General features: G+C 43.8%; 1 protein-coding gene across 1 annotated transcript; it reads right to left on the reverse strand.

The window, feature by feature from the left end:
• Window positions 1–7676: 7676 nt before the first annotated feature.
• Window positions 7677–30827, reverse strand: peak1 (pseudopodium-enriched atypical kinase 1; the record flags this gene model as incomplete). The annotated part of the gene is made up of 4 exons (XM_079223482.1): window positions 7677–9047; window positions 13413–14245; window positions 19970–20217; window positions 27460–30827. The coding sequence occupies 4 exons, from the start codon at window positions 30825–30827 to the stop codon at window positions 7677–7679; spliced, it is 5820 nt and encodes a 1939-aa protein (XP_079079608.1).
• Between the last annotated feature and the right edge of the window lie 41262 nt (window positions 30828–72089).

Here is a 72089-nt window from a genome sequence, read left to right on the forward strand (position 1 = left end):
ACTCCAGGCACATAACCGCCTCCACAACGGCAGATGGTTACTTTTACACTCAGGACCTTATGCGGATTAAACAAATTAGTTCAAACATGTTAATTAAAAGCTGCCATAGTGACATAAACAACCCAGCTTAATGCCTGATATCTACTCGCGGAGTCTCAGTGTCATAAATGTGATTCATCTTGCGATACTTTATTTTGTTTACGATTCTCTCTCCAGCAGCAGACCACACGCATTCACCATGAAGCCCAGGCAATCCATTTCATGATCCGTTCTGGAAATATTGGCGCGGTGATACACTAAGGCGCAGGACACCGCTCGATCTGAGGAAAGAACCATTCCGATAATAGCCGAGGGCCTTTTATGTGTTACAGTAGACTCACAGAGCCACACGCCTTGTCTATGTGTCTTCATCTAAGCGCTTCTCTTAATAACACTTTTCCTTCAAGGCGTTCAACGGGGACACAGGATGAGGAAGGTGGTGTTAGGGGTATGTGTGTGTGTATGTGTGTGTGTGTCTGTGTGTGTGTGTGTGTGTGTGTGTGTGTGTAGAAGCAGGGAAAGCCCATGACAGAGAGCGAGAAAGACTCGGTGTTAAACGAATGGCTGAGATGATTGCGAATGCTGGTGGAGGAATTGAATTCTGAGCAGGTCGTATTTCAGCCTGGGCCCGAGGAGGAGGCGAGAGTCCCGGTGACACACACACACACACACACACTCACACACACACACACACACGGCTATTTTACCTCCACTGCCACTTCACACAGACATCCACTATCAGTAAAAAGCTGTGTTAAAATCATGTTTTAAAAAAAAAATCATGTTTTTTCATTCATTTATTTTTTCAAGTGTGCGTTTCTCTTTTGGATTCTGGTACTTCATCTTTATAAAATTACAGCTTTTCTGGGGCAGAAAGTCGACTCCCACACATTTCTCAACCGTTAATTGAAGCAAAAAGCTTTCCTGGTGATCAGTAGACTTTTCATTTTTGAGATGGAGTAGAAGAAGGAAGCCAAGATTATACATCCATCAGCACGGGTGGCGGGAAACAGGATGTCTAAAGCCAAGAAAGTGTTTGAGGGGACAATCAGTCCACTTTAGTTCCAGTAAATAAGACCACAGCCCGCTCCAGAAGTCCCAGACGCCCACACAATCTAAAACTTCAGCCTCAAAGACAGACACCAACCAGCACACATTCTGTTATTCTCAGCTGCCATTATCACTTTATAGGATTAACAAGCAGCACAAGCAACACTCAAACCATCATGGGGGGGCATCTTTATTCTCCCAGCGAGACACTCATTCAAAACCTTTTGGCCATTGTGATCATTGAGAGCAACGCAGTGTCTACCCATGAGTCTTTGTTACAGGTTGCACGCTGTAACCAATTGCAACAAATGCCAACAGAAAGCAAAACAATTTAAATATTACATTTTGGGTTGGGAATCTGTGAGTGATGACACACGAGCAAACGCACGGTTTGACTTGTGTTTCTAGGACTAAACATTGATCAAACTGCACTTCATGCAGGCAAAGTTGTGACAGCACTGTTTGTTTTAGGATCAAATTAAATATTTGAGTTTTTTCCCCCCAGGAATATATATTCATATTCAGCAAAATGAGGTATTGGAAATAAAGTGTTGCTTTGATAATAGTATCAATTTTCTTTATTGAACCCAAAATCACAAATTTAACTCAAGGGGCTTTCCACTCTGTATCCTAACAATCCAGGGTCTAAGGAGAAAGAGAGAGCATATGTCTTAAATGTTTTCCCTAAGTATTCAAGTCGTAAAAATGAATAGCAGCCCTAAAAAATGGAGTAAAGTCTATTATGCAAACAAACCCGGACTATTGCACATCCCTAAAGCTGCACTAAGTTTTTTCCATGGCCACAGCTTGTAGCTGGAGTTCAGCTGAAGAGGTGCTGAACGGACAGCTCCCCATGAGCCCCTGTAAACCGGCCCCTGGTCCTGGTCCTGGTTCAGGTTCAGGTTTAGGTGGACTCGCGATGCGCATCGACCGAGAGAAACGCCGCGCCAGGGAAAAACAAAAGATACATTCACACAGCGCAGCGAATGCCTCGCGCTTCAAATGAACCCCTTCACTGTCAACGAAGAAGCAGAGGAGACACACACAAAAACAACAACAACAAAACAAAACAAAAAAACGCATGCAAGTCCCAAGTGTCGCCATGGTGCATGTTGTGTGTTGTGCACAGAGGAGTGCAGGCGCGCGGCCGCGTATGGCAAAGTGGGTCGAGCACGCATTTCTTACCCGGAGTTTTATTTTGGTGCAGTAGGGAGGAAGGAGCAAGGAGGAGGAGGAGGAGAAGGAGGGGTACTCCACCGCTCTCCCTTCTTCAGGCGCCTCTCTCCATCCAATGACGCCGGGGCCGGTCCGGTCTGTGTGTCCCGGAGGTCTAGTGGACGGGAAGGCACACGGCGTTCACACTCCCGCTTCAGCGCAGCATCCAGCCACCTGGAGGAGGAGGAAGATGTGCAAAAAAAAAAGGGTGAGGATAATGAAGAGGAGGAGGAGGATTTATCTTCCACTCGGAGGTGACCGGCTGCTCGTGCTGCCGCTCGCTGGAGTCTGAGAAGCTGCTGCCAGAGGCATATCTCTGCAGAGCCGCAGCTCTTCCTCTCCGACCGACCGACTGCAGACAGAAAGTCCCACCCCTGCAGCGCAACTTCCACCGCCGGGCCGCTCAATAACACGACCACCGCCTCCTCCTCTTCCTCCTCCTAGCAGCAGCAGCAGCAACAGCAAAAGACCTGCGGGCTGCACGCACGCACGCACACACACACACACACACACACACACACACACACACACACACACACACACACACACAGAGATATCACAGTCTTATGCAACGGGTGCACAGGGGAGGGGAAGGGGGGCACCCAAACTTTTCTTCCTCATCATCTTTCCTCAAACCTCAAATTCTGTCCCAAGAACAATCCTCCTTCTCTTCCTCTTCCTCTTCTCCATCAGCATGTCAGCTGTGAGGGATGATTCAGTGTGATATTACATAACCATATGTACTGGAGGTGGGCAGTGCAGCGATGACACCTCTGATAATAAATACACTCATCTTCACTCATCTTCTCTCCCAGTATGTTAAGATGGAGGCCCACTCCAAAGCCACTTCTCATTCCACTTGAGTGCTTTTTATGAAGGGTTTATAATTACTTATTTGTTTGAATGCATAATGTATTATTCCTTTAAATGTGTCGGTACATTCAAAGTAAGTTCTGCGGGACTCGTTTACTTTAATCTTATTCAGCTGAATGGCAGCATGCAGTTCTTCATATTATATGTGTTTGATCAGCTGATGAAATATGAGGCACGGTCAAAGTTATTGTGAAAGGTGAGCAGCAGGGACTCCGCCCCCACTGCTGTGATCACTCAGTCCATCATAGTGATGAACATGTTTCTACCTCCATCTTTATTTGAGCCTCCATAACAGATCTGTGACCTCTCTGACCCGCCGTGACCTCATTCAACTGGATTATTGATTAAGTATCACAATACAGGTAATACACTGGAGCTTCACTCTGGATCCACACTGATGAACGGGAGGATTAGTGCCACAGCTCAAAGCAGTGGGTGTCCAACATAAGGCACACTGATCTCCCACTGGGTCCTCCTGGGAGGGACAAAGGGACGCACAGCAGCAACGTCGGACACAGATGAGGGTCCGGTTATTAACGTACAAACTTACATCAAACGTAGGGCAAAACAGACGGAACAGGAGGAGCAGGAACGTCGGGTTTAGGACTCTTTGTTCTTCGACAGTCTGATCAAACAAACCTGTGAACTGAAGCTGCACGGCGGTATTTCCCCGCCGTGCAACGTGAACAATACACTAAATCTGAAAGGTCAGAAATAAAGTAATTAGAGTCAAAGACGGTCTAGACATCTTTGTCTTTGGTTTAACTGTCATTAAGAGGCACCGTGCAGCTCTTTGCTTCCACATTGTGAGTCACACATCGTGTCTCTGTCTCTCCAGCACTGAACTGAATGTGACCTGAATGAGTCAAAGTAAACACGGTGACAGTCGGCTCACAGCAGCAGGAGAATGGTGCATTCTGGGTTTTCCTTTTCCTTTTGAATGACTCCATCTGGTGGCGGAGCTCCAGTAGTGACACTGGTTGTTATTTTTTAGCCACTCAACTTTGTATGAAAACAGATGAAACATCAATAACATGTTTCAGTGAGACGTACATACACAGATTTATTTTTGGGGTGAAAGGGCTCAATAAGAGTCCCATAATGTTACTCGTTACTGGTTGATGTGCTGGGAAGAAATGCTTTGGGGCGGTTGTTGGGAATCAAAACTAAATCAGAGTGCACCTTAAAGCAAATCTAATATTATGAAAAGACAAAAACATCCAACTTTATTTAATGAATAACTAAATACCTCTCTGGACTCTAAGACACATGCAGGCAGCAGAAAAACAAGTTCAAAATCCTTCTCCAGCACTCGAGATGGCAGCTTTTCTCTTGAGCTCCTTGGTTGAAGATTAATATGTTTCCAGTTTTAGTTTGGTCACTGTAAATAATTAAAAGGCTCATTATCGGCTAGTCGGCCGTTCTTATTTTTGCTGAAATCAGTGGATTGATGAAATCTGTAGCATCAGTCCAGGTTCAAAATGACAGAAACAGAAGGGTTTTTACTGCATAAACTATTTATAATCTACCCAAGTACATAACTAATGACTTGCAAAGCACTGAAATAGACTATAAAATGACTAAAATGCATCTTTTTGCAATCATCCCAGTTACTCTCGTTATTCTCTACTGGAGGGTTAAGCCAACACAATAACACAATGACACAAAGGAAATATATATAAAAACATATATTTATTGTTCTGTTACCGCTGGTTAACTTGATCAACAATAAATGGTGGCAGGCCAGGAGACAAACTGTACACATATTAATAGAAAGCCTCAGAGAGCTTCTGTTTTTCTGTTCAGTGGCAATTAACAATGCAAAGAGAGAGAGAGAGAGAGAGAGAGAGAGAGAGAGAGAGAGAGAGAGAGAGAAAACAAACAGTATTCGCTGGAAGCCGCACAGTTGATGAACGTTGGGTCTTAATGGTGCGTTCAAGTCCTCCTTCAGCCTCCTCCCAAAGTGGTTCATCTCCCCGGCAGACAGCTTTACAAGAGGGGTAAAAATACTGTACATTGTTCTGTACATCAATCCTCCTAAACCGCGTTTCTTGAAGAATAAGATCCTCGTATCCTCTGTCGAGGACAGTGATAACTACTCCCCCCTCTTTCTTCCCACCAAAAAAAAAAAAAGCGAGGTTGAAGAACATCGAGTAAAGCTTTTTAAAAATGGATAAATGACATTTTAGGCTCTCTGAAGACAGAAACAGAGGTGCTCCCTTACTCAACAAAATAGTGTGTGGATTAAAATAGATAACGGTTATATAGATTTTTACTATATATACTATATAAAGGCTAGAATCTCTAGATTCAAGGACAGCCACCAGTGCCGTCCACACACATTCCTCAGAACACAAAGCCTTTAATGCAGCAACAATCTCACACCTGCTTCGTCTCTTCTTCTTCTTCTTCTTCTTCTTCTCCTCCTCCTCTCGCTCCGTGGACCATAAAGTCTCGTACTGGACGTCTGCAGTAGAAGGGTCACAGCATCCTGATCCCTTAAGAACCCCTCCCCCTCTTCCCCCCAGTCAACCAGAGCAAATATAAACGTAAACTTGAGAACGCAGAGCCTTTTCTTGCGGAGTGAGTCTGAAAGCATCGTCATACCAAGGGGACGTTTTACACAGAAGTTAAAGTAAAGTAAAGTTTAGAGTCAAGACGCTTTCCCCCGGGTGTTTGATTGTCACAACAACAAATAAAACCCTCGTGTACGGTTTCGTACGACGGAGCAGAGGGCGAGTCTCGGTGGTGGAGTTCCTGTCCGAGGCCGCGGTCGCTCGTGACGCAGAAGAGTTGGCGTGCGAGTGCTTCAGTGGGGAGAGGGGATGTCCGTTTCAGTCCAGGCAAACTTTTTACATTCCACACGCTGCAGAGCAAAACCCAATCCAGTTGCGTCCAAATTCACGGGAATCGGTCTCTCCCGCGTCCTCCATCGCTCAGACCCAATGTGCAAATGTCATCCGTGAAGGCGGAGCCGTTCGAACACAACTTGACGAAAAACAACTCTTTTACACGACTCTTTTTGCAGTCCCTGAACCCCCCCTCCCCCCATCCCATCCCTTCCCTCCACTGTGAGAGGGTCTTTACGCCGAACTGTTTTCCTAATTTGCAGAGTCGAACTGAAAAGAATCAGTTTATGTGCCACGAAACTAACAGAAGAGAGGATTAGTAAAAGACTGCAAAACACATTTTCATACGCCACTACCTCCAAAAGGGTAGAACAAATAGCGATATTAATTGCACATACTCCCACAGAAAACCAAACCAACAGCCGGGGCAGTTGTGTCCCATTTGACCTTCAACGCGTCTAAAAACCTCTGAAAACTATCTCAGTGCTCGTCGCCTACCTCGCTCAAAGTGTAACGTATGGGATGAAACGACAGCGTTTGAGGGGGAACTTTTGTTGCTTCTGAATTTGAAAACATAAAGAGGGACGTTTCACTGTTTTGATCTGAGTCTCAGCCTCTGGGAGTAACTACAGATCTAGTTACTGTAACCATGTCATCATGTCATGTAATAAACTATAACACACATTTCTGGTAAACAAAAAAAAAGATTCTCTAGCTGCCTAAGTGGACAATTTGTGGCAGATCTTTGGCTTCAGTGGTCAAACATATTTCACTTTTGTCTAAAATAAAAATCTCACTCTCTTCAAAGACAAATCCATCAATGGATAGAACGTTTCTTTTGGACTTTCTGTTTCTCCCTCGTTCCCTTCATTTCAAATGACCTCCCTTCATCTTTACATATTTCTAATCTGTATCTTTTTATGAATTAATTGTTGCTTCAATCACAACTCTGAGTTAAATCTCCATTTCTTTCTCAAGTTTCCTTTTTCAACTTTTCTCTTGAAAATCTAAGGGAATCAAACTTTTTTTTTGTTTTTTTATATTGATGTGTAACGCCCCCCCCAAAAAAAGAAAATCGAAAATGTTTTTTTATTTGACGGTGCCTCGAATACATCTTGGAGACATGCAAACTATACATCTAGTCTGTGGATATCACAACGCTGCAGTCTTGCAGAATTTAGCTGCAAAAAAACAAAAACAAAACATGAACATTTTAAATCTGGTGGAGTGTTGAAACACATGAGATGTGACCAGCTGAAAAACAAACAAACAGATGAAGTGAACAACGAAGAGACGTCCGGCCATGAGCCAAAAAATGACTTTAACGTGCCGTAATGTTTCCGTTTGTCTTGGACTTCATTGGCTGGACTCTGAACCGTCCTGATGTTGCTAATGACTGCTGAAGAAAAGAAAAGCCCCGATCACGAATCCCAGCCTCTATGACGGGAACGCGGCCTCTCGGTCGGTTCATGAAGAAAACAGACGTCTGCACAGCCAGCTGCTGAGTTTTAGGTGAAGCCCTGTGGCTGCAGCAGCAACAACGCTGACTATTAGCTTACATCACACGATTAGCGTCAAGAGGGACCACACAGGGATGGGCGGGGTGTGGGGGGGATATGTTGCCATAGTAACAGCTGGCCGGAGGGGAACTCAGAGCGGCTGTGACTGAGACAGGTGGAGGGCGTGCGTTTGGTGCGTTTGAGTCTGGCTCGGTGCCGCGTGCGCCGGCTGGCTCTGGTTCTGGTTCTGGGCCGGTGGGTGCGGCTGCGGCTGCTGCAGGATGTGCACCACCCGGCTCAGCGTGTCCGTGGTGGCGAACGCCAGATACTGGCAGCACAGCCAGTCCTCCAGGCTCACGCCGCAAGCCGCGTCCAGCGAGCGCTCGGCGAACTTGATCATCATCAGCGTCCGCTTCAGGTCCAGCCAGTTCTGGAGCGTGGCCTCGCGCTGGCTGGCCGTGGCCCCCGACATGGGGCCCGTGCTGCTGCAGCCCAGCGCCTGGAACAGGTCCTCCCGGGGGCCCCAGAGCAGGCACTGCAGGCAGGCCCGCGCCTCGGACATGCGGATCCTCTCAGAGGGGTTGACGGTGAGCAGCAACCGGGCCAGCTGCTGCAGACCCTGCGAGTAGAGCGACCTGGCGGGCAGCGGCGGCAGGTCGGCCCAGGTGTACTCCCGCTCCTTCAGCTCCGGCGTCTCCTCGAAGGGGTTGGGCCGGTGCAGCGTCTCGTAGATGAGAATCCCGGTCTGGAACTCGTCGCACTTGCGGTACTGCGTCGCCGTGACAATCTCGGGCGCCAGGCGCGACTGGTCACGCAGCGTCCCGGGGTCGGCGGCCATGAGGGCGCTCTTCTGCTTCGCTTGAGAGAAGTTGCTGATGATGAGCCGGGCGGGGCAGGTGGTGTTGGCGGCGGCTGTGGCGGCACTGGCGGAGGTTGCCCCGGAACCTCCGGCGCCAACGCCGCCGCTGTTGTTGTTGGGCTCGAGAATGTCCAGATTCCAGGGGCTGCCAGGTTGGCAGTGGACCAGCAGCAGGTTTTCCAGCCGCAGGTCGCAGTGGGTCACGTGGTACGGCTTCATGTGCTCCAGGCCGGAGCACAGCTGCAGCAGCAGGAGACACACCTGCCGCTCGTACAGCTCCGGGTTGTGAGTGTGCCGCGCCACGCCTTCTCGGACGAAGTCGGCCACCGTCTGGAACGGCACCTCGCGAGTGATGACCACCACGCGGCTCCTCAAGCGGCCGACGGTGTTCATGTGGCCTGCCGTCGGGGTTTCATCCAGTTTACCGCTCGGCGCCTTGGAGTCCGTCTCCTGGGCTTCAGTCTTAATCTCTTTCTGCCCATCTACATCCTCCTCTTCCTCCTTCTCGCCCTCTTCCTCTTCCCAGGGCAGCAGGCGGGCAGGGACGTCGGCCAGGAAGTGCCCACAGTCTTGCTGAATGTTGAAGTGCACGGCCAGGCTCTGTCTCACGGCAAGGCTGTGGAAGAACTGCTGCTGGGTCTCCTTCACTTTGCTCCGACAGATCTGGAGATGAGGAAGACAATATGGAATTACTTTTCTTTTTATGATGAAGCTATTTGCGAATTGACAATAGACCCGACTAATGAAGTATTGCCTGCGTAAAAGCCCGATATATCTTATTCCTCTGTGTAACAGATAGCTCCATTGTTGTACAAGAACCATTCAAACTGCACTAATGAACCACGCTGTTTCATTTATCTATATTAATATGAAGATGGGCCCTGCGCTTTAATTTGAGTCAATCTCACATACACCGCCCTGCTGCTAGAAATTGTCACCAAATGTGTATTAATGCGCGGCTAAAAATGATCCCCAACAATTATTTACTCCTCTCTGAGTAACGTTTGCTCAAAAAGAACAAGACCAGCTGCTCTAGGGAATGACTCAAATCAAAAACATGTTCTTTACTTTATATTTGAGATTTTATGTTTGACTTTATCAGAGCTAGAGTGTATACTTTATCAGAGCTAGAGTGTATACTTTATCAGAGCTATGGTGTATACTTTATCAGAGCTATGGTGTATACTTCATCAGAGCTAGAGTGTATACTTTATCAGGGCTAGAGTGTATACTTTATCAGAGCTATGGTGTATACTTTATCAGAGCTATGGTGTATACTTTATCAGAGCTATGGTGTATACTTCATCAGAGCTATGGTGTATACTTCATCAGAGCTATGGTGTATACTTTATCAGAGCTAGAGTGTATACTTTATCAGAGCTATGGTGTATACTTTATCAGAGCTAGAGTGTATACTTTATCAGAGCTAGAGTGTATACTTCATCAGAGCTATGGTGTATACTTCATCAGAGCTATGGTGTATACTTTATCAGAGCTAGAGTGTATACTTTATCAGAGCTATGGTGTATACTTTATCAGAGCTATGGTGTATACTTCATCAGAGCTATGGTGTATACTTCATCAGAGCTATGGTGTATACTTTATCAGAGCTATGGTGTATACTTTATCAGAGCTATGGTGTATACTTCATCAGAGCTAGAGTGTATACTTTATCAGAGCTAGAGTGTATACTTTATCAGAGCTAGAGTGTATACTTTATCAGAGCTAGAGTGTATACTTTATCAGAGCTAGAGTGTATACTTTATCAGAGCTATGGTGTATACTTCATCAGAGCTAGAGTGTATACTTTATCAGAGCTATGGTGTATACTTTATCAGAGCTAGAGTGTATACTTTATCAGAGCTAGGTGTTAAAAGTCGTGCTCAAAGGTAGGTTTAAGGTTTAATTTAGCATCTTTCTGGTGTCTGTCGTGTTTCATATGGCATTTGCTGGTGTTGTTTGTTCCTTGTAATGTGTTCCTTGTCTGCTGTGCACATTGTCTCTTGTTGTCTGTATGCATTTTGGTGACAAATTAATTTCCCCACTGGGGATTAATAAAGTTTTCTCATCTAATCTAAAAGCAAATCTGTAAAAATGCCAGCCTTCTCCTATAAAATGCTTTAAAATATCATTAACTTCGAGATGATGAAAGCTGATGACTGTAACCTTTAGTCAGCCAATTACTTGTAGAAAATGATATTAAGAGACCGCTATACATTTTAAAGACATTAAATAAACAGAAATTGCCGGCAATCTTACGCAACACCAGGAAAGAAATAACCCGTTTGAGCAGAGAACAAAGGAGAAGTCGGAGATCAAAGACGTGTTGTGTTTTCAGAACTCTCTGCTAACGACACAGACGTCAGGATGCCAGCGACAGCAGCGAGAGCGAGAGCCTCCGCAGATCTCCGTCTTTCGACACTTTGATCGCAGCACAGACGAGAGAAGGATCGGGTCGGCCTCCGTCGACGTTCACCAAAATACCAGCGCCGGGGGAAGAAGTCACGGCAGATAACCGAGATATTCTTTTAACGTTTCGCATTAAATCTAAACATTTCAATAAATAAAAGGATTTGAGTTTAATCTTAGGAAGTGAGGGCAAACTAAATGAAGTCGCAGCAGGTGTAATGTTAGGAAGCATCATTTCCTGTTTCATGTATTGTTAAGGATGACATCATTTGTCTGATTTCATCAGTATTCTGCACCGCATTTTGTTTTTGTTGATACAGAAAACTGAGTGTTGTCTCATGCAATCATGCAAAGGATGAGAAGTAATTCTCTTTTTCTGAATTTTGATGTTGAAAAGTAGATGGTTAACGCAAGAATATTCTGACAGCGTTATAACATTTGACATGTTTTACTATGCACAATGTATTTTGTGCAAACTAATTAAAAAGTTTTTGTACAACTGACTTTCTTTCTCCTTACATAATAAAGTTTAGCGTTATTAAATGCATTCCATCATTTGTATAATCAGCAAAAAAAAAAAATACTACCTCAATCATTTCACTATTTTATTTCTGTTAAGGGCGACTTTAACCTCGGTGGTCTCTTTGACATAATTTGTGTACGGTTTATTAATTTGCGATGTGGGCTGAAGAAGCACTTCCTTTCAAATGCACCGTGTAACGCTTTAGGAGTGTGTGTGTGTGTGTGTGTGTGTGTGTGTGTGTGTGTGTGTGTGTGTGTGTGTGTTCACTGGATCTTTGTTGAGACATGTTGTCTCTGAGACTCTGAGCTGCATCCTGGTCATTCCTCAAGAACATATTTGTAGACTTTTCACTGTTAAGATCCATATTTCGTAAGCAGCCTTGGTTATTTCTAACACAAAGCTCCAGGTTAACGGACAATGTTGTTTATTGCTCCCTCTTGATTCCTTAATGCTGACGGTTCAGAAAGCTTTGAAGCGCACCGACTCGCTCTCTGAATTCCCCTGAGAGTCCGTAATTCACACAGACATGCGAAAGGTGGATTATGAATAATTAGCACCGCGTTAAAAATATCACGCCATGTGAAATCTCATTTGCAGGAGGAACAACCACATTTTACGGGGTTAAGGACGGCAGTAGCACAACTGGGCCACATTAAAATGGCGAGTTGTTATGTTTAATTGGGAAGCTCGAGTCCGTTTGTGTTCTGCTGCTCCTGGATGCTTTATTTATGGGTGAGCGTCATGAAAGACACACACAAAACAAGATGTTCTCTTGAAAGTCTGCAGCTAATATGAGGGCAAACCGCTCTGAAGTGCTGCGGAGCGCAGAGAGTTTCATATCATGTGAATAATGCAACCATCATCCATATCTGCTTTGTATTTAGCTTTAGAACTCTTCCGGAGAGCTCTGCCCCCACACACAGGCACACGCACACGCACACACACACACACACAAAATTGCTACCCTCAAGCAATTAAATGAAAGACAGACAGGTTTTATTGCACCAGGTCGGGCCCGGAGGGTTTAAAGTTTCAGTGCCAATATTTCAGCACAAACCTCTTTCCTCCACTTCGGGTAAAGAAGTGGGAGGAGATTCCTGAACACAAAGAAACAAAAATTCAAAGGATTTAATAAATCTACTGCAAGGACGGACGGCAACCACCAGACTTCATATTGATCTTAAAATCCATCTCTATGCTGAGGGGAAGAAGAGCAAGGACTCCAAAAAACAAACAAAAGAATGAATACAAAGGAATTCAAACAAATAAGATGCTGAAAAGTAGCCATTTGTTGCAAATAAAAGAATAAATTACTTGTTTTAGTCTATCATGTAGTAAAAAACTGGGGCAAACTAAGAAGTTTCAGGGTCATACAAAGTTTGAATTACTTGCAATTCAATGCAATTAATGACATATAGCATTACTTCACATAAAGTGAACAACATTAAGACATTATTTGAACCTAATTAGTTTCTCTCAATAACAATTTGAGGAATACAATAATTTTTTATCTGCATTGGGGCTGCAACTAACAATTATTTTCATGGCTGATTAATCTGCTAATTATTTCCTTGATTAGACCTATGAAATGTAAAAGAAGAAGTAAAAAAAGAAAGAAAAACATACATTTTCATAGAGCCTCAGGTGACATCTGTATACGTCTTACTTTGTCCAACTAACATTTTGAAACCCAAAGATATTCCGTTGAGAAATGTATAAAAATAGAAAAAAGCAACCTCTGCAATGATTACAAATAATTTCAAAAATAGTTACTTCATCTACTATTAAATTGTTAATTTACTCCAGATCGACAAATCATTTCATCAAGTTATCGCATTTATTTCATTTGAATTAAATAAGTTTCAAGTTTTCTAGACACCAGACACACAAACTTAAAAGGTGCACCATGATGCGTTCATTAAATTGAACTTGAATATAGTCTGAATATAGTTACATTTCCTTCAACTTTATGGACTTTACATCTCCCTGGGCCCTGAGGCTAGACGCAGCATGTTTTAAGATTAACAGAGCAGCACTGTGCATGACAATGGAAGTCGTCAATCTGAAAGCTTCACAAGCAGAGCCAGACATCTCACCTTGATGGCGTAGTTGACCAGTGGGTCCTTGGCGTAGGAGGCGGTGTAGTACACAGCGTCCCCCGCCTCGCAGCAGGGTTTCCCAGTGGTCAGCCTGAAGTGGGACCAGCTGTCGGTGCCGAATCCCAGGTGATCCTTCTGACCCGCCATGAAGCGGTCCTCGCACTTTGTTGCCAGTTTCCGCAGCGTGTCCGTGTGGAGCCCGCGGATCCTCCCCACCACCTCATCCCAGCTGTCCAACCCCCGGTACAGAGCAGGTCTATGGGGTTTGGCGCCTCCGGCAGCAGCAGCAGCAGCGGCAGCAGCAGCAGCAGCGCCGCCGCCTCGACCCGTCGTCCGGCCCCTTCCGGCCAGAGACTCTGTGCTCGGGTAGGCCCTCCTCTCTCTGCCGGTCGTGGCCGATGCCGACGGAGGTTGAGGTGGCGCAGAGGACACGCTGTTAGCCGGGCGGCCCTTGTTGGCGGCCGCCGACCTCTCCAAGGAGTCGCCGCTCTCGTGGTCCTGGACCCGGTGAGGCTCGGAGCTGAGAGAGGAATCTTGACTGGCCGTCTCCCAGGTGGAGTCGAGGTCGTAGATCGGGTTGGCCACGCTCAGGTTGGTGCCCCCAGGTCTAGCCTCAGCCCGAGGTCTCAGGCCTCCCTGGACTGACTCTTTGCATGCCAGGCTGGGCTCGGTGCTGGAGCGAGGCACCGACTTCTTAGGTAGTGGCGGGGGTGTGGCCTGAGGGGCTGGCTGGTCTGCAAGGCCGTCCAGGTCGATGGAGGACAAGGTATCGTTGGATGCTTTGATGTTTCGCGGCTGTTTCAGTGGGATCATGTTGGCTCTGGATTGACCTGAGGGAAAGAAAAACATACAGTGGGTATGAGAATAATAACAATACATAATATGACATTAGAAAGTTCATTTAATTCAGCATTTTACATAAGTATTTTTACTTTTCAGAAGGTAATATTGGACTTTTTACTCCACTGTATTTATGTTAAAGCTACACATACTTCATTGCAGATTGAGTTTTTACACGATCACCTCATAATTACATATTATGATGCAAAAGTTGGGTTTTCATTTTTCCAAGCATTACCCACTTACCCACCGTTTAAATGATGGCTTTGGATTTTACTTTTTTTTTTCCTGTGGCCAGAAAATCCTTCATTGTATAAACGTGTTTGCCAATGTTTCAGGACTTTAAAAGGTCATGCCTGGATAAATGAGATTTGTATAACTGAAAACATGAAAAAAAAAAGAAAGCATCAAATGTGATTTATTGAGTGCAACTTCCACAAAAGTGGAAAAGGATATGAATGACACCTGAACCACAAATCATTTCACACTCTCTCCTCTGTTATACGAGCTTCCCGTTTCTCCCACATGCCGCTTCCAGCCGCTCACTGGCTCGCTGCCCTTCACCAAGACGAGCGGCTGACACGAGGTTGTGTGCTGCGGCACATGAGGAGAGCTGGTGGCCCCGAGGAAGACTCAAGCCAGAGAGCAGGACAGCTGGGCACAAGTCGTAGCCACCAACCATCCAGCTGCCCGACTCAATCTGCCGTTGGGCTGTGCAGCGAGGCTTAAAGAGGCAGCATGGAGAGCACTTTTATCACTGGCTTCAGTTGACCTTATTTCTCTGGGATGGCGGCGGGAGGGAATCGGGCGTTGAGGGGTTGATTGGACTCCCTTGCATGATGGGAATGAAAGAGCCGGAAATTTTAACTGAATGGGCGCACAAGGTCACAAGACCTGCTGCGCGGATGAGAGGCTGCTTAGTGATTTGAGATGTCTTTTAAAGTCACATCTCTATTCCCGTCCCCCGCGGTGAAGGCCTCTGCTGGAGCAAACCCGCTCCCTCTGCGAAACTGATCAGTTCTGGTGAAACCACACGAGTGATGCGAGTCCTCACGTGTGCCACACACTGCCATCGTATTAAGAAAGCAAAAGAAGCCTTCAGAAAGAGCCGTCAGGATGAAGTAAATGAGTCTTGGTAATCCTCCCTGGAACGGGGAAGGCTATATTTAATGTGCTCCTCCACCAATCTGCAGTAATCCATCCAAGAAAACACCAGCCTCCCTCGTCCAGTCGTGGAGATCTTCTGTTGCAGCGATGTGGCTGTGATTTAACTACATTACATAAGAGTCTGCGGTCGTCAAAATCAAGAATACTTTTTATATTCATAATGCACAGGAATACTGTAAATGTGATGATGTCATAACCTGCATGGACTGATTAAAACCCCATATGGGTGAATATATCACCTTACAACAAACAACTTAATGAAATCAGGGGTGCTATTTATCAATAATCTTTTTGGGGGTTGATTCATTTCTTGTTAAAAAAAAAAAAAGGCAAAATTGGAATGTCAAAATAAATTGAAAAAGATGGCAATGGAAATGATGTACTCATATTAATATATAAATTACAAACAAACGGCAACGGATGACAGTTGATGTGTGGTCGACGTATGGTAAAAATTAATCCAAAAAATAAGTATTTTAGAAAAATGGTGCAACGTTATTTTGCTATAATTCAAAAACACACTGCTGTTCAACTAAACTGTGTTTGACCCGCGTTCATCTCCAGGAGATAAAACAGCAGAGTCCCAATCCCTCCAAAATCTGTTCCGGATTTAAAAAAAAGATAATTGCATATTCCTCTCGTCTCAAACACAGAGCCTCATGTGTCCGAAACAGCTCTTTTGCTCCTGCTTTCTATTTCCTCAACATAAATCTGGGTGCCAACATGCAAATTCAGAGGCGTCACACATTATCTGACCGGATTGGATTTATGCTTTAAAGCATACGATTCAGAAATGGTTCAGAATCTCTTCATTGAGTGAAATAAAAATGCATTGATGTGTGAATTATACATCAAATACTATTGAAAACGCCACATTAAGGCAATCCATTCACAACTCCAGAGACCAGCATTCACCAACATTTGTTTGCAAGGAGATGAAGGAACTTGTTGCCGTAGCAGAGTGATCACAGTTTAGCCGTCACGCTCCAATAAAACGATGGAGGGAAGTGGTGAGAATGAAGAGGAGCAGAGGGGAGGAATGAAGCGAGAGCAGAGGAGAGGGTGGCTCGAGGGGGACCAGTGAGAGAAGTGACCGAGGAAAGGAAACACAAAGAGGCAAGGGGGTGAGAAGGAGGAGGCACAGTAGAGAGAAACACGAGGCACAGGCGGTCAAAGACATGAATACTGAGAGACGAGAAAAAAACAAGCCTACCTCAAATCCACTAATGAGTCAAAGTTTGAGGTGCAGCGGCAGCGCGGGGAGGCAGAGTGAAACGTTTTGCTTCATCAACAGGAGTGTGTGTGTGTGTGTGTGTGTGTGTGTGTGTGTGTGTGTGTGTGTGTGTGTGTGTGTGTGTGTGCGGAGCCCCCGGTGCCAACAAGGCAGGCTCAGAGCTCCCACCAATACTGGAGACTTCTCACCGAGTGCTCTGCCTCCTACTGCCTGATGCTCTGATTAAAACACAAGAGAGTGTGTGTGTGCGTGTGTGTGTGTGTGTGTGTGTGTGTGTGTGTGTGTGTGTGTGTGTGTGTATATATATAATGCACTGGATACATAGCCAGTGAAAGAGACAAGTGAAGGTGGTTCTCCACTAAAATGAGTGCACAGACGGTATTACTGGAGCCGCAAGTGGACAGCAGAGAGAGAGAGAGAGAGAGAGAGAGAGAGAGAGAGAAAGAGAGAGAGAGAGAGAGAGAGAGAAAATCACTTCTATTTCTGCAATTCTGACAAGTAACGTAGACGAGATAGAAGTGGAAACCACAAGCAGACATCACACTGTACCGTGTTATGTTACTGTGCGATGTTTGAATGCAGGCAGGCAGACACACACACACGCACACACACACACACACACACACCAGCCTCGCTCCTCATTAGCAGCATGTAGAAGAGTAAAATTAGGCTGCAGGCAGCTCATCATGCGTCATCCAGGGAGCTTTTAACACATTAGTGTGCAGTCAGAGCTTCACAAATACACACACAAAACACAGAAAACACACACACACACACACGTAAAAAGTGCAACATCGACATATAAAACAAACACTTCATCTCTGATGAATCCCTTGACAAGAAAGAAAGTAATACACCCCCCCCCCCCCACACACACACACACACACTTTAACCTCACACAGCCATCCAAGCAAACAGAACACACTGAAGTAATGCTCACAAAAAAACACTCCCTGCCACTTTGTGTTTCCTCTCACACACACCACTTGATCACAGCTAGATCCTTTCCCACACACAGAGAGAGCTTCATGTTTTAAGTGCCAGGCCATGTTTGACATCTGTGCCTACTTTTCCTCCTACTCCTCTTCCTCCTCTTCCTCTTCCTCCTCTTGTTGCTGCAAAAGCAAACGGTCCTACTGTGCTCGTCGCTCTCCACCATTTGAAGAATGTAAAGTTGAGGACCGCAGTAGTACTATAAACCACAGAGTAGATTTGGGCCTACTTGTTATTTGATATATACATTTTCTGTGGCTATGTCTATTGTCACGAGCAGCTGAGACAAAACATCTAAAGGAATTAAGCAAAACATTTTTTGGTCTCTCTTGCCATTTGGATGCATTGCTTTCAAAAAGACAGAAACAATATCTGCGCACTGCCGTCTCTCTGCCAAATCTTTATTTTTAACCACTCGAAACACTGTTCTTCAAAAACCAAAAGATTGTTAGAAGCAGCTCATCGTGTCCATGTAGAACATCAGAAGCACTGAGAATGAGACCGCAGTACAGTATGCTGTGAGAATGTATGTCTTTTGGGGTGCTGGGTGCACCTGCAAAGGGTATATGCATATAGATATGATGAAATTATGCTAAAATGCAATACCTATGATACAATTCTTCTAGATACACTAAGCAATATCACATTGTGTGGCCATGTTTGCTGTTTACATCCTAAATGTTTTACATTAAACACTTTTTTTCCATATAACCATGTTACAAATAACACATCGACCAAAAATATTGAACTAGTAATAAACACAATGAATATTGATCAATATAAAGCTATGACCGAAGAGCTCCAAGCTATAAGACAAATAAAAGGACCATGCAAAGGACCACAGGGCTGAAAGGTGAAGTAATTCAATAATTTTTTGGGGTAAAGATAACGAAATATAGTGAACATAGATTGAAGTCAGTGCAAGTGCAAAATGTGAAGTCTGAATGCGATCGCCTTCTCATTGACAGCGACCACCGATGGTTTCAATGCGAGGTGCGTTCAGGTGTATCACAAAGGTCGTAATTTGTAGTTTACAATATGAAGCATGTTATTGTAGACAGACGAGAAAATTATTTTGAACACAACTTGCCTGTATATTTACGAAATTTCAATTTGTACGACTTTACTGTAAAATGTTTGCAAATGAGAGCATATTTATTTCATTAAAGATCACTTTTTGGAGTGCTTTCGTGGCAGCTGAAGACAAAAGAGGGTAAAAGAGCAAAGTGGCCTTGAACATTGACGGGTCAGATTAGACAATTAGGAATATTTAGAGAACAAAGACGTTATAATAATTAGTCTCAGATATCAGGGTAAAAGCTTTTATGACACTAATAGCAGGTCTGTGGTCAGTCGTGCAATTCATATTATTGTAATGTAGTTATTAGTGCAGCCCAAGCATCAATCATCTCAAATATTTTTCCCCAGAAACAATAGAAAGAGACAAAGGCAATAAGCCAGAGAATATAACAAAGAGTAGGTTGTAGATGGCGGCATGAGGGTTACTCTGTACGCACGTCCCAAAAAAAGAAGCAAGTGACGCTAAAGAGATTTGGTCCGGGTCCAACAAGCAGCCCCACAACCTCAGGGTAAAAATATTCCACTTCTAGCTGAAATAACATTATTATTGTTATTCCACATTCCAAGTCACGAGCTGCATTCATGTGACAAGATGTGTCAAGATGTAGAGCTCCAGCTGTTTTAACATGGAATACATTATGACTTGTCACATGAGGAGGTGTGCTGACGCTGAAGGAAAGTGAAACTTTTGTGAACTGAAGATACGGAGGACTGACAGATTCTGGTAATATCCATCCACTGACTCCAGTTACCGTGAGAACAATGCTCGACAAAACCTCCGCACAGAGACGTAGTTGATGCTCTGTGTTACGTTTTCTGAAATTCCGTTCCATACAAATCAAAAAGCAGATGCAAATTGGAAAAATATACCATTTGCAGACCTTTATTTATGTATTTCTTTATTGTGGCGCACCATCAGCAGCTTATTTGCATGTGTCTCTTCACCTTTTTCATTGAAGTATATTTTTAACTGCAAGAGAGCCGTAAATAACGGTGTCGTTCGTGGAAGGAAACGTACACAACATACAATCTCTGTGAAAATCAATTCACGCATAAAGTCGTGGCAGCTTTAGTGTACTGTCACTTTGTGGTGAGTGGATTCGCAGAAAATCAATTTGAACAATAAAAAGCTTGCAGACTTTGTGGCATCACCACTTGCTGGTTTTATGTTCCGTGTAAATGCTTTGAGCTTTCATGACGCAAATGTTTAAGACCTCTTGCGTGCATGCGGCGTTCTTACCCAGGTTGGTGTACGTGGCGCTGCAGTGGCTGGAGGCGGGAGAGTGGGAGTGATGGGAGTGATTCCCGTCCTCCTCTGGCTCTCCGAGGCTGGCGCTGGCCTCGCTGGCCGAGGCTGGTGTGGCGACCTGGCTGGCGTGGCCGACATCCCCGTCCCCGAGCGCCAGCCCCAGATTCACTTTGGCAGGCAGGGAGGCGACACTGGGCAGCTCCCGATCCCTGGCATTGCTGGCACTCCCTGGTACCTGGCTGCGGATGACAGAGAGGGAAACATGGCTCTTAATAGTTATGGAAAAAAAGTGAAATACTGGCTCAGTTAACAGTCCGATTAAATTTGTTTCGTTTCTTTTCTCCCTTTGTTACGTAATCTACGATAATATTTCCCCCACTGCTTTGAGTCGGTTCATGATTCTGTTGGTGATGAGGTTTAATTCTGCATGTAAAATATCTGCAAAACAAGTCATAAAAGGAACGGGATGATAATAGCGAACTCTTGCTGAGACACGAGTGTTTATAGTAATAAACAAGCTGCTATTGATCAGGGCTTCGGTCTGTCATCTTTCATTTTGTCTATCACGGATAATCGTATCTAACATCACAGGATATGAAGAAAACACATAAAACAATGCCTTTTTTTAATCTGGGCAATCGCTGTCCGCGTCGCTTCGTCAGCTCGCTCCTTTCTTCTCGGCAAGTGATGAATTAGAGCGGGCACGGTTGGAAGTGGGAGGCCCTTGAAGCCCGCTGTGTTTTATATTCAACTACACATACGTCGCCTGAGGGGAAGAGCGTGAGAAAGCGGCAAAGCAGGTCACGATGGGGTGTGCGATAATGTTTTGAAGATCCCTTTGTGACGGCGGGTGTCGATGACTTGAGGTGTTTAAATGGAGGTGAGATGAATGTCATCTACCGCTGCAGATTGATCAAAAGGCGTGATGATAACGTGACAGACTTAAAATGGCATTATTAGCTGTCTTTAAAGAAAGAAAGGAAAACCGGATACTGAACAAAGCTGTAAAAGTGAATCGAGGCATTCTGAAGCTTACAAGATAGACTAAAGGATATTAAGAAAAAGAAGAAGAAAAAAGAAAAATGGTTCTCCTTGTCTGCTGACTGATGACTGATGATTTAAAGTGCAGTCACATTGATGTAAACTGTAACCTCAAGAAATCCATGTGAGCAGGAAGGAGTGCGGCATCATGAAACACGCCTGTCGTCTTTATGATTTGTTGCTTTCTAACGCTGCTCGTACAGCAGGGATGAATATATATAGTTCCCTATAAGGGTGGTCGTATACTTCATATTGTACTGACACCGATTTGGCTGAGCTGTGAGCCCTAGAAATCCAGGTCATGTCTTACAGTTACTCAGGGCGCGTTACGACTGAGAGAGTTTGACATTGCACAGTAACTCCAATCACGGTGTGAGAGCCCTGGGGATGCTGCGACGAGACGTGTCCCGTACTGTAGCTCGTCGCCTCCAGCGAGGCGAGTCCTACAGACGATCTGCACACTAACTTCCCCGCCAGGAAGTGCCGGGACCACAATGCACACGGGGCCGTGTCACCGCGCTGCCAGTAAAATGTTTCTGACGTGTCTGAAACGGTCGCCAGTTTGAATTTAAAGGTGGCGTGAAGTTTTTTTTGAACACAGCTAAAACTCTTTTTGGAAGAAATAATTGACAGCAACGGCCCTTTCAAATGTAGCAAGTCTTCTCTGTCAAATATGGACCCAAGTGTTTGTAGATGATGGTTAATATGAAACTTTCTTTTTGCATCATCATGTCATTATTTGATGAACAAGCTGATATGCTTTCATCCCGTAAATTAGTATAGGAGATATGAACACAAACATTGACTTTTCAAGAGCTGCTCAGTAACAAACAGCATTATGTCAACTTTCTATACAACCTTCATCACATAAGTTACACCGAACATGCAATAACGCTGACAATTTGCTATGCAGAATGCAAACTAATATATTATGAAAACTGGATGAAGCAAAGAGTAGAGAACGACTGCAGCTGCACAGAAAAGTCACATTTTGTTCAACTAAGCCTTTGCTTTTAATTAAAGTTAACAATCAGATTTTGTAGTTTCCCCCCCAGAGTCACCTGGGTATCCGTGTCCTGCTGCTCTACGCCGAGTAAACCTCAACAGCTGGTGTTTCGTGGAGAGCCGTCTGTGAGCAGACTGCCATTCTGATCACAGTGAATAAGACACTCAAAGCAACCTGGTTACTCCTCTGATCTGATAACAGCTCAGCCGTGGCCTTTCAATGTGACCCGAGTGAGAAATTACATCCTCGGGCCACCTGGGTCGTGACCACCCGGGTTGGGGGACATTCTAAACTAAACTACAGTAGATTTGAACCCCCGGTTGTGATGCACAAAGCACCTGCCACCGAGCTCTTCAGCAAGTGGCTGGCCCTGCCATCTGCTCCGAATGTCAGATGTTGTCGTGGTGGCATATGGTTTACTGTTCTGGCACTGACGTTTTGAGTTTTAATGCTGAATAATACTTTTTTTATTCACACAAAGTTCACAGAGCTGGTTTCATGTGCCGTAATGGGTGGGGCAGGTTGGCAGTAAAGTTTGTATTAGCCTGACCCAGATGTGTCACTTCCTTTGACTGGAATTGTCATTACACATATTGTTAATATGACTAATGATGTATGTGATCATGTGCAAAAAGTCCAGAAGAAGTACAGCTCAGGAGACAACATCCAATTCAGTGTTTTGGGCCTGAAGGAAACTTGTTTTTACAGTAAAAAGTCACAAGGAGTGTAAAACCAAGTGAGGAAACTTGACACAGTTGGACTTGGAATACAGATTTTGGAGGGTTTAAGTTCCAAGATTAAGCTTGGATAAATCTAATATCTTCATTTTGTCCTCTAAATATAATGGAAGATAATCAGAATTTGTGCAATTGCTATTAACCTGCCATTTTGGAGACAAACATTTCATATGAAAATGTGTTTGCAATATTTTTTAACTTGGCATGATAGACGATTGAGCACCCAAAAAGAGCACTGGACCGCCCATGTGTCTGTCTCTACCTCGCAGCTATGTGTCTGAGGAGAACGCCAGATCTGACATGTTTATGATCCGTCTTTGTAGACTAAAAGCCCTCTGTGTCTCTTTTAAGGAGGGCCGATCAATAGCCTCTGAGTTGCCACAGTGCATTACTTTTGCACTTGCCAACAGCAGACAGTTCATGCTGCTGCGAGCCGACTGGAAGCCAAAGAGTGAGTAAACTGTGCAAAGATGGAGGCGTAACGAAGGAGTAAAATTGCAAATGAAACAGCATATATCTACAGTGTGATATAATAAAATAAATCTGCTAGTCGTCTAACTTGTACATGTTTCCTCTTTTATTTTTCCCAAGAGTGTCTCCAAGAATAGATGATATAACATGGTTGTGCTTTTAGCTAACTGGACGTACTGCATCGTACACAAGGGTACAAGTAATACAAATCCTACTGAAAACCCAACTATTAATAGATTACAGTCTACAAAACTACACAAAAGAGCATTAAATCACAAAGAAGACAATTCTCAGAACATAATCCTGTTTGAACAAAACATCCAGTGTGGATCCACACCGCGAGAGGCCCTTGAAACTATAAATACCTTTATGGCTGCAACACGTTTCACTGTCAGGATCTGACTTGTTCAGACAGTGTGAAGCTGCCCCAGTGCATGTCACTGTTTCACAGACCTCTGTTGGGAGTAATGAACAATCTCTGATCCACAACCCGCTTCACATAATCTCAAAAAAAACTCTCCTCCCTACTGAGTCAATAGGACTTCACATGGCCTGGATGGCCACAGCTAATCCCAGAAGAGCATGAAAGAAAAGGGCATTCAGGTCTTACCCACTATACTGGCTCACACAGCTTCCCATCTGGACCCCTTGAATACAAGGCAAAGGTGGATTCACATTCTAGGTGGAGCTGGAGCTGCAGGACGGAGAGTTGCGAAGAATCCAAAAGTATTTTCCTCGCATGTGTTCTTTCCTCGTCTCCCTCCCTGAATGCGTTTACCTGCCTAAGGTAATGTGTGTTAGTGCTGCAGAGCACGCCCACCGTGAGCCAATAAAATGGCTTCCAGTCAAAAAGAACATTGTTAACTCTTCATTTGCCAATCAAAAAATGTAAATGTAGAATGACCCGTGGGACCTGTTTGTGACATGAAACCACTGACCCAAGTCATTTTATGTAGTACTCAATACATTTGCATTATAGGTGCAATATTAGGGCAAGCAAGTGGGACTAAAAATGCGTTATGGTGACATATTTTCAACAGCAAGGATCAACTAATGGATAGCTAATTTTAGAAACAGCTTTTCTAAACACATTTTTTTCTCCAAAAAGACTTTAAAGCACCAGTAAAAATACAACCTTCTTTAAAACTGGAGGGAGACATAAATACAGTCTTGACAAATACATCCTCAGGCTTTGATTTTTTTTTTTCATCACATCTTCTTCCACACCACCGCAGGAAGCCTACGCACCAAGGGAGAGGTTTAGCTATTTTTTGTTTATGGGTCAACTCAAAAAAGTATGTGCCAATACCAGAGATAAACATCAAATAGACAGGTAAGTAACACCAACTGCCAATGCAGCAAATGATCAAATGAGTTAATCATTGACAAGTTCATAGTGAAGGCTGTAAACGGCAGGGTCACAGTGTGAAGAAAATAAGGCACACTAGACCAAAGTTGAGCTGCTTTAAAGGTGTGATTTTACATTGACTTATATTATAATGGCTGCACAGTATGTGAATGTGCTGTGTAGAATACTGCAGAAACTAATCCTAATGTTGTTGGCCGTATCAAATATAAGTGAATTCATGTTTTTATTGCAAACAGCTGTTTGGTGTTTTGTTCAGTCCTAATTGCTTATAAATAGGAGACATATTTAGTTTGAGGAATATTGCATTAGTTCATCTTCACTGCTGACATCACTCAAGGATGCAGGCACAAAATAAAAAAAGTATAATTTATTTTAATTCGAGTAATCCGTCATCCTCTGTGGGAAGCGAGTGAGAACACAATTTGCCTGGGTTCTCCCTAAAACCATCCCTACACAATCATATACCCAGTTCTGGCATGGCACTACCGAGACATCCCATATTAATAGAAAAAGCAGCGCATACTTGATTCCACTTGTTATAAAGTATGAGAGGAGACCGGAACTCGATGAGTAGTGCTGAAACTTTAGGAGCGGAGAAAAAGCAGGGAAGCTGCAAAGGAGACAGAATGGGGACGAGTTCTTGACGGGATGGAGGAGAGAAATATTAAAGAGTTCACAGTGCTCCGGGCTCAAAGGAGAGAAATGTGGCATGGAAGAGGAGCAAAAGTTACACCAAGCGGAGACAGCGGCGGTGGCAAGCCAACCCACTTGAAAACACGTCAGAATACATGGATAATATATGGGGGGCAGAAAAAAAAGAGCAGACAGCAGAAGGTGGAAGTCAAAATGGGACGGATCAGGTGAGAAGATGAACAAGAGCATCTGAACTAGTTGTTCATGAGCTAAACTCTGCGTAGGCGTGATGCTGTTGCAGCTAATCAGTGGCTGTGGGATGCATTTTGTGAAACGCACTGGGAGCTAAATGACACTCTGCCATTACATAGCCCAAAATACACCAAAGTTAGTTCGATGTTGATTACAAAATGATTGGGAATGTGTCTTTTCCACTCAGAAACCAACACGACACCACAGGACGAGGTAGTACTTCAGTTAAGAGCAGCCTACTTTCTCACACTAAAGGACTTTCTTCTGACAAAAGAACCTTTTCTTTTTGTGCTTGCTGCCCAGTCACGACTTTTAATTAGTCAGTTTGCATCATATATTTGTATTTCTTTGAGTGGGAAACACATGCATTTGTAGAATGTTACACACACTGGAAATACAGGACACAGGTGTGGTGAAATTTAGCATCGTAGGAAATTACTATTTCTAACCAAACTGATTGTGCCATCAGGACGAGTCACACGATTCATGATCAAATCATGTGCATGGTATCTAAAGTTCAAATGTATTTTTCTGCTGTTAACCAACATTAGGCTTGTAGATATTGTGCTAAAACAATGATTAGTACTTCAAATTCTTTTACGACACTTTCCTGATGAATGACGGTTTTTCTCTGGCCACCGCAGCATTAACTTGACTGATTGCTATCTTTGAGCATATCTTCATTTCTTAGGCAAAAACAAGTCATGTTCAGTAGAAACACGCTTATAATTTAGGACAGAAAAATAAAGTGCATCCGGCACATCTGGGTTATCGTTATCTGGCACCATTAGTCACACCGCAGGAAACTTACCCCAAGAAATTAACACGAAGGGCAACAGCAGGTCAAAGACAAATAATTCTTATGCAAGAATACAGCAACGACACTGCCAAGTAGACCGATTGCTGAGAGTTACCGTGTGTGTGTGTGTGTGTGTGTGTGTGTGTGTGTGTGTGTGTGTGTGTGTGTGTGTGTGTGTGTGTGTGAGAGAGAGTCAGGCTTTGATGTAATTTGAGGAGCTAAAGGGAATATGCCATCTACAGCTAAAGGTTGATCCGACTGCTGTTGGATGAGTTGTAGCACACTGTGAGGTCCCATTCTGACGGGAGAACTGCTGAGCACAGCGCATGCTGTTCAGGTAATAGATGGCATTACGGAAGAGACCACATAGGCTGTACGGCCCATGCAGTTGGCCGGGAAAATGGGCGAGCAGACATGCCAAATTAAGATCAAACCCCTCAAGAATCTGTGATGAGCGATCTGTATGATAGGGGGAGAAGCATCCCTGGTACTTTGGAGGAGCAGCTGGCAAAGGTTGAGCATCCTAATTATACGCTGGATGCCATGAGTGCTCTGAAGGGAATGCATGTGGGTAACGGCAACACGAGCATTGCATGTTAAATCATTCATTAGAACTGTGAGAGGTGATGCAGGAAGAGCATGCGTGGAATTTGACGGATTACCAAGAATTCCACTACAGGCCTTAAAAGACAAAGACATATTTAAATGTAAAAGCAATATTCATTTTATAACAGCTCAAAGTTTTATTTACCTCATACAAATCTTTTTTTCTTTTTTTAAATAGATGCATAACTGTCTAAGGGCCACAATCTTCCAGGTCTTATATATACACTTTATGCCCATGTGCATAATAAGATGCAATTTCTGATCTTCATTAACCCTTACTAATTACAAAAGGGGCATATCCACCATGCCCGTGTTAATCATTGGTTTGGGATTATCTGGTAGCCCTCTGCAACAGGTGTATAGTTTAGTAGCGTTCTATTTTTTCCTCCACAGTATTCTGATGAAAATCTGAAACCCCATTCATGTTAAACATATTAACAACTGCATGGTAAACCCCAGTTTTAACTTTGACTTGCTGCTGTTACAAGCTTTGCAGGTCATGGGGTATCATTCACTACAGTAGCATCACAGGAGAGATTAAAACTCTGGACAATCTTGGAAAATTACCTGAAATCCTTGCTGATGGGATGAGGTGATGTTCGCCCGGGGCTCAGAGGTTCGGATTCCTTGCTCTCGTCGGGTGTCGGCAGTGCATTTTCTCTGCACTCCTCTACTCTTAGTTCTCCTTCTCCGTCACCAGGGCTGCCGCCACTTTCTGGTTTGTAGGTGAAGATGATGGTCGGTTTCTGCGTGGGATCCTCTGGCTTGGCCTCGGTGAACCAATGATGCTGTTGGATGGGTGGTGGTGGAAGCATGTGAATGACTGTTCCGTCAAGACCAACTATCTTGCCTTTTTCCTTCTCTCTCTCCGCCCTCTCTCTCTGCTCATCCTCATCTTTACGCCGACGGAAAAAGCTTTTAAAGGAGATCCAGCGTTTGGGTTTCGAGCTTTCTGCTAAAATACGTCTCCCCTCTCCACCGGGACTTGCTTCACCTTCACTTGGTCGTACAGGAGAACTGGAGGCAGAACTCTTGGTCCAGTTGCCAAAATGCCTCTGGAGGATGTTAGAAGCGTGATAAGGGGAAGATGTAGATCTAGGAGGGGGGAAAGGGGCATTGGGCTCTGACCGGGGGCTGGAGAGTGGGACAGCAGCAGAGGCACTCTGGGATTTAGACAACACTTTGGAGGGCGTGTCCTTCTTGGGTTTGGAAAGACAGCCATCAGTTGTGGAAAAGAGAGACTTGGGCCGGGTGAGGGTCTCCTTCATGGCATCAGGTGGGAGGGCGTAAAGCTCCTCAGAACTTACATTATTGGCTTGTATTGAGGGCGACTCTGGAGGAGACTGTGGAGGCTGGATGGAGGCAACCATTTGTAAAAGCACAGCACTGGCCTCCTCCCTATGGCATGCCACTGTCCCAGAGAACAAAGCTAAGTCTGTATTGACATCTTTACTGCAAGTCGCGTCTTCACTTGTCCTGCAATTGTGTGCAACCGCATTGGCAGTAGGGCTGGTTTTAGGGAGGTTTACAGTAATGGAAAGAACGGCAGGGGCATTTGCTGATGTAGTGGGAGAGAGGGCTCCAACTGTGGAGCTTGTCACAGTGTTTGTCACAGTGCTAGAGTCTGTAGTGGTTTTAGGATGTAAATGTGGTGCTTTTGACACTGCCTCAGGTGGAGCTTTTGTATCCTCAAAAGAGGCTCTCTCTGATGTGCCTCTACCAGAGATGGTTTTCTCTGTTGAAGAGGACTGGACACTCTCAGAGGACCCAATCTCTTCATAGGTATGGCTTGTTACCCGACTACCTACCCCTTTTGCCTGTGGCAGTTCCCCACTGAGTCCCAAGAAGCTCTTGTACACAGCTAGGTTGTCATATGCACTTGGATTGATAACAATAGGTACCTTAACAGCATTCTTGGAGCTGCGGGCGTAGGCGGGTTCATCTCGAATTATAATGGGAAAAGGAGGCATGCCTGCATTATTGAAACTGTTAAACTTGATCTCTGATAAGTTGGAAGATTTCACAGGTACAGTTCGGGAAGAAGAAAGCCCAGCAATGGGAGAAGTGGGAGCCGACTTGTGGCTGCAGTGTTGAGTAGGGACGGAGGGGCAAGGATTACTCCCAACCCCTAGATCCACTCTAGGTATCTTTTGGCGAGGACTTGTGCTTGATGTCCACACTTCTTGGTAGCGTATGTTCCCTGATTTCTTACGGTAGGTACTTGGCATTGCTACAGATGTGGGTGATGTTGGCATCACGGGAGAAAAGGGAGAGAGAGGGGAGGTTGGAGACAGGGGCTGACCTAAAGGTGGACTACAAAACGATGTAGGGCTGGAAGGCTTTGACAGGTTTTTAGATTTTGAAGATTCGAGATTCTGTTCGTCTTTGTTGGCCATGGATGCTGACACGTCAACCACAGTGTAAGGCTTACAGATCAGTGATTTCTCCAAATTCACTATACGGTATGGTTTAGCCTGCTCCTCTGTGGGACTGAAACTGATTGTGACAGGTTGCCCTGGAAGGGCCTGGGGCATCGGTGTGCCTTCTTTGCCATCCTGCTCTTCTAATCGAATGGCCAGGACAGCCTTGTGTGTTTCAGTCACCTTGAGTGGACTCAGTGCTTTATGGACGGCCTCCTTTTTGGGGGGAGAAGTGCAGACGACAGGTGCCTTCGAAGATGTGGGAGAATGCAAGCCATTTCGAAGCATAAAGGGGGCACTGCTCCCACTGCTCGAAGTTGTTCGAGAATCTTCTGGTCGCGATGACGAGGATTCTGGAGAAGTGGTAGACTCCGAATTTAATCGGAAACCACTGCCTTGCATGTCATGGGGCCCATAAGGAAGGAGAGCTCCATTGGAGTCCATTGAGGGGTATCCATTTAAGATCTCATCATAGCTATCATCATAGTCCACTGCACAAATCCGCTGTAGTGAGCGGTTGCGAAGGGGCACAGTATTCCACTTTTTCCCGGCAGCAAAGGGAACGGGAGACATTGTGGCAGCACGGAAAATTGAAAATCGTGGTTGGCCTCGCATACGGATCTCCATGGCTAGTAACTCTTCATCACTTTCATCCCAGCTTTCATGTTCATCATCCTCCCTTTCAGTCTCTTCATCCTCATCATCCTCTTCCTCATCATCTTCACTGGAAAACTCGGGGTAGCAAAAGCGACCACCTTCTGTGCTGATGACCTCAGAGCTATTTCTAAGTGATACCCGTTTTTGAGCAGTGACACCACCACCACCACCACAACTGATGCTTCCCATGGCAAGACAGCTCGATGCCGGAAGGCCCCTTTCCAATGACCGTTGGTATGAACTACTGATTCTTCCCCAAAACAAGTCCTTGGAACCAAAAAAGGATGAGGTGCTCGGACCAGGGCCTAACCCAGCAATTTCTTTTAGGACATCTGTAAGTCCACTGTTGTTGTTATTTCCACTAGGGGTCCTTGGGCTAAGTTGCCCATAACCTTCAATCTCCTCACTTCCATCTTCTCCTTCGTTGTTGTTGCTGGGCCCACCAGGCCTCTTACAGTTCAGTCCATTGCGATTCCAGACCGTGAAGGCTGATGTTTTGCCCTGTTCTATAACATTTGGTGGTCGTTGCAGGTTGCCATCTGAATCCAGTCCTCCAGAGGAGCAAGGCAGCATCATAGTGGGCCTAACAGCGATGGTTGGCTTCTTAGCCACCGGTGGACGGAAGTGTCCTGAGCGGGCAGACCCACTGCCAGCCCTCTGGGAGTTGATGGTAAGATTAGTGTTTGCTCGAGCCCCAGCAATGGGGGGATTCTGTTGCTGAATTGTTGAGGACCTCTGCTCAGAAGGAGGCTTCCCTCCACTACTCTGAGCCAGACAATGCAGACTCTTGGGTTTAAAGCAGTTCTTGCACTCGCCTGGTTTCCACACGTGTTCGGTAAAGGTGCTGCAGGCGGACATGGCTGCTGGTCCAGTGAGGCAGCCGGCTGAGTCAGTGGACAGGAAACCCCTCCATGAAGCTACGGGCTGCAGGAACTGACTGTAGTGCAACAATGATGAACACTATTCCAGCCTTGAATGTGGGAGATACTGGATCTGAGAAGGAAAACAGGAGAAAAGGGTATAAATTAAACAAATCTATAAAAATATGAATTGTTTATTCACTTCAACACATTCATTTTATATATTTGCCACAAATGCATGACAATTATATACCATTATATAATTAATACACTTTTACACAGAAGCTGAACAAAGGTAAAGAGCATTCATTGGGGCAGAAAAAGGCAAATAGACAGAGAGAGAGAGAGATAATGATTTAGGAAGGTAGTGCTACATTTTCACCATTAGGTGGCAAACTTCCTCTACATAGCAGCCAATCTAGGCAACGGGCACTCCACTGTATCCTCCTAAACCCTCAACTGGACTGGTAAGAATTGAAAAGGAAAGGGGCCGACAGGAAGAGGATTAAGAGAGCTTATTTCTGAATCGCTGTCCTGTGTTGTTGTTGGCCGTTTCAGCCAGGCTTAGGTGAGATAAAGGTACTGATACTACTCATTGAATCAAACACTCAATGTCCTAAATCCAATGAACTAGATCAATTACATGGAAAAATGGAAATCAGAAGTGCTTCAGCTGAGTTCTCATGCACTGAAGTCTGGCAAATGACATGGAGGAAGAGTTTTTTTCAGCTGGCAGTCTGAATGTAGATCAGTTACATATTTAGTTTTCCAACAAACTAGACTTGAAATTCAACAAGTGGGAGAAGTGTTTGGAGGTACTTTCATCCTTACCGGAGGATGAGTGTAGGACAAGTAGCTCTTCATAAACAATTGTAGTACAATTCAGCAAGGCAATAATCCTAAACATACAGCCAATGCATTGAGTTTCAGGCCAGACAGTGGATGGCCCTTGTTGACTTGTATAAAACCAGATTACGGTCTAAAAAAAAACAACATTATACCAGGACTTCAGGAATTAACAGCAAATGTGAAACCAAATATTTTGAAAAACTAGTTAGTCCAGTACAATTTGGTCCTCTAAAAGTAGGAATCTATGTATTTAAATGGTTACAGTTTCTACACCCTTTATGTTAGTGTAAATGTAAACCACCTTGAATCTGAAAGTTGGCACAAAGAAAGTTTTCAAATCTAAAGTGCATGAGTATATTGCTAAACAACCACCAAACACGCCTTCTACTTTACTACATATTGGCAATAAGCTGTCAGCCATCAATAATCAGACATGATTATAGTTCCAAATCGCAACTAAAATGAAAGGTTTAAAAATTCACACCGGTCAGTCTTTGTGAGAAGACAAAGACTGACCTTTTAAGACTCGAGCACAAGCTTGGTCTCAGGTAATCGGCAGCCGCACATTCATATCAGACATGTCCTGTTTTCTTCTCCTGCCAGGTCACACTTTGTGGCATCAGGAAACCACATCCTTGAGGTATTACACGCAGCAAAAGTTGTTGTTTTTATTAGACTAGCAACACTTTGGATGAAATTTGTGGGTGCACCAGTTATTTGCTGTTCAATCAACTTCTCTTTACATTGACAAATCCATAGTTAATCAGTGACATGTTGCTCAAACAACAAATTCAAATGAGGTCACGAAAAGCCTGTTTAATGTCACACTGTATGTTACATAAACTAGAACCGTTTTCACATTATTTCCATAACTGAAGCGTGCTCTGGGCAAACCCTTCTAGGAGAGCACATTTGTTAAACAAATTAACTATGAAGTAAAATATATAGCGCCTCGAGAGTGGATAGGAAGTAAGTGAGGGCTATTAATGGCATACAGAAAAACAAACAAATAAAAAAGCTGTTAAACAAGTAAAACACAATTTAGTTTAATTTACTCGTTTGAGATAATCCCCCTTTCCCTCAAGCGCATCAAGATGAGCAGCATAGTTTGGTCTGATAATAAACTGCAGAAATTTAAAAAAGGACTGCTGGGAGCCTTGCAAGTCTAATCTTACTGTGGTTGTTACTGTTGTCTTGTTGAAACTGTGCTATTACAGTGATTCTATTGTCGGTTTAATGCTCAATTAGTCAAACCTTACCGATGCAGTCAGAACCAGTTAACTGACAATGCAGTTCTCAATTTTTCCAGTTCTGTTATACAAAATGATATTCCACCGTAGACCATGAAACTCATTTAAAACAGGATGTCAACACTTAAAAAATAATATATTTAGGATTTTGTAGATACAAAGTTTGAAGAATAAAGATTTTTATTTAGCGATTGATTGTTCCCTCTAGACCACAAGTTTATAGTTGTCTCTGTACCAACCAAAAGAGAAAAGAAAGAAGAAAACACAGCTCACCCTAAAAGGAAAGTGACAGGCAAGATATTACAAGCCTGCAACTGCTATTGACTATTATCCTGGCTGCTCTAAGAAATCTCCTTTTCTTCCATGGAGATATATCAATAGTTTAGAGCTCTTTCTCGTAGCCAGGAAACCTGATTAAGTGATATTTGCTGAAGTAGTATTTCATCTGCTGGCTGGGGTGAGATAGCTCATTCAGCTCTGTTCGACACGGAGAGGCTGCCAAAGGGTTATTATGCAGTACTTGAATAGGGTGTACTTTTGAGGAGATGACCCATGAAAATACTGTAGTGTGGAGACATCACAGAGAGATGCACTTTTAGATATTGTTCAACTTTGGATAATGATATGGCCACTGCAAACATTGCAAAATGAGTGCAACATACAACAACTTCAATAAGCCCTCCATCTCTTCATTCACGTTTCTGTCCTTTCATAGTGTGACCCAGGCCTTCATTTCATCAAATAAAGCCGGAGCTATGATTCACTGTGCGGCTGATATTGACAGGCGCTCTTCTCATCCATCAAACAAGGTCATAGGTGTCACATCCTGTTCGGAAGGATGTTCCCATGACCAACACCCAGGTTCTGCCCAGGGCCAGACACAATGAAGCAGGAACTCTTGGAACAAACTTTGCTGACCGAGCTGCGATGTGCGGGCGGGGGCGGGGGGAAGATTTATCCTGTTGCACCGCAAAAGGGCCGCGTTCGGACAGGAAACAAAGACTGTAATTCAAACAATGTCATCCCAAAACCTGCCGGGGGGACGTGACAACGCGAGCACTGAATCGTTTTGTGGCAGACGTTCAAAACTTCATGGACAACCGAAAGCACAGCCCAAAACAAAAGAGAAAGAAAAATGACGTTATGTAATTACTTTAATTGTGTTGCTCCATAGATGGAACAAAAGCAGTACTTTGCTCATTTATGACAGCGTCCAGAATCATTATCTCTACTCCGTGCCCTCCTTGAAAAACAACATGACATATTTAAGACTCTGTTGTGCGCAGCTGTGATTCAGCTGTTGCACAAGTGTTTCTAATGAGAACAAAAGGGATAGCAGAGGAAGGCATGAAACAAGTGCAATTATCACAGATTTAGATATGGTTGTTTTTTTGCACATCGAGACAAAGAATTTGCTTTTAGGAGATCTACACCAGACAGACTCTCTTTGTAACGGCATCATTTCTTCCCTGACAGACAGTGGAGGGGGTGGCAGAGGGAGACATTCTTCTTTTGAAATCAAGATAAAGACTCCTTATTGAGTTTACTTTTTTTCTAAAAGGAGCGAGATGGAAATATGAAGAGCTTCTCCCTCACCGCGTTCTAATAAGATTATTCAGTTTTCCACACTTTTTGTGTTTCTGATCACGCTTCTGAGAATCGAGAAACATCCAATGTGTGTCACACAGTCCCCTCTTCTTCCACCAACACACCCCCAGTGGAAGGATGTGACAGCATATTTTGCGTTTCCCTCATCCACCATTAAAATGTTTCCCTTCCCTCTACAGTGAGTATTGATTATGACACTCCCTCTACCACCCCGAAGAAAAACAACAACAACCTACTTCTATTTTAGTTTGTCATTAAGCCGAAAGGCAAATATTAGTGCCATGTTGTTACTGACAAGACCACGCGTCGTTTTTATCTAGAATGACAGTTCTGCCTTGAGGAGCCACCGTCCCATCTGCCCAACAATCCATCCCTAAATCATGCAGTCCAGTATTTCCAGTTCACACGGCTCACATCATTAAAATATGATCACTCGCAGACGCCTTTTGGAAGGAGTGGGGGAGACCTCTCTGAAACAAGCCGCCCCTCCCCTCCAGCTTATGTAACCGCGTTTGTTTGAACATGAAACATTATTCTCTCCGTGGTTAAACTCATCGCAGTTGAAGTGTTCCTCCTCGTGCCCATCAGGCAAACAATGGGCTGCTATTTTTGTGTTCCCTTCATTATGTAACAGATATTACACAACACAGTAGAAACGGGAAAAATTACAAAACCGCATATCTTACAGAACGCAAAAAAAGAAACACATTTGTTGCATAAACATAAAAAAACACACAATATGTTTGTCCTCCTTAGGTGGGATTGTTCTCTAATATCGTCTATATAATAGACGTTGTGTTATTGATCCAGCTTTTGAGTGGGTCCACACTGTGACTCTGCAACATATTTGATTGAAGCGCTATGAAGCGGCACTAAGATGCAGGCAATTATTGGAAAAACATGGTGCAGGCGTACATATTTTCTCTCCCTTCCTGCAGGTTATTTCCCCCCACATTATTCTGACTTAACCTTTAAATATTGGACACAAACATTGATTCTGTATTGCATATTATTTCTTGAAAGTTTATAAATAATAATAATACAAATATTGTTTCCATTGGTGAAAACATTGATGTCTGCTTAGTTATTCTCCTCAGTCTTGTTTTTGTTTATCACCGACTTCCTTGTCATGCATATTTGATGAGACCAAGGCATTAGTGTCGATAATTTAAATGGATCCCTCATGTATAAAGACTAAAAGAGCTAAAGGAGCGCTTGCTCTCCGCCAGAGATGTAATTGTATCCGGTCGAATGAGATTTAGAAAGAGAAAAAAGTAGTGCACAATCAACGTAAAGCAGAGCCATCTATTCCCAGAACAAAGGTGCAATTTAAGATTCCGATTCACTGGATGCACTCAGTTAGTTTGTCTTTAGTTGCGCCTTCCATTGCTGCGTTTGTAAGCCATTTAATAAAGTAAAAAATGTTGAGGAAGGATGTAGAACTTCAAGCTCGTCGGCATTTTTGTTAAACACAAGCAAATATTGAATTGGGCGGAATTTAAACTGGCAGCTTGAAGTTGGACTGTGGAGTTGAGAAACCAGGCTCGGGCATGGAGCCTGAATCGCGTGCGTGCATGTGTGTGTGTGTGTGTGTGTGTATGTGTGTGTGTGTGTGTGTGTCATAAGAGGCGCTAGAGCCTAGTGTATTTGTTCACTCTGCTCAATGAACTGCACTTATGAAAATAACCATTTATAAAACTAAATGATTATTTTCATCCGTCAGGACTCCGCTCTCTTCTTTGCATGCACTGTCTGAATCCATCTGGCACCGCACACTATAGCCCCTTGTCACAGCATTTAAATAAGTCTGTTGGGGACCAGAACTTCAGATCTCATGCCAGCTCCATTGACGATTAGAGACACACTGATGAACAAATTCGATTTTTGCTACATGTACAGCACATAGGAAATGAAATAATCAATAACCCTAGCACCGCTTTTGTCGTTTAGTTAGTCACTGTATACACACACTGTATATACACTTTGCATTTTCTTTATTATTTAATTTCTTAAATTGAATATGTTCTGCTATTTTATTGTATGCATCGTGTATTTTCCATACTGTTTCCTATGTAACTTTGCTTGCTACTACCACAAATAAATTCCACCCTGGGGATGAATAAAGCATCTATCTATCTATATGCATTTTTTGGAAATGACAGCACTGAAGTGCACACAAACACCTGTTTCTGGAGCAAGTAGCTGAAAGGTGAAAGGTCAGGTTCCAGATGCCTTAATGCAGAGGCTGCCCTCGTTAGCCCCGTGGTTAAACTCAGCTGACCTCCAGTCTGTCCTTCTGCCTCCTTCTCTCCTCTCTCACTGAAGCTTTTTTTGTGTTTTCTTCCTACTCTATTCTCCCTTTTCCAAAGGTTTTTCTTTGTTGTTTGTCTTTTTCCGCCCTGTCTCTTCTCTCTCCATCTTCTTGTCCCTTCCCACTCACTTTTTTTTGTCTCTCTCTCTCTCTCTGCTTTCCTTCTGTCCGTCTTTGCCTCAAACAGAACTTCAACAAATGACTGAATCACCACCACCGAAACCCAAACAGGAAAGGATCCCACAGAAACAATCAATAAAACTCTACCGATCACACACAGTCAGACACACTTTCACTGCACTAGTTACCTAAATAAATAAATATATACAGTAATAAATATTGTGACCACAAAAAAAAAACGCCTCGACTTCAAATAAATTGCCCGATTTGTAACTTTTATATGATATTCCATCACAAAATAAATACAGCAAACACAGTAAATAAATGAATGGGGGGAGGAATACTACCACCTGTTTGGCCATTAGGACACCAGGACTAAGACATCATTTGTCTTTCTCTATATAAAATCGGTCCAGACCAACACGCATAAATAAAATGCAAATACATACTGTGACCCGTTTATTTGTCTATATTTCCACTCAGTGAGCATTGATGTCGTTTTCCCTGTGGTGGTTACATAACAAGGGGCGACACGTGCAAATGTCCTTGAGCGAGACGCCGGACCCCAAATTACTCCCGATGGTTAGGCCAGGACTTTGCTCGGTAGCTTCCTGCCTTTGCAAAGTGCTTTCCATAAATCCATCCATAAACTGTACCGGCGCTGGAACAGCTCCCTTTGCCACTTAATGCGTCCGATGCACCAGCGTCTCATGCACAAGCAACAATGTGTTTAAAAGCTATCTCAATTGTAACGTGCCTATATTGAGGATTTTTTACTTTGATTCTTATTTTAATTATGGATCCAAATGGTGGTTATTTTTCATTACTGATTCATCTGACGGTTTCTTTCTTTATGAATGGATTCAGTGTTTTGTCGACAAAATATCAGAAAACTGGAAAAATAATAAAAAGTAATTTCAGAGACCAATGTGCCACGTTGAGATTATGTCAAGTGGGCAACAGTTGAAAACCCAGAAGAAGAAGAAAATAAATCTTGTCATATATGACAACTTTAATTAATTTCTGTAAATGCAATCATAAATCCACATGTTAAAAAAACTACTTTAAATGTGTAGTTCATTGTTTTGTCTCCCAAACCAAATGGTTTTCATCTGTGTGCTCAGTGGAAGTGAGCGTTCCCATCTGTGCTGTCACAGATTCTGATTTGTGGGGTTTAAGCCACAAGAAGATGTAAAGAAATCTCACAGCTGTAGGAAGGCAACCGAGGCTGCTGGCATATGCTGAGCGTGCAAAACACACGCACACGATAGACACATAGTCACACGGACTGCCTACATGCATGAGTCAATCCCATATTCCCACCAAAATGCTGGAAAATCCAGTGGTGCCAGTTGTGGCTTTCACTCAGTGGCAGCGATCTGAAAGCAAGAAACCAGTCACACGGACGACAAAACGCCACACAAACCAACAGAGGCTTTGCCTCGTTAAAAACAAAGACAGTCAAATACGACGGGGGACCTCCAGAGCTGGTGTCCTGCTGGCACAGAGTTAGCCGCTCGTAAGAGTTGCGGTGTTGGCCCTCGATCTGTGACCATCTGCTCCTGATTCGATAGCAGCGAACACAGAAGACGAGATGCTGCTCGGTGCCACGAGCACCGGGACACAAGACCCCCGTGGGAATGCCGAGCGAGACCCGGACTTGTGCGAGGATAAGAATAACTTCTGAGGATAGAACTTCAGACACTGAAAGCTACCCCGGTGAGAATAATGCATAAAACATTTCCCACTGCGTGCGACTAAAAATGCAGAAATAGTTCACGAAATCAATTTAGCATGCAGTGAACCAGCAGTACGGTGAACCGCGAGCCCTGTGCGACGGGAGAACTGATGAGAAAGACAAGCTCTCAGTGTGATTCCCTCTACTCCGTTTTACCCGGTTCTGATGAAGTGAATCCAATGTGGAAGTGTCTCAAGCTTGCATTCTCTCTACTGGCCAGCAGGGGGTGACTCCTCCGGCTGCAAAAGAAGTCAGATTGTATTAAAGTCTATGAGAAAATGACCCAACTTCTCACTTGATTTATGTCAGTAAACATTGTTAAGTCTTCTTTAATACATCATAATGTCCATTTAGTAAATGATGGTCCACTTTAGAGTAAAACACACCATGAAGCAGATTGTGCTTTAGGGCGGGGATAGCTTGTGATTGACAAGTCGCTACCTCACTCCTCCGCAGGACGAAACTTCTATTCACTGGTTGCAAAAAAACAAGATGGCGGTGGCAACAATTCCAGGGGGCGAAGGCCAAAATACCGAACTGGAGGCTTCAAAACGACAGTAGATGACATCACTTTGACTACATCCACTTCTGATTTACAGTCGATGATTCAATCACACAGCAAAAATAAAATATAAGGGAAAATCATCAAGAATCTTTCTTTTTGTCTTTAATAAACTGCCTTTTATCTACATCAAATATGTGTAATCTTATTTAAACAAAGAAAAGATAACACCAAGTGTCTTTATTTTCCAATGTTCCACAGCGGCTACACAAAGGGAAGTATTTGAATATTAAAAAGGCCAATTTCTTTTTGTTTTAACTCCCACACCTATAAAATCCTTTCATCTTCTCCATTCCTCGTATACACCTGAGGCCTCCCTCACCACTTCCCAAATCAGTTATAGCTCAGTGAGCCGATATGCCAGAGAACTGCTCACTCTGAGGGCAATAAAGCATTCGAGACCTGTCAGAGGCAGACTGTGAGAATGCCACTGTGCGTTTAGCAGCCAGATAAGAGTCCCACCACCACGACCTCGTACCCCCCCACACCCCATTTCCACCGGCTTGGATTGATCCCGTCTCAGGCACACTAGTGTGGGGCTGTTTGACTGGCGAGATGGAGAGAAGGGGAATCGATAATGGCGACGCGAGGTGTTTGTCAGTGAGTGCTTGTGTGTGTATGAGAGAGAGAGTGTGTGGCGGGAACATGTGACTGCCGGAGACACGGTGGGAGAACGTATGCAAACAGAGTCTAGATGGGGACTGTTTGAATAGAGTTTAGCCCCCCGAGTTTAGCCTGAACATGCCCACTTTACAAATTCAGAAGATGCATTCAAACCCAGAATATTACTCGGTCGTAGCAGCATGACTCTACTCTCATGTAGAGATTTGAAAACTACTTTACTACAAACCCTGTATGGATGTGATATGATTGCTATCGCTGCTGTGTGGCCTGGCTCAGGTTATTTACTGCAACTCCAGAGGAAAACAAATATCTGATGTAGTTTACGTTGAATAGCGTAATTAATTGTTAAGTTATGTACAGAATCCACAAGGTGAACTTCACACCGTTTTTGTCATCTGTATACAAAGCATGTTAATTTCTGGTGACATTTAAAGGACAACACTCACACAGGGGACAAGCTATTCAGCAGAACATGACGCGCTCAGACGTGCAGCGCCGGTGAATCGCAGAGAGAATAGACAACATTTAAAAAAAAAGAAAACACTGACCAGTGAAAAGAAAAAAGCAGACGGAGAGATGGAGATGGAAAGAAGTGGAGCATCAAAGCCACGGACGGAAGGCTCACGTAAAAAAAAACCCTTCAAACTCAGGTTCTACCACACTCACCTCTCCACAGAGAGGCAATGCTTGTCCCCCCTGAGAGACGTCAGCGTGCCGAGGACAGGAGCTCATTTCCCACCCAGAGCACGTCCACAGCGAGGGAGTGGAAGCTCGCTGAGCCTGCTACACAATACTGAGGCTGAAAGCTGAAGCCATGAGGAGATGGGGTATGGGATTTTCTGCTGTTTATGGCAGAGGGCTCGAATGATAAGACAGACAGGAGCTGAAATAGGAGGAGAGAGAGAGAGAGAGGGAGGGAGAAGCCAAGCGGTGGGGGAGAGCTGTGTACTCGGTTGTTTGTGAAGGCAGAAGTAAGCCAGTGTTTGTCACCACAAGTTCTTTAAAGATGAATCCACCCTCAGTTATTGTTACAGTATTATATCAAAGCGTTCAAGATGTTTCTTTTTTTTAGGATGGGAGAAAAATGGGCCATCAACAGCCACCACGCTTAATGCTATGATATATGCATAATATCGATGTTGACCCATTTTGTAATTATCAAAAGCTTAAGTTATACATCTGCATACATACTGCAGTGCTTTTCTCAACCAGTTTGAGTGAGATATAAGAGATCCTTCAATGTGATCTTTTCCTCACCGTTTGCTCCGCCCCATCAGTCATTGATGGAACCGTTTTTTCACTAGAGTACATCCGTTCCTTTCAGGAACAAAAACAATGTTGATTACAAAGTAGAAACCAAGAGCATATTGGCTTAAGGTTGGTGGTTCTATCCCCAGTGTCCTCCAGTGTTTGTGTGTGTGAGTCAGAGAGATAAAAAAAAAAACGTCAGTCACTTTGAGCAAAAGCATCTGCCAGGTGAATGTAATGCCATAGGTCAAGCTATAATCTGCACAGCACATCTGTTAACTATTGCGTTTATCTGTAAATCATTTTTGCTTGGTCATTGCAGATTATTTTTTTAATAAAAGCAGCAGTATATGGAGTGCAGCCTGCATTTATTGCTTCCTTTCCTCAGATTTGCTCGGCTCATCCCCCGGATTTAAAGTGATGACCTTCAAACATCTCCCACATCTATTCAAGGAAGTACAGTTAGTGGTGCCACTGGCTGATCTCTTCACTTATCATGGGAGCCGAATGGTGCGTAACAAGTTTCTTTCACCATAAACCGTCTTTGGATGAAACAGAAAAAGAAAAAAGAAAGTAAGACGTGTAACGTGGAATGACATCACCTATGTGACAATGACAGGTTCGGGAAATTCTTCCCGAGTCATGTTTGAGTGCGTACAGGAGAGTGTGGCACGTGCCAACCGGCTTTCAATTTCAGGAGCAAAGCCCCTCCGGGTCACAGCCGACATGATTTCCAATTTCTACCAAATTTCAGCTGCTGTCCACAGAGAGATTGTGCCAAAGTGATTCCACTGCATGTCACTCCGGTTTCAAGGAGCTTTTCCGCAAGTATGACTCTCATTAGCTGCTCAATTGAACTCGAGTTTAAAGTAAAATCAACTATTCAGCTGGCGGAGAATGTGTTCTCTCATTTATGAGTAAAGCGGAGGCTCAATGGACTGAAAAAACCCCAATAAAAAACACTCTTTGGAATAAGTGAACAGTCCTTTCTGCTTAGTAACATTTTTCTCAATTAGGAGATAATTAAAGTTGAAAGAGACACAGAAAAACACGTGAGCTCTATATTTACAACAACGAGTATTATTCTCATCCGTAATGTGAAGAGAAATGCGCTGTTCCTATGAAGAGCCCTGAGAGAGGCCGGCCTGAATGTGCAACAGAGATGAAACGGAACGATATCTCAAGTCACAGAAGTCATGGGTGGGTTCATACGCCTCTTTATGTTAAAAGTTAAAAAAGAAGAAAAAAAACTGAAAAAGACAACCTCCTCTTGGGCAATGAGGTAACTTTGGTAAACTATTTTTATTATAAAAAAATAAGGAAAAATAGAAATATATAATATATATAAAATACTGTATAAAAACCATTTCCCAAAAGGCAACAGGTCACAATCGGCTTTAAAACTGAAACGGAAATTATTCCTTCAACTTTCACGTTAGAAAAGTTATTTTTTTAACAATTCGTTCCACTATTGCAATATTCCACCAATGTAAATGCAAATGGTAGTTGTTTTAATCCGTTTTGCTTTTTCCATGTCACGGCTGCTGGAGAGCCGCGAGGATGAGGAGCTGTGCTCCGGTTGGTTCCTTCCTCCTCGATGCCATCGAAAGCACATCGGTGCGACTTGAGAACTGCGGTTCCGCATAACGTCCGTCACCGAGCACCGAACCTCGCCGCCCCCGGGCCGCGGCGGTTCGGCGCAAATTACAATTATTCTCACAGTGTGTTGTGAATCCCATTAAAAAGACATAAATTCCAGAGAACAGATGAATGGCCGACCGCGGTTTCCGAGAGAAGATTTATCAGCTTGAATCATGTGTCTGGAGTTCACTAATGTGGTTGCATATAGATGTAGAGTTACAACTCATACCAGTAAAGTTGACTTGAGCTGCATAGTATGCTGCAAGGAAAACATATAGACGCACAAAATATAGTATAGTGACAGACATGGTATTTAATCTACAGAATTTCCCCTGAGAGTTACTTTCACAAACCGAAACAAGTCCGTGGGACGACAACACGAGGACCACCATGGACGCCAGACAGGAGACAGGAAGTGAGCAGAGGCACAGGGGACTCGGTTCATCCACAGGATTCAGGCTCCGTCGCAGCTAATGCTCCAAGAAACTTCTCATGAGCCAATTTCCTGACCTAATGTACTCAGTAACGACAGCCAGTGTGGTCAACATCTCACTGTGGTTAGCTGCAGACGGTGGACGGTGGATGTACATCCCCAGAAGCAGGACAAATATAGTATATTAGGAGCATTTTGTGTGTCGTCAGGACCCCCTTTATAAGTATATTTACGAGGCAAAAAAAACATTGTGGTATAACTGGAAACACATGAAACGAAGGAACATCTATCACCGGTCGACAGCCACGTTTGCGTTTGTGAATTTGCATTACGGTGTCGCAAACAGTACTGCACACTGTTGTATTTGGTGACTATTGATGATATGAATAAAACAAAATGATACCATGCAGCCAGTCATACATACACAAGAAGGACTTGAAAAATGTTTGAGAAATGGTTTTCATTTCAAATTGGCCGCCGCAGTGTTCATGCTCCATCAGGGGGCTCATCCATATTAATGACACACAAGATTGTAATGGACTGAATCCACTGTGATGCACTAAGTGGTTAGACGGCTGGCCTCTCTGTGTGTGTGTGTGTGTGTGTGTGTGTGTGTGTGTGTGTGTGTGTGTGTGTGTGTGTGTTCACTGGACAGTCACAACGCCTTTAGAAAAGGTCAGATCAACAGACAAGTGGGAATGAGCATGGAATACATCATCACGATGAAGCAAAGCACTTAAAACTGGTTCTAGTCGTTCCTGCACTTGGGAGAAACGAGACATTGCAGAATGTCATCAGTCACACGTGATGCCTCTCATCCTACGTAGGTGTTGGACATTATTAACACAGACGTTTACAGTCGATGGGAGCTTGAAATGAATGGTGGGGAGTGTAGATACTGTTTTGGGGCCGTATCCATAGACTGTATGTAGGAAGTGGACGTAGCCACCGTGACGTCAGCCACTGGTTTGTAGACTGCCGTTTGAAAGCCTGGAGTTTGGCAATCTGGTCGTCGCCATCTTGGCTTTTTGCAGCCAGAGAACTAAAGCGGCAGCAACCTGTCAATCACACTAAGCCCGCCCTAAAGTAACTCCTCTTCATGGTCTATTTTAGTCTAATTCGGACAATAATTTATGAAATTAACCTCATGCTGTAAGAAGACTTGAAGCTATATATTTAGAACATAAACTCATGTTAGCCATGTTTACTGAGGTAATAAATCAAGTGAGAAGTTGGGTCATTTTCTAATAGACTTCCATACAATCCAACTTATTTATGCAACCTGATGAGTCGCCCCCTGCTGGCCAGTAGAGAGAATGCCAGTTTCAGACACTTCCGCATTGTCTCGACTCTTCAGACCCGAAAGGCTTCTGCAGGACTGCATTCCTTAAACAAGTGAAGTGATTTGCTGCTGAAGATGTACGATCTACTGCAGGAAGAATACTCCCAGTGTGTAATAAGACGTCTTCCTTGTTTCGGTATTTGTATTCCCTCTGCCAAATGAATCCATAAGGAGTGTGGAGGAGTGGGCGAAATCAGTTGCCAGCAGTTACAGCACACATTTACGAGGCCCGCTCCACAGTTCCTTCAAGCCTTGAGTTATGCCAGAGTAAACAAACTAAAAAACATGGACGGTACAAGCCCCTTTCAGTCAGGGTGCTGGCAGGCGGCGATGAGTAATGTGACAACCAGACGACCTCATTATAAGCTCACCTCCCTGACAGATTCGACTTGGAACAGCCAAACACCAGATATCTGTCAAAACAATGTCCTCACTGGAGTAGTGAGGCTCAGTCATTAGCCCTCGGTTGTTCAACAATTCAACGTTGATGCTAAGCTGCGGTTTCGTTTTAATATAGCTGCTGGGCTGCTTAACTAGATGCTCTTGATCGTCTTGGACAAATGTGATCCGTACCTATCAAGTTACCAGCTGTATTCGCGATCAAAACATGTGCATCTGGGAATGGAGGCCGGCTCCTTTTCCTCATTGATTTTTAACCTTTAAGCTAAGTTGCAGAATAAGAATCTGACGTCTCCCCGTCAGGGTGAAAACTGCCAGTAAGTGCTGATTGTGCGAAATCATTTGAGGTTATCTACCTCTCTGCAGCTTGAAGGCTCAATATGCAGTTCCTGAACATATCTCATGCAAAGAAGATGCATGAGGAACGCAATATAATGTGATGGGTTAGGTTCGCAATTACACTGGATGGGCAGGCAGGGCTCGAAGCACCAACTGGGTCTATTAAGGTAAGAAGGAGAGAGGAAGAGAGAGAGTCAGTAGAATAAGCTCAATGACAAGGAGAGAGGGAGAGCAAAACTTAAAGGAGAAGAAGAAGAAGAAAAAAGAACTGAAAGGAGCAAGGAGCATTCCAGCTCAGTGTTTGGTATTGTGCAAGCTCTGGGAGAGTTGCTGCAGTCTGGCCTGGGAAAGAGCCAGTGGCGGTCTCTGGGGAGACCAACCCGCTGGCCCCCAGACAAACACCAGCAAAGTGGCAGCGCAGACACAGCCAGATGTGTGGGAGGGCATTGTGTGCACACCAAACAGCTCACAGATTCATGGAGACACACACACAAGACATAAATAAAAAGTTGAATTCCTAAAATAAATATTGGCCTTTTGGAATGTTTGACACCTCCTCGGAGTGGAATTTATTATGTAATATTATTATAGTTGTTGGGCATTACAACACCTCTGCTAAAAACGTTTTGCAGTGTGTTTTAAAAGGTGTTAGATGTAGCATTTTTTTAGCGTAATATATAATATGTACTGCACTGTAACTCTATTCCAAATGACTGGATGTAATACGACACGTCCTGAGCAGTAACTCCACCCTACTGGTGATGGAGCTCATTTTAGAACAAAGCATCATTGCTAGTGATTTTAGGGGACAAGTCAAGATGTATTTCGACTTGCCTGACTAAAAACATCCCAAAACAAATCCCAATTTAATGTCAAATGATTGATTATTTCCATTAATTGAAATATATACACAATGTCATTAAAACACGTTCCTTTGAAAAGAAGTACAAGGCTGCTTTTGCAGAGCTCCCGCACCCACTTTCACAAATTTATATGTGCATAACTTCGACCTGATCACATAAATTCTGAGCGGGAACAAAATGTACCTTGTGCTCCACGGAAATCGCAGCGCCTGCTGCCTCAGTGTTCACAAAGTCCTCGTCACCGGAGCAGGTAGAAATGTGCAACGTGATATCATCACAGGCTGGAGACTTGGCTCTGATCTTTCTAGCTTGAAAAAAAAGAAAGAAAGAAGCTATACGTGTTCAGGAAAAGCATCTCGACGGTCCATAACTGTGCTTGTTATGGTAGTCCCCCCCTCTCCTTCCTTTAATAACATTTCTCCAGAAACCCCCAGAGGTAACAAAACTATAGAGAGCACCAAAAATAACCCTTCAACCCAAACCACAAACAAAACAGTCAGGAGGAAGGTGGTACAACAGATCTGGAGTCAGCTCAGTGAGAAACCCAGAGGCGTTTTTTTTTAATGCCTGCTCGCCCCTGGGCCTCGCTTCTTTCGAGTGCGGTTTTTAAAACTTGCAAGTGAAGCGTTGCGGGAAAGGAAGAATACGAGGTGTTTGAACAACACCAGTCAGTGCTGAGTTAATGTGCTGGTCATGGGAAAAGGATGAAATCCGCATACATCATCGACCGTAAATACAGACGAGCTGAAACATTCAGACCTCGAGTTTCTGCACACAACTGCGGCCCTTGTAGCAGGTCTATATTAATGGACGATCCGGCTGTGGGGCTATAAATAACAAGCATGCCATCATGAGATGTGTTTCTCTCTCTTACGGTTTTCGGTCTCTCACCCACGCTGCCACACTAACGTAGCCCTCTCTTTCGCACGCACACACACACATTCATTCACTCTCAGCCACGCTTACTCTCCACGCTCCGGCGTAAAGCTGACGCGGTGATTTGCCCGGCGACTGTGGAGCGCTCAAGAGAGGTTTTCTCCGTTCTCTCGTGTGGCAGCCAGGACAACTTCAAACATCCAGGGTACAGCTGAGAGCTGGGTATTCCCCCCCGCCCCCTATGCCAGTAGGGGGTGGGGGGGTGCAGGGAACCAGCAATCAGCTGGGATCACAGAACATTATTTGGGCTTCAGGCCTGTAATATTACACTTTACACACACAGTTGCTCGGACTTCGTGCTCTCAGCTGCCTGCGCTCCGGCTTCCTGTCAACAAGTAGACTTTCATTGATGCATCAGAGCTTTCCCTGCACTTTGTCAGCTCCGTTCTTCACCTTTGTGCTCTTTTCAAGATCTAAAACAAGCGAGGGTGAAAATGTTGTCAGAATTACAGGAAAACTAGGACAGTAAGTGTCCTGTTTTTTTGTTGTGTTTTCTTCATTTTAAATAGATTGTATTGAAATGCAAAATGCAGACAAAAGTAATAATGTTACTCCAACTATCGAGGCCATAATTATAACTATTCTGGAGGACATGCATGGGAAACAGAATACATAGGCAGAATATATAGGAAGCTACAGAAGACAGAAACAGCCCTAAGACAGAACCCAAGCTGCTGGAGAAACTTGTCCTACTTTCTTCAAAGAACAATCGCCTGTTTCTGCAACAGTACTCGAGGAGGGAGGAGAAGGAGGAGGAGGAGGAGGAGGAGGAGGAGGGGCACATTTGATAACAGCTACCAATTGCCACCAATAAAAAGAAACCGTGTATTTGTGAATGTAGGGGGTGGGGCTTATTTCAGTAACCTGCTGCTAACGCTGCTTGCCGGAGAACGGCTACGCTAATCCCCAAAAAATCTGGCTCCACTTTGGGAAACATTCACAGCTGTCCTTTTTCATTATATTCAATAAGGGGTGTTATTCCAAAATGTGACTTTGATGCAGAAGAAAAAAAGAAACTCAGTAAAAGAGTTGATGAAATCATTTTTACTCCTTCATGAGTTTCAGTTTGATAAAGATTAACTTCCACGAGTTGGCATCAATTATTGTCTTGAAATTTGACAGTAGAGCTTCCAAGTTGAAAAACGATCAACAACAGAAAGAGATTAACAGCTGTGTGAGCCCGACGTGCACCATGAACAAAAAAGTGGAGGGCATTTCAGGAAGAGGGTCACGGAAGAAGAGAAACATCAACGAATCCCCGACCGGTTCGTCGCTGCTTACGGTGTTTTCAGATTTACTTTTTTCAATACGAGCAATCATTTCTCTCAGTGGATTTTGAGGAAGATGATGAGAAGTGTGGGCCAACGGAGGTAAAAAAAAAAAAAAAAAAACAGCTGCTGGCATCAACCGTTTGGAAAAGCAGCGCCACATCATCCAATTACATTGAACACAACACCTCCCTGGTTTTAACTGCCAAAGAACTCAACGACGGCAGAAAACTAACGGACACCAGAGGAGAGAGAGAGAGAGAGAGAGAGACAGAGAGAGAGAGACAGAGAGAGAGAGACAGAGAGAGAGAGAGAGAGAGAGAGCGTGAATGCTTCGTGAAGAAGCTCCGTCTGAAGAGGTACAGAACTTCTGGATTGCCTAAACAAGCATTTCATCCTCCTCGCTTCCTCCACACCATTTCAGTTGGTGCATGTGTGTGAAATCGAGCCTGGCGGGTCTCATTAAAAAAAAAAGAAGGAAAAAAATACACATTTCAGAAATAAGATTGCACAGACAGCCAGTGTTAGCTGCTTACTACATGTAGTTGCATGGAGGAGAGATGAAAAAAATATGTTGGTTCAGCATCGATATCGCACTGGACACGTGTGCAGTCATCAGATTCTCCAAGCGGCCTCAGGAAGTATGCTAAACTTAACTCATCACCTGAATATTTATGACATCCTGCTTTTTTTTTATGGAAGAATCACAGCGTCCTTTAAAACTACGGTAAATACTTTCTTTCCCTTGTAGCATTTGGCAACCCCGTTCTATGCATTAGTCCGAAAAAAAGTCCTCCGAAAACCCCCGCCAAAAAAAAATATTTCTGTGTGTTTGTATCTTCAGAGTCTCAATATAAAGCCGCAAAGAAAAGCAAATGTTGCAGACAAAACTAAAGAGACAATAGTCTGGTGTCCCTTTGTAAAAGGTCAAGTGCGCACACACACACACACACACACACACACACACACACACACACACACACACACACACACACACACACACACACACACACACGCATACGCACCAACATCTGTGGTGGGAGCTGTGGAGACAGAGCCCATGCAAACAGAGCAGGACCCAAACCTGCAGAGACACAACACAGATGGCTGCTTTTTACCCAGCTGTCTCTGAGACATATGGAAACAGAGATCATTAGCACGATCATAAGTGCACGGCACTGTTACCGGAGGTAAGTCATCAACAGACTCCTCACAAGTAAAAAAAGTTAGCACTTCTGGATGGACATTTACTGTTTAACGGAACGATGTAAAATGATGCAAAGCGGCACTGATCAATATTTCCATCGTGGCAATGGATCGTGTGAAAGAGGTCGGTCATAGTGAACCCTACTGCTGCTGCTTTTAAAAAGGAAAGTAAAGATATACATAAACACATTACATGTGTCACTAATACTGTATGTATAGTTCTTTGGAACATCATTGACCTCTGACCTCCTTCAGTGTGCACTTGTGCAAAACATTGTTTTCACTCAACAATATGGACTTTGGACAATATTAAAAAAAGCTTTCTGTCGAAGATGAATCCAAATATGCCCGTTTGTCAGGTGCACGCAGAAGACACAAGCGCATAATTATAATGAAAATAGTTCACCAAAGTTGCCAGTGAGGCAAAACGCTATCTCACTCCTTAGCAAGAAGATTTTCTCTGTCTTTGACTTTTCTTCTAAAACATAAATGAATATGCGTAATTGTGTTGTTGTTGTGTTCCCCTGCTAATAGGCACTGGCACAACAGTCCAACACCCACGCATGATATCATCATGTAATATTCCCCAAATGTTCCGCTACGAGCATCAGCTGTGTGGTGCGTCTCATCTGCTACTCAGGACATTAACAATCCATAAAAAAAAGAAGAAGAAAAAGCCTACACCAGCTGCTATACTTCTATTATTTATTACATCAAATATGGATTGTGGAGGGTAAGAAAACTGCAGCGTTTGTAATTGACATCCCAGCCTGTGGGTCATTAAGTTGAGAACACAGTTTTCTTTTTGGAGAAAGCCAGTGTTGCCGTACAAATGCCCGATTGTTCTCGAGCAGTGAAGAGAGTGGAATCATCCCAACCGAGAGAGCACGGCATGAGACACTCATCACAAAACGACTCCGGTCAGTAGGGGAGGGACCAGCCTCCTCCTCTTGGCATCAACATTTAGACTCACTCAAATTCAAATTCAAAAACTCTACATGCTGCATAGACAACCAGGAAGAGTCTCTGAGGACATATGAGAAAAAAACACAGACGAACGAACAGTACAGCACACACACACACACACACACACACACACAAAAGGAGAGTGAACTCACAGTGCAGGGAATCAAGCAGCAGCACTGGCAGCCATGGAGGAGTCCCAGTTGGTGAAACGGAGAGCGCCTACTTCAGGAACCTACAGACAGAAACGGGCAGAGAAAGACAGAGTGTGAGAGAACGAATGAGGAGGGGTGGTGATAGAGAAGGAGAGAGAGGGAGAGAGAGGGAGAGGAGGAGAGCACTTGGTCAGTTTGGCTAAAACGGATCTCGTCAGAACGTCTTGGCTCATCGTCAAAGCAAGTCAATGTTCTGGCGTTGCGAGAGCACACGTCCAGATTTACTGGAACATTTAGCATGTGGAGAAAAATAAATAAATAACTCTTCATCAGGTTAGAGGACAATGAACCGGTGCACACAAATTGATGCATATGAAGTACATTTTACATCTGCTTGGTATACAATGTGAGACGGATGCAACAATATAATAAGTGCCTGAAAGTTATCAGTAAGGATTAAATAGAATGTTTATATTATTTGTATTGCTTTTGTTCATTTTCACACATATTCATCATATGAATGTGTTGCTGCTTTACTGATGTTCCCGCTCTAGCCACAATAAACTTGATTTGCTGGTGATTTAAACACGCGTCTATGGTTGAAAAGTGTTTTTTTTTTCGGTTGGCACATTTCTCATCACGAAGAATTTAGTTTGCTCCGTTTTGCTCCAAACAAAGTAGCGGCTGAAGCGATACGGACGCCTGTTCACCAAAATACAGGGGAAAAACCTTCAGGGCGCCTTTACTGTGTCTGGTAAACCATGTGTCATGTTTCCCATTCTTAAATATTTACACAATTCGCTCCTGAACAGCAGGCCAGCATCCATCCCGTCCTGCTGTCCCGTGAGCTGAAAATAAACTGGACAGCAACAGTCCTTCTAATCCAGTTGGTGGATTTAAACGCCAACTGTGAAGGGAGGACATATTTTCTGTCGATGCATTGAAATGGCTAAGCTCACTTCCCTACCGAATCCCTCCTTTTGCTCCTCGAAGAGAACTATTTGATGTGTTTTTGAAGACAAAATAGCCGTCTCTGTGAGTGTTGCCATGCAACCGAGGAAAGCTTCAGAAACTAACGCAAAACCAACCTCCCCGTGTTAGGGATTCTGTCTTTTTTTTTAAACGTTCTGCATTAATTCATCCGAGGACAGAGCATCTTGTTGGGGGTTATAAATAGCCACAGTCATCTCAGTAGCCTTGAGGTTTTTTATTAGCCTACTGATTTGCTTTAAAATGGAAAAATGATCTGTGAGAGAAGAGAATGTGGAGAGAAAATCCTTGGAAGTCCTGCGGTGATAAAAATGTATTACGAATAAATGCAATCTGGGATTCAAAAATGTTATTCATTTGTGAGCACGCTTCCTCTTTACTCACTCGAGTGTGCAGTGGAGTGAACGGCACTAAAACACCTCTGACTTTACTCACTTAGTAGCACCGTTATCTGTTGTCTGTGCACTTTATTTTATATTCTATTGTAAATGCAATATGTTTCTATTTCGACTGTGTTGATTGTCGTTGTTTGTCTAATGTCTAATGTATGCACCACCCGCCAAGACAAGTTCCTCGTATGTGTAACATACCTGACAAATAAATGGTTCCGATTCTGATAGAAGAAAACAAGAAGAAAAAAATGCATTTCTGCCGGCTATTTTAGAAGGTTTAAACTAATATTGTCATATTGGGAGTTAGCAATTAACTTATTGAGCACAACATCTTATCAGTCATGCATGAAACAACAAAAAGAGGACTCAGGTTGAGAAAGAAATGTGCAGAGTGGAGCTGGAGATCGTCCAGGAGGCTGAGCACCGAGCCTCCTGGAGGTTGGAGTTGGGACTCATTTGTATAAGAGAAAAGTATTTCTTAAATTGAGGATTAGGAGCAGGATTATACACCCTTTGCTCTGTTGACTTATACGAGTAAAGTAGAATGACACTTGGTGCACACACTCCAAGAGCTATAGGAACCTGCAGGCTGCCCATTAATGAAGCCAAACCAAGTTGAACCAGGAAGGTCAGCGGGAGCAGTTCCTAATTAAGGGGCTCAGTGGACAGTAAAGAAAACAGCTAAAATACCAGTTTTTTGTTTTGTTCTTTTCCTCGACCTAGATTTTAAACTTTGATGCTGAAAGCCTAGCAGTCATGAGCGGGATGTTTAAACTTCCAGCTTCCCACCACTCTGTGCTGTGGCTTTCCTCCTCCTCAGACGCTGCTGCAGTATTATTGTCTTACACATTTCAGCAGACTTCCAATTAAAGTGTGGTGTTTGCAGGTGCCATCGCGCACATGCCCCTGCCTCTGAACTCCATTGACCCGCCCACACACACACACACACACACCCCAAGCAAACAACAGCTGGTTGCAGGAGTCCATCTGCTGCCTGTACGTTGGAGCACACTACTGGTGCGTCTCCTCTGTGAAATGCCCTTACTGGGACACCAGTGTGTGTTGCTGCTTTTCCACCTTAACAACGGGTTTGAACGTTTGACTTAAATTGACCGTGAATGAAAAATAAATGTACTGCTTTCTGCCGTCGCTGTTGTCTGTAGGTTTTGTTGAATATCTTCAGTGATTTGAGCTTCCCACTGGTCCCAGTGTTTGTTTAACTTCTCTTTGGCGTCAGAGAAACGTTTGGTCAAATTGCTTATTAAAGTGCCAAAGACATCATTTTGAACCTGATGAAAAAGATACTGAATGTTTTCCTGTGCTAAATGTTTCAATGTCTGCTTCTGCCGCATCTCTCCACATGTTCAAAAAGTTTTTGTTTGGTCCAATATGAGAATAATTAGCCCTGATGTGCTGGAAACTCTACACAAATTGTTTTCATTCGACTCCCAAGATCACCTTCACCTTCCCCCCGGTCCATGGCCGGATTCTGCGAGCCTCATTTGCTGACTCACTGTCATTCACGCCGGCTGCAGGGAGGCGGAGCTAATAGCTTAGACAAGGACAGGTAAAAAATAAAATAAAAAACCAGAGCAGAAACTCAAACACAGGAAACAAAATGAGTTGTGTTCTGTGCAAAACATACTCTTAAGTAATTCCACTTAAATTGTGGTTAACATCTCCTGGAAATCGGGCTTAAAGTGTAATGACTCCATCAATCACACCCCCAGGTGACTACATCCACTAAGCTCGCCGATGATTGCATGTGTTGTTTGGAGGTTACTCTGTGAGGCGTCTTCACAACATAACGACACGCGCGCCGTCTTTCTTAATGGCTTTTCAGCTGCACGGCATGATGCAGCGCAAATAACAACAATAACAACTTTAGTCCTAAATTGTTATTTTTCTCAACAGTTTTAGTCGTCGTCCTCCAATGAATTCAAGGGGGGGGATTACAAATGTGAGTCTGTCTTCAGATGGAAGACCTGTGTTTTTTCTTAAATACCAGGTTGGATATCGCATTGAGTCTGTGGTTGACGCACAGGAAGCTTTTACACAACAGGGCTCAGGGGAAGATCACAGACAAATATCTCTTCAAATCCGGGGCTTTGTGGCAAAGTCGACGGCGCCACGCAGACGAGGAAATTGTCACTTATGAGGCGCGACTTACGCCAAACACAAAGATCCGTCCGACTGTTCGTCCCAGTCCTCAGAATGGCTGCTGCGCCTCCTCTTTATCTTTATCACCGCTTCCCGTCACTCTGCTCCACCTAGTCCTTGTCTCCTTAACAACCTCCGAAGTCAAATCTCCAAACTACTCTCATTTAACGCGACAGATAAAACAGACCGGAGAGGTGGAGCGGGCGAAGAGAACTTTAGTTACTAAACTAATCCAAAGTTTGCAGAATTACATTTATTCTGCAGTAAATCGGTGACATTAATCATGCATTTAGTTTGATTTTTAACTTTGCTTTAGTTCAAATGAAGACCATTTATCTATGTTTCTCCAGAGTTGGCAGTGGATGGATTCCACATGGTTCATTAACCCGTCAATTCATTTTCGTCAGAGGGGTGAAATAACTGAAGATGGAAAGGTGTGGAAACATGTCGAACCACGGGTTGCAAGACAAAGTGGCTGAAAGTTCAGGTCGCCAACTTATTTTAGGAGCATTTCTTGTTATATCTGTTGAAATTCTCATTACAACCCGACAGCTAGAGCTTAGACCATGAAATATATATATATATTAATTTGAAATTTCTGATTTAGGATAAAACCGTTTTTCATGTTTACTTGGGGAATTATAATTCAGAACCGCTTCTCTTAGCTCCCGTAGTTCATAGTACACGTGCAAATTCAACCATCAACATGGCAGCATACCGGCTTTTTCTCAGCGACCTCAAACAGAGCAGGCTCTTTCACATTCTAGCTTACTCTTACTGATTTGCCCGCGCCAGCTTTAAGCTCGCTGCGTCGAAATATCACTTTTAGGTTTAACACCGTGCTTCGAGTCCGCCGAATGAGTTCAGGTTGATTCACACTTGACGCAAATCCGCTGCCCAGTGACACATGAATGGATTTAAATTAGGAGTCTGTTGACTCGCAACTTCCACCCTGCCGTGAGATTAAACGGGGACTGAATTGAAAACACGAGCCAAACACACCCTTTCTCTGGTCAGGCCTAAAAGCATTAGCAACCCCGCGGGTGTGTGCATTGTGTCGTCCTGCTCAAAGCTGATGAGAAAGAAACGTGCTGGAGGAGGGGTGGGATTATCCAATATGCATAAAGCAAAAATAGACACAGATAAGCCACAAATCAAGTTGAAATAACTTGACTGCACTGCAAAAACTGCTGAGCAGGTGCTTTTTTTCTTTGTTTCTTCATTATTTGAGCAAATGAGAACAGGGTTTCCGAATCAAATCGTTCCCCCCATCTCAATCTCAGCGTGCCTTTCTCCGTCTCTTTCGCTCTCAGCTTCCATTTTTACAGTCGGTTAAAATCCCGTAAAAAAAAAACTAAATCCTTTTATTATGGCAGGAATTTTTTATGCAGACCGTAAAAGGATTGTTTTGAAAACGCAGAGAGGGAAAGTCAGGGTGCAAACAACGGTACCCGTAAGCAGATAAACCTTCTCGTTTGTATCTTCTCCTTCTTTCTTTCTTCCTTCTTTTTTTTAAGCCGAGAAAGCTGCTTCAGTACAAATGCAACGTTCACAAGGACGAGAAGAAAGGAAGAAAAAAGGAGCACGGCGTCGTATAAAAGTATACAACAGAACATAAACATTGCATGAACAGATAAAAAAAAGTAATGTGTGAATAAGCATTGCAGAGTGGTGACACACCCCCACTGTTGTCCCACAACACCGAGCTGTGACTAAGAAGCAGCAGCTAAAGAGGTCTCATTAACATGTGAGCCAGCTTGTCCAGAGCCATACATCCCACTTAATTAGAGGACGTCCCTTCAGCGCTCAAAGTCCTGTCTCTGAAACACTTGACACAAGAGACGGGGGCGATGATAACAACGATGCATCAGCTGTGGCTCCCTCTCCGTCTTCCCCCTCATCTAATCCGTCCCCATGCGCAAACCCCTTTTTTTTTCCCTCTGTGGATCTCCTAAATCCTGTGTGCTCATCCTGTCCGTCTGCGTCTCTGAGCCGGTCAGTATGCTAGCAAGCCTCTGCCACACTGAGGAGGCAGCAACAGTTGTTGGGAGGCTTGACAGGAAGAGGAAGAGGGAGGCGAAGAGTAAACAAAAAGGAAGCGTGGGCTTACTACTTACAAAGCAGTGGCGTGTGTCCGATCAGATGCCGGGCAGACGAGTGAGGGGTGGGCGGGGCGGGGCGGGGCGGGGCGGGGCGGGGAAGAGAGGCACATGACAAGCGTAGTCGATATGAAGCTGGTGCATGAATGAGAGACAAGAGAGGGAGGGAGGGAGAGGGAGGGCGGCGTGTGAAGAGGGAGGGAGGGAGAGAGGTGGTTCGCGATGAGGGGGAACATTACAGAGACGGAGGAAAGGACAGTGATATGAAAAAAAAGCAAAGGTCAAGTACAGGAGGGTCCGAATTGATTAAACTCAGCTGATTACATTTAGAGAAGAGAGGGTGAAGGAAACAAAACAAAAAACCCTGAAGTGACGAGATAGAGACACCCCCCCCCCCCCCCCCCCCTCATTAGCTGCAGTAACTGTGTTCAGTCCCTGTAGTGAGACCGACGGTCCTCTAGGCCCAATAAGACCTTCTCATGGTGAACAGTGAGAGAGAATATATATTTAAAAAAATGAGAGCATGAGGTCGAGCTGGATTCTCCCAGTAAGGACGGAATTCCCGGAGAGGCCGATCAGTTTCACGACGCCTCTTAACGATTCCCTTTGCAGGCGGAGCCGAGCAGCTGTCAGCCTCCCCGTGGACACGGACCGGAGGAGGGGGCAACCGAGGGTCCGCCGAGTGCGAGTCTAGTCGACGTGTCAGTGGCCTAATGGGTTGCGAAGTGAGCGAGTCTAGACGGAGGGAGAGAGTGGCCGCCTCTTCCGAAACAACAGCTACTGAAAGTGCGAGACATGAAGTAGTGAAGCAGGTCAATATCCAGAAGGGAGGGGTCCGCTAAATAAAGCGCGCTATCCTCCCTGGACCCGGCTGTAGAACGAGATGCAGCGTCTTAGCAGCACTTTCTTTGATTCATCAGCTCATATGCCCTTGGTTAATGCTCCTGGCTCAGAGTCTAATGTTTCAGACATCTATTAAAGAATGTTACTGTGAATGAAATGGGACATTTAGCAGAACAAATGCATTTTTTCCCCCCAGTGAAACTCTGATAGTGGATCTGAAGACGTGTTTTTTACTTGCCGTAACAGGAGAAAAGCACAGGTGGAGACAATTTTCATTAAATGTCTCAATGAGTCAGCATGCACAATACCAAGACCCTGGAACTGCTGTTGTAAAAAAACATTCCCTACTTTGACAAGCTAAAATATCTGCAAAACCTTTAAAAGGTTTAACACAACAACGTTTTTTTCAAAGTTTGAATCTAACTTATCTCCTTCTGCATTTTAGCCTCTTCAGCCAGGTGCATTTCTTCAAAGACTTTGACCCGCTTACTTCATACCTGTCATAAACACATGCTTTTATGAGAGAAATCTAATTTGAAAAAAAAGTGATTATCAAATCAATGTATTTAGTCTAAGTGAGCTATGGTACAACTACTAAATAGACCAGATGCTTTCACAGCAAACTTGCTTGTTGAAAAGCGTCCATGTTTAAACTCAGGTGTATCATTTAAACCTAAACAGAAAGATCAGATTAAAGTAGCAGCGACTGCTACGCTTTTACTCCCATCAACTCGAACGGCTTCAAGAAGACGCAACATCTTCAACGAGGTCGTCGACGTGCGCGTGGATCATGAGCCTGAAGCAGCCCGACCTAAACAAAACCATCAGAGTTTCCACAAGTATCACGCGTACTTTCCAGGGCTGCTTCCACAGTCACGCACTCACTAGACATTCAAGACATTTGATCAAATCAAGAGGGAACGACGAGTGACTGTTTAACAGCCAAAACAAATCGGAGGCTTTCTCACTCAAGAGCTTTCATGCCCAGGATGGAAAGCGAGCTGATGACTAAGCAGCTTTTTTTCCAGTGTTTAGTCTCCGTGGCAGAGCGCTACTAAATTAGCTTAAAGAGGTCCATTTCCTTGTGACAACAAAGGCCCGACGCATGCAGATGTCAGTGCGGTTGGCAGCTGATGCGGCGAGGTCTGTGAGGCCCCATCATCTGCGCTGACATCTGGGCCATATGTCTTCTGCACTGAGGGGCCAGGGGCCGGATTCAGAGTAAAAAACAGGGCACTTGGGGTGGAATTTCGTTCAAGGATCCACAAGGGCTTTGGTTGTAAAGAGAGTACAAAAAATGCTGCAAGGTAGTTTTATTTAAACAGCATAACTGCATTATTATGACCGGCTAAAATGTGTGTGAGAATTAAGTCATCGATGAAATATGCACTTTATGGCATGTGCTTCACCGTGCACTGAATGAATATGAGATAAACACAAGACCATTTCCAAGAAACACTATCATTCTTAGACCCTTGGTTTCTGAGTTGGATGGAGTCAAGCCAGAAAGTTGCCAGTAATTCTGAATGGCCTCACAAAAAAAAAAAAAAAAAAAAAAAATAGGACAGATAGCGGATACGAGCAGACGTTTCCTGGGAGATGGATTAAAATAACACAGAAAACCGTTTGCGGTCGCTGAAGGCTCCTCCAGCTCAGGGATCAGATTATAACACAGCTCCGTGGAAATATTACTGATCTGATCTGCTTCACGTGACGGTGGGATACGGCGGTGACATTGAAATTTTTGAGGAAATCTATGCTCATAAACGTGTCACAAACATGACACTGTCAAGCGAAACGGTTGCAGAAAGGTTACGACTATGGAAGTATAGAAACATTTCTTTTAGCAACACTCATGTATTATTACCTGCTTATAGCACTGTACAATCATAGTTGTAAGCACTCATACGTGCATATTATGCTTCATAACAATAATCACAACACATGAAGGGCATGACCCACAAGGTCAAGAATCATAATGCGTCATAAAATAATGCATTGCAAGAATATGTGTTACCAATCCTTTTTTGTTTATGTATCATTCACCCAAAGGCGACCGAAAAATGCTCTTACGACAACGGCTCATGGCAGGAAATGCTTTGAAAGCTTACTGTACATCACCCGTGTCTCCTTTATAGATTTCAAAGAACCCGAAGCAATAACGAAATGGCAAGATGCTCGGAGTGATATACATCCAGATTTATTTCCATGTCATCAGGGCCGGTTCAGGCGGCCGTGTGCGACCACACGGATGTCAGATGGCTTCCAGGATACGGGCCTGTGTGTTAGACGCCACTATGAATGGCCAACCTGCCATTAAGGTTTACCGCCTTCCATCTGTGAGCGCCGTGTTTGTATGAGAGGTGTCACTCCTCGTATAAATATCGCCGTCATGTGTGCATTCTCAAAACACACACACACACACACACACACACACACACACCAATGGATCCTGGTGGAACAGCTGCTCTTCACCACAGCACTCACACATACGTTGGGCACGTCTCACACTCCGTCATCCTCATCCGTCTCTGCCATTTATTAGGAAGTCGGAGATGATCCCTCCCTCCTGTTTTTTTTTTTTTAACTCCCCGCACCTTGGAGTGACGGGGACAATAACGGGCATCATCCGTCCCTCTGTCCTTCGCTATCAGCTGCCCTGCCTGCAGGTGGGAGGGCCCCCGTCACCGTAATGACTTTGTGTTACACGTTCTGTCTGCAGAGATAAAGTGAATGAGGATCGCCTTCTTGGCCCGTTCTTCTTTCCCAAATCAGATTCGCAGAGAATCTCAATAAATCAATTTTCTCATTGAGCTCGGGGGTCATAAACGTCCATCTTAACAACATTATCAAACAGAAACAAGAGTGAGCCATCGATCAAGGGTTTCCGTGACTAAGAGAAAACTAAGAGGGAACTAGACCATGGCGGCAACGATGGCTCTCTCTCTCTCTCTCTAAAGCTGCACCATCAGATCGACACACACAAATTCACTAAAATACACTCCAAATCCTGCTTGAGTCTTCTTCTTTTTTTTTGTCCATTTCTGAATTTCTAGAGTCATTTGATGGGATCTGTAAATCCAGTTATGTGTTCCAGCTCAGCAGAAAATTCACAGCTAACCCTCGTTAGCCAATGAGGTGTGAGATGCCGTTACGGTGTCCTTCATTCAAAACTGCATTGGCGGTGAGGAGGATCTTGAGGATGCTGACAATCGGAGTGGAAAAGAGCACCTTCTAATATCTGGGTTTGAGAGATGATAGTAAAGCTCTATGCTATAATGAACGTAGAGACCTTTTAGCTTTCTGATCACGAAGCCAGTCGGTAACAAGAGGACAATGTGAGCTCCAGTATCTATGGAGGACTGTAAGAATGTCACAGTAATCCATCTCCAACCCCAGTGGAGGGAGAGGAGGATGAAGACACAGCTTTCGCCCCCCCAAGCTCCAAGCCAAGGCTTTCCTTTTTCGACCTTGCCAGCAGACCAGTAGGGATGTTGATTCCAGCTCCCTTCTGAGCCCCGTCCACAGCCACTCTAGATAAGGAGACGTTTTACAACAGCAAAGGACGGCAGGGATGAGATAAGGCACCCAGAATTCATCCAAAAAAACATCAGAAATAGAGGAAAATAAATTGGTGTGGAGGGTGATGGTGAATGATGATTTATAATATTAGCAGCACCCCATTTTCTTCCATGAGTGCAGGCAAAAACAAGGGAAAAATATGATTCAAATTCAAATATTGTTTATCCAGGGCAGGAATGTTGTCCTTTGGCTTATACCGTTTATTTAGCCTTATAACTATTCTGTTTTTTATTTGATTGTATATTCAGTGGAAAAGTCTGGGAAGGACAACGCAGGGTTGTGGAAACTTCCCCACCACAAAACATTCTTCCAAGTCGTACTCCCGCCCTTTTTTTTTTCTCAACACGACTATCAGTGCACGACATTCTGGCGCCTTTTCAATCTGCCCTCCTTCTTCGGCAGCAAGTAGCAAATAATTATTAAAAAGGATCAAAGCGTATGAAAGGGCTTCCGAGCCAGTGAGGTTGAGCTCGGGGAGCCGGGTGACGGAAAGCGATAATGGCAAAGCACTGAATTGTTTTTGCCCTGCATGTGCAGCGCTGGAGTATCCGAGCTCTGCAATTAACACTGGTGGAATTGAGAAAACCGTCTAAATTATTCCAAGGTAAATTAATTTCTGCTGGTGCTTTTAAGAAAGTTTTATTTATTTTTGTCCAGATTTATGCATTAAGTCTTTGAGGCAGTTGACATCTCTGCAAGAAGGATCCCGTAGCCATGTCAAATTCACGGAACAATCGGAGTGAGACCCGAAACATGAATTTAGAGAAGCAATATAAAAATGATAATGGCCCGGAAAGAAATGGGAGCAGCAGCAGTGTGTCCTGAGGAAATGTTCTCCCTACAGCTAAGTTATTATCTGTAACTCGCTCACTGTGATGCACCAGTATGTATATCTCTGCCCACTATCAGATAATCCTATCATATATGCTGTGGAAGCACAGCTTCGTGGTTTAAAGCCCCTCCCCCTGCCCCCGGTGCTTGACAAGTGTACGTGGAGGCTTTAAGACAGTTAGGACATGTGATGGACGCTGGTCCTCGCTTCCTCCAGGCGCTTAAAGGTCCCGCAATCAAGCTAAAAGGTTGTCGTCCACTGTCTCGTGCCCGCATCCTGTACATCAGCGTGACAGACCGACGAGATGCAGTTCACTCAGTGGATGACTTGTTTTAAAAGCCATAGGTCGAGGGGGGGGGGGGGGGGGGGGGGGGGGTGATGAAATGCGTTCCAGGACAGGGTTTTAGAGCACAGTGTGTGAGTGGCACTGGGACGGGCTTTGATTCAATGATAGACTGCGGCGCTGTTCGCCTGTCAAGCAGGACGAGACGGTTTCTGTGAAGGATCGCAGGGGTGAGCTTGAACACTCTCGCATTCCTTTAAGGCTGAACGGAAAATTCACTCAGTGTGAAAAGCAATGACCTGTACTTCGGTTTTAACATACGGCACAGTTTTCTTTCGTAGGCGAGTTGTAATAATCACGGTTCCCCTTAAATTGTACATTTCAGGAAGGTCTGGTGGAAAGACTGAAATAACAACAAACATAATTATCCAAGTATAACTTGACATGTTATTATTAATGTTTCGCTGTGACAACTTTGTTCCGATTGAATGCAAAAACATGTAATTGTCTCTAATGCGAACAAAGTCGAGATAAATACAATTGTTATAGTAGGTTCAATATGGAGGATGATGATTCATGTCTGATTCATGTCTGATTCATGTCTGATTCATGTCTGATTTATGTCTGATTTATGTCTGTGTTTTTCGTATAGTTGGTTGTTATGCTGTTATGTATTATGTCTTTATTTATGTGTTGTTGTTTTTTGTTGTCTAGTTTGACGTAATGCGTAACTTGTATAAACTTAAAATAAAATGATGAAAAGAAAGGAAAAATGCGGATGCAGCTGCTCTGGTCGGAGCAGACCGAGGTGAAGATGAATCATTTCTGTCATATTCATTGAATGTGCTGTAACTCTGTTACGTTATTCATTCTGGCCACATGACATCTATTGCTTCTGTCCATCCGGGGAGAGGGATCCTCCTCTGTTGCTCTCCCTCAGGTTTCTTCCCCTTTTTTTCCATGTGAAAGGGTTTTTACTATCTTTATTGGGGGAGTTTTTCCTGATCCGATTTGAAGTCCCGGGACAGGGATGTCATGTGTACAGATTGTAAAGCCCTCCGAGGCAAACTTGTATTTGTGATGTTGGGCTATATAAAATGAACTGAATTGAATTGAAGATGTGTCCAACTGCCGTGGGGAAAGAAATTACACTTTTCCCGTGTTTAATTCTGCAGAAGGAACAAAAAGAAGATGACATGGAGGGAAACACGGTAGGTCTGGAATTGTACCACGAAGGAGAAATAAACAGGGGTGCAAACAGACGTAATGTTGGCATGCTTAAGAAACTGCATGCTATTAATGTGAGAGCCTGGTGATGTTACAAATATGAAGCGCCCGTGGATAGAGACCCTCTTTTCTATCTTTGTGGACTGATTGTAGGTGGAGGCAGAATAATTATCTGAACACGATAGCAATTTGTGTTCGCTTGTTTTCTTAATCTCTGCAAAGCATTGCCAGTCCTGTAGCTCGCTAGAGAGCCTGGAATCACCATTTATGATCTCACATGTTTCTCACATGACGTTTTTTGATGTGCAACTTCAACCCTCGACCCAGAGGTAATTCATGTTGGCCTCCAGTTTACACCGGGATGTCATAACATCGGCCGGTGAAAGGGGTCTGGAGGAATAACGAGTGGAATAACAATTCGCGGCCTCGTTCGGTTTCTCATTTGAGTAACATGCCGTTTATTGTTTGGAACATCGAGACCGCGACGAGCAGCTAATCAAAAAGCATTCAGGTCTCCGACGAGGAATTATCTGCCGACGAGGTATCTGCTGACACACGGGAGCAGTTTTCTTCCCCCTGAACTAGGAGGAGAAGTAATACAATATCAATGTAATAATTCACATTATATTACGTAACATAATTCACACGGTAATTCAATTAAACGTGACACTGTGCTTTTACGTCTCAAGAGCCAAAGGGTTTAAAAAGTAATATCAAACGGGGCCATTTGATCCCATTAAATAGTTACTATGACAACATGGCAGAATCTCTCCCACTTTAAGGTCAAAGGCCGGCCAATGACGGCGGAGCGACCATGATGCATCTCACTCCGCCAGGGGAAGAACGTGATCTATTCGGGAGAGGGGGATATTTGATAGCCTATCCCGAGTAGAGAACATAGAGTGATGAAATGGGGCAATGTCAATCTGTGACCATAAAAGAATGAGTCATAGTTTAAGCATGTACATCGCTTGCTCAATAACCAGTGAGCTAAGTGCCACCGTATGACTCCATATGACAAAAGGAGACTCCAAAGGGTCCGGAGCAAAGTTCAAAGAGACCAAAGGGGAGCAAGGAAAGAGTTTAATATTCAATTGAAGAGTTATTAATATTTGATTTAATATTATTCATGATTTGCATCTCGTCTTCACTCTCCCTCCTGTCGTCTCCTTATCTACAGTTTCAGCTACTGAATGCATTTGAATATTCTAAAAACAAAAAATAAACCCTTCAGGAGAGGGGTTGCTGCAACGAATTGTTATTAAAAGAATGCAACGCCATTTTGGAACGCCCTCCCTAAAACTGGAGACGAAAAACATCCAACAAAATAGAGATTTTAAAAAGGTATTCTACAAGGAAAAGTAACAGGAAATTAGTACTTCAGAGATTATATTAAAGCAATGAAATTAATCTTGATATTTTATGATACAGAAAGACTCCCTTGTGTCTTTACTCTTGAATGTGTGTATTTGTTTCTTGCACTACGAAACGGTTGCCCAAGGAACCATGTGGTAAGCTTGGTATACACATGTCACCATTGCCTCATTTGGACCACAGGAACTAATTAGAGCGAATCAGACGTATCGCACCTGTAGCTCGTCAACAGAAGTGACAGTTCATAGTGGAAACAGCTGGGCCTCGTTAGAGGTGAGGACCGTATTCGTATTATAAGACGATTTAGGGAGAAGGAAAGTCTGTTACTGTATTTTAGTTCGTCACGCACAGCTGAGCAAACCATTTGAGGCAGCCAGCAATTTTCCAAATGCTGATCTTCCTGCTAAGATATGGTGAACAACATCTATCGGATGGCAGTGAGATCTAGAACCTTCTATTGAACTGAAAGGAGTAGGAGCTCCATTCGGCATCTGGGTGATGTTTCCTCCCGTGTGTCAGAGGGCACCTTGACACCGAGTGATGTTTTCCATCAACACATTTCATTGTAGTTTCATTTTCCAACGCAGTGCACGCTGTCAGATGTAGCAGCGAGTGTGAGGTCAAGGCTGTCTGTTCCTTATTCAAGACGGGAAGACATTCTGTGAAGTGTCGTTGAGCTGACTATCAAACAAACGGTGTCTTGTGGAAGTGGAACAAATTGTTTAGGAGCTTTCGCCTCGAAAATATGTCAATTAGCTCAAATAAATGTTCTGGCAGGATTCGTCTCGATTAAAAAGACACGAGCAAACGTGCAAAAATGAACGGCGGCGGCGGCGGCTTTTCGTCGACTGTCTGCCGTTTCCGCAGAAAGACAGTCATGCAGGATCGACCGTCATTATCAGTCCTCGCCACGCTCCTGTTGGGATTCCTGCATACAGATCCAGATGCGTTCTCTAATCTGTTAACAACTTGTAAGGGCGGATTTAACAGAGCTTGATACCGTCGACCGGCCCGATAACCCGTCAGCAGTTTTATCCGCTTCCGACCAGCAAATGTTGATATGTCGTACATTGCAATGCATCACGTCAGAACTCATTCCATCAGATAAATATGCAAGGCTTAAAAGTAACTTCTGTTTCGCATAAACAACATTTTTTATATTTTACATTAAACAGACTGACATGCAAACAGTTTGTCACAGTCTGTTTTTCATAAATATTCTATCTGGATTCGCTGTATGCACTTGGGTTTGCAGGAAATAGTTGATGACTCTATGGACAGTGTGGAGACTACATGAATATCACACATGTGTGCAACGTAATATTAAGTATCATATGTGGATGCACAATAATACACATCTGGGATATTGGGGCGAAAAAAACAATATACATCAACGCTGAATATGAAAGGTCTTTAAAGCTATCATTGTAAAGTATGCGCTGGGTACAATAAGCCACTACTTAACTTGCTTAGCGTAGGAAGATGCATGCACTTGGTACTGATAAGCACAAAAACTACTAAAAAACCCTATAAAAGTATATAAAACGTAAAAAAAACTCTCCAGACATGATATTTACACATACGCGCTTCGAGAGATCACCTCATTCCAAAAGTCTAATCGCTGCATCACGTCCTCCTTATGTTCGAAATATAACTACTGCAGTCATCTGAAGATTTTCCACTTGCCCCAGAATTTCTCATTTTTTGCACATTAGCTGAACATTCTGTTCCTCAACAAGCTTTTAGCGTTTCAAAGAAATCTCTGGCACTGCATTCACTGGAACTGAATACTCTCCCCGGATCCACTCTCATGACAAAGGGCACATTTCAGAGAGAAATGAATACCCAGAGCAAAAACAATGAGTTGCTATCAACAACAATGGGGGGGAGGTGGTGGGAGGGAGAGGGAGGAGCGACGGGAAAGACAGAAGAGGGTCGTGATAGTCAGACGAGTGCAGAATAATGCCCTCTTCACAGTCTGCTCATGTTGGCTTCCTGCTCCCGGGCTGATTGCAGCAGGTCCCCGAGGGCCCGTCTCAGACTAAATACGTGATAAGAACCTGTGAAGTACCCTCTGGGAAACAGAGACACACAAGAGGGACACAAAAAGTGGCAGAGACAAAGAGTCGAGATGCAAAGACGTTGGGGGGGGGGGGAATACAAAGAAAGAAAAGTGGGAAAGAATGTGCTTCCCATGTGCTTCCACAATAGATTGCTGGATGTATGCCGATACAAAAGAGAGGGATGAGGCAAACCTAACGTACAGTGCACATCATTTTAAAACTAGGCGATGAAGATAATCTCCAGGCTCTATCCTTTTTTCTTCTTTTTTTTACCGAACAGGGATGAATACTACAATTCTACCATGAAAGTGCAGCATTCTGGTGCTTTCTGAGGTGGTAAAAAAAGAAAGCGTATACACGTTGTTCATTACAGCTGCTGTGGGAATCTTGCAAAAAACATAAATAATAAATGTTATCACTGGCACAACTCTTTGACACCTTATCCAAAGCATACAGCAGACATGCCTAATGCCCGTTCTTGTCACTTTGCGATGCCTCTCTTTCTGGCCACTTTTTCTAAATTGACAACTGTGATGGCTGGCAGTGACTCCCCATCACTGCAGTGCAACACGCAGCCCATTGCACAAAATGGCAGGACTGTGCCCATCTGGGATTTGGGTGCAAATATTGGAAAATTCTGCTTTTTCTGGGGAGTGCTGAAGCGGCCAATGCACGGCTTCCTGCCACCATGCTTTTACTTAGAACACAACAGGTGCAGGTGTTTTGACACGTAGCCCCTGCAGGCGCCATATTTTTTTCCGCAACGGGAATTTCAACAGAAAGTGATGAGTTCGCCGATCCGAATTTAAAGCTTGATAAATCCATTTCTGAAAAGCGGCAGACAGCTGGGTCCGCTTTGACACTCAAAACAGTAAGGGGATAGTTATTCCATGAGTGGACGAGGGCATGTCAACGACAGGTGGGGGGGGCCGCACGTCAAAGTCATTATGTCACTTTCTGAATACTCCTTAAACGTCACACGGCTGTCTGAGCAGAAAAACCTTGACGCGTTATAGATGTGATGACTGAATCATCAAAAAAAAAGCGTAGCGAGACATCAAAATCCATCATCGCTGCTCCCAATGCATAGAAATGAAGTCATTAGAACAGTGAGCGAAGGCAATCCCTGCTGCGCCTTCACAGCCCCGTGTCTCTCGGTTCTATTTATAGGACGCCGGGCCCAAATTAGCCCTTTGAAGTGTAATTCGTAATATTCACAGAGTGCCAAATAATGATGGAAGTCACTGGTGGCTCCTCTTTGGATCACCATGAAAGCACGATTTGATCTGAGCAGCACTGTACGTACAATTTTAAAAAAAAAGGGCAGTGTGGAAAATGTGCACGATGGGGCTCGCGAAAGGCGAGTTTGCAGAGGAAGATGCTGCCAGATGCTTTTACGTGACATTCAATGTGTGTTTGCTTCAGGAATGTCAAGCAGTGAGTCAATCCAGCCCGGAGAGGCAAAACAAATAACAGCATTCTTCAATGCCCTCTTATTCATTTCAAGTTAATGCAGAATAGTTTTTAGCTGAAGCGTTACAAACTGTTCCCAGACAACTTTAGACGCAGTGCGAATCAGGGTTTTGGGAAGCTGGTGAAAAAGCCTTTGCGGACGCGCTCGGTTGCAAGAAGCGGTGAACTCTAATGCTCGCACATCTATGCCAGTCGGCCGAGGAATATTTCGACTCCACCAACCTCGCATTCCTTCGACAGCTGAGCTTGTGAGCGACATGCAGCAACAGGACGCCAAAGCGCAGCCAGGAGCGCGGATCAGGCAGCGGAGGCCTTCAGAGCCGGGTCACGTTGCAACCTGACGGGGTTTGTGGAGTCGTGACAATGTACCCTTTGAAATGTCACGATTTGTTAACAGGGAATACACTCAGTGTTGGATGTGCTTTCATGGCTCGCCAGGTTTTAGGATATAGGGGAGTCACAGGTACAGACTAAATGTTTAGCGTTGACAGAAAAATGATGACAGAATTATGGAAAATAAGGCTATCAAGTGTTCTTAGCGAGCCGTGCTTTGCAATCTTGGGTAACAGGAGATGAAAGAAACATGGCTGCCAAGGAGGCTGAGGCTGCAAACTACAAGTAATCATTTATTGAACCGATTGAACTTCCATGAGCAGAAGGAAACCAAAATGAAATACAAATACTGCTTATGATGCGTAGATCATGTTATCTCAATCTGAAGCAGTTCATGTTTCAATATATTTCATTGCTTATAATTGTCATCATTCTTCTTGTTAAATAACCTTGTATCTGCTCTGTGGAGATTGATTATATTCAAACAAACTGTTCTCGTACTGAAAACCATGTGCACTCATCTGCAAGGCCTAACACAACACATAACTCTGCAGTGGAAATAATAATTCATCTGCGGTTCATCAAACTTTTCACCAAGTTTCTTTTTTTTTTTACTTTGATGGGAAATTGAAAGACAAATTCCATTTTATTTATTTTTCTTTACCCTGTCCCACTTTTCTCTCCTAAAATAGTTTCCACTTTTCCCCTTCCACTGCCAAGCTACCTAACATCGGATTTCATTTTGGCCATTTTGGCATCTGAAGACAGATTTGGCTCGGTGGGCCTCCTGGCAAAAGGAGTAACACACAATGTTTCCAAAGAAAAAAAAGGGGGGGGGACAGGCCATCAATCCATGGACAGAAAGTTATCCTGCGACACTGGAAAGAAACAATCATAATCTCAGTTTTTATGAGATGCAACATAGCAGTTTGCATAACATTTTAAACAGATCAGTCCCCATCCCTCTAGAAACAAAAGCATTCTTTGGATTCAACTTTCTCTCACGGTCCCTGTGGGACGTGTGGTTGTGCCACAGCCTTTCATTGTTTGTTAAAAATGCATTTCATACTCACGCAAATACGTTTAGTTCGCCTTCCATTCGTTTAAACACGCCAAGACCACACAGACTTCTGCAATTACGGGCCGCAAAATGAAAGGCCTCCATTTTAAACTAAATGTGGCTGAATTTAAACTTACTCAGTTTGCATCTCAACCCAAATGATCACTAGTTATATTGTACATGTTGGGAAATAGAGATGTTTTATTTTCAAGTCAATTAAGCCTCAGTTACATAAATATAGAAAGACATATTTGGCAGCATAAAAAAGGCTCTTCTGGGTGACAAATACAAATCGTAATATATTTCACCCACAGCTTTAAACCCAAATGAGCCGGATCGTACGAGTTTATCCCTGTGGTACAACCACAGAAACAAAGAAGGCACACTTTCCCCCAAATTAAATCCCTCGATAGTCATTCTGTTTTAATGATCTCTCATTCTTTCTCAATGGCATCGCTACAGCGTTAACATCTTGATGACATTACCCTTTCAGGTCCCCATCTGGTGTCTGCCTTTGTTGGAAAAGCACTCTTTTTTTTTCCTTCTCCATGCCGTCCATCCTGATTATAAAAATAGCCCGTTGTGTCATGGTCGCTCGAACTAACTGGCAATATGAAAAATATGATTGATGAATAGAATTTACATGATGTGATATTTCGGTGGCAGTTATTTCAGCCGGACTAATCAAGTGCCGTGTTCGACTGGCTCCGTCGATGTTGCGCCGCCAGTGGAGTGATATTCTCAATGACAACATTGCAGTACATTAAATTCACATTCAAAACGCCACTACCTGTAAATTGCTACTCTGGAACACAATACGTGGGGAATAAAAGAAACAAAATAACCACTTCAACTCGTCGGAATATTGTTATGGAACTATATTGATGCGTCATCTATTGTTGCATTACAAACCGTCCACAAATTATTGTCAAGTTTAATTTGAAATGCAACAAAAGTCCAAACTAATCAGCGTCAGTGACTGATTGCTGCAACTCTGACTGTTTCGAACTTAAACTTTTCAAAGCCAAGGATTGACTTTGCTGTCAAGGACTGTAGATATAGTGAGCACAACATTTAGGGAGATTTCATACTAATACAAATCTGTTATTGTCTGATTCAACAATTATGTAAAAGAAGGTGATTATTCTGACATCACCTGGGGACTTGGCCAACCCTTTGAGGTCATCCATCACCACGGGTTGCCTCCGCCTCTCTTGGTTGAATGCATTGCGTGCATACAGATTGCACATTCTGAATGAAAAAGGGCCAAATTAAAGCGCAAATGATCAATAACCCAGCATGAGTGCGGGGCGAGGGCCAAGAAGTGGACTCTCGTGGATCGAGGGGACCAAATGTGCTGTACACCACAGATGAACGATTACCTTTTAGCTCAGAGGCTCAATTTTCATACTCATCAATAATGCATGCATGTGGATGCTTTTCTTTTACACAAGTGGCTTGCATCATTTGCCATTGAGGAAAATTAGGTTTGTGTGGGAAGTAGACGGTCAGCATTAAGAGTGCACCCTTTAGTGCAGCTCCAATCTCTCGGTGCCCACCAAACCTAATTTTGGAGGCAGAATTAACTCATCTGAATACTTCCGAGTTGAGAGTCCAGCTGAGTTTACAAAATAATGAAGTACATCTATCTCAGCTAATATTTGGCATCCGGCTGATGACATCTACTTTGTATCAGCTGCACACCAAATGTTAGACTGGCCCTTCAAGCTTTAATGGCTGCATGAAATGAAAATACAAAGATTATCGAGGAACCAATCCTCCTCATTTATATTCCGTAGAAGCTAAACCTTTTCGTGAGATTGGTTTCTGATATACCGACGAGACATATTTAAGTTAATTTAAACATGTAAAGACTTTAGGATATATTTCACCATCTAACCTTCAAGTTCATGCTATGCAGCTGAAGAAAATAAGACGATGAAGCAAGAAATCCAGATGGAAATAAACATCAAACAAACAGAAGAAATAAGAATTTGGTCGGGGTTTTTTTGCGTAAAAGAGCTTAAAACTAGCATGTATGCGTCGTGTAACGGGTAAAGAAAACTTGAAGGATGTTAAGTCCTGACAGATGTCAGAGGTCTGTGTACAGAGGGAGGCATTCACCCGACCCTTTAAGTTTCAGAGCTGGCATGTAAACACAGCTGGAAAAACATGCGACCGAGGGCGGGATGAAGCCGGGTGTCGAGGAGCCACAACAAGGCGAGAATACATATGGAGCAGAAGAACTCAAGTCTCCTCTCTCATAACATCCACCCAGATAACAATGGTCAGTAGTTACACTGGTCTGAACCAGTATTTGCTGAGGGCTTTATAAAATTGTGACAGAGGGATTACACAATACATCGGACGACTGTGGACTGAGGAAGCCGTTCTTGAAGCTGCCCATCCTTCTTTCTGAAACTCCAATGCGTGTTGTCTTCGGGGAAGCAAAGTAGTTTACATCATATCATCACACACTAATCTTTACAGAGCTCCCCTCCCCCCCCAAAATCCCTCCTTCCGGTCAAAACAAGATTACAGACTTTCAGCAATCGCATTCAATAGGACAGCCTAAGGGGTGTCAATAAACGTGGTGCGGCGCCGAGGTTCTACTTCCTGTTATAATGTTATTCTAATAGCAGCTAAATCCTATCAAGAGAATTGACAGGATGATAAATCCCTTGCTGGCGATGT

Source organism: Taurulus bubalis (assembly GCF_910589615.1).
Source record: "Taurulus bubalis genome assembly, chromosome: 9".
Lineage (NCBI taxonomy): Eukaryota > Metazoa > Chordata > Actinopteri > Perciformes > Cottidae > Taurulus > Taurulus bubalis.